Source organism: Canis lupus, chromosome 12 (assembly GCF_048164855.1).
Source record: "Canis lupus baileyi chromosome 12, mCanLup2.hap1, whole genome shotgun sequence".
NCBI lineage: Eukaryota > Metazoa > Chordata > Mammalia > Carnivora > Canidae > Canis > Canis lupus.
The window spans coordinates 65,639,739-65,711,206 of record NC_132849.1 but is presented as its reverse complement, the minus strand read 5'-3'; the positions used below and the strand labels follow the sequence as shown (position 1 = coordinate 65,711,206).

Sequence of the window (71,468 nt, the reverse complement as noted above, 5' to 3'; positions counted from 1 at the left end):
CTCCAGTGGGCAGCACTGTGCTGCTCCCTGAGTCTCTGTGCTGATGGGCGGGATGCGGGTGGGGACGCTGGGTCCTCTGGCTCTGGGGCTGAGTTTTCCGCCCCCCCACCTGTCTGCAGGGGCCTCGACAGAAGAGCCGCTAGGCCCCCGGGTCTCCGCTGCTTCTCTCAGAACCCTGCTTTTACTCTGCCTGTGTCCGAGCTTCTTTTGGTTTTGTTTTTTTTATATCAGACTGTTGTGCCCAAGATTGCAAATCCGAGAAACCACCGAGATGTCGACTCCGATGCAAACACACGAGGGTTTATTTACAAGCTTGAGCTTGTGTCCAAGTATACCCGACAGAGCGGAGCAGGGACTTGGACCCCGAGGTGGGTTTTAGCTTAGTTTTAAGGGCTGGTCTTGGGACCTCCAGGAGGGCTGGAGCAATTCCTCAAGTTCTGTTTTCATTTTGATATGGGGCCTTCAAGGGCATTGAGCTCTGTTCTCATTCTAATAGGGGCTTCCTGCCCTTGAGCTGGACTCAGTTTTTATTCTATTGTGGGGCTTTCTAGGACATTAAGATGTGAACAGTAAAGGTCTCACAACTGGAAGGGGAACTCACACTGTCCCTATATGCTGAAGAGGTGGTACTAGAAACAGGAAACCTGAGAGCCTCCACCAAAACCTGTTAGAACTAAGGAGTGAGTTCAGTAAAGTCAGGGGACACAAACTGACCCTACAGCTCTATTTGTAACTTCCTGAGGAGCCTCCACACTGTTTCCAGGGCGGCTGCAGCAGCCCGCGGTCCCGCCCACAGTGGAAGAGGGTTGAGTGAGTTTTGCGGAACTTGGTAAAAGTCTGGTCCACATTTCGGTCTTGGGGTTTGTGTTTGGTTTTCAATTAGTGATAGGTCTTGTTTAAGGGTTAGGTTAACATTAGGCTTAAGTGTAGGGTTAGGCTTTTGTCTGTGTATGGTTAGAGTTTGGGTCTTGGCATGTCCTGCACTGGGACTCCTAATATCTTGGGCAGTTTAGTTTTATGCACTCTATTTAGGTTTTGGGTTCAAAGATAGCTTGACTCCACCAAGTCAGTGGCCTCCCCAGAGAATCAAAATCCAGGCTTTTACTTGGGTGAGAATAGGCATGGCAGTCTTCTCCTGAGCTGAGGTAAGGAGGGTTTTTGTGGCTCTAAATACTCTTTATTTGGATTTTCAGTTGACTTTCTGATTTTATCTCTAGTGCGCACATTTTTCATCAATACTACCAATTATTATTTTAAAGTTTTACTTGAATTCCTGTTTGTAAACACAGTATGATATAGTTTTAGGTTTACCACATAGTGATTCAACCCTTGGATACAATGCCTGGTACTGGTCAGAGGTGACTTCCACAATCCCTATCCCCTGATTTCCCTCCCCCCCCACCTTCCTCTGGTATTTATTAGTTTATTCTGTGTGGTTAAGAGTGTGTATCTTGGTTTGCTTCTCTCATCCCTCCCCTCCGCCCCTTTGCCAGTTTGTTTGTTTTCCTAAAATTCACATGTTAATGCAATTGTATGGTATGTGGTATCTGTCTTTCTCTGACTGACTGAGTTCATTTAGCATAAGTCTTTCCAATTCTCCCACGTCATTGGAAATGGCTTCATTTCATCCCTTCTGATAACCCAGTGATGTCGCAGTGTGTATATTTACCACTTCGTCTCTGCCCATTCATCTGTCGGTGGACATTTTAGCTGTATCCACAGATTGGCTGTTGTTGATAACGCTGCTACCAACACCGGGCTGCGTGTCCCTCTTTGAATCTAATAAACTACTTTTGTATCCTCAGGGTAAATAACTAGCTGTTTAATTTTGGAATCAGAGGGTAACTCTATTTTTAACTTCTTTTTTCAAAAATTTTTTATGATAGTCACAGAGAGAGGGGCAGAGACACAGGCAGAGGGAGAAGCAGGCTACATGGACCGGGAGCCCGATGTGGGATTCGATCCTGGGTCTCCAGGATCACGACCTGGGCCAAAGGCAGGCACCAAACCGCTGCACCACCCAGGGATCCCTTATTTTTAACTTCTCGAGGACCCTCCAGACTGTTTTCCACAGTGGCTGCACCTTTACTTAAGTATTCATGAGAGACACAGAGAGGCAGAGGGAAAATGAGGCTCTATGTGGGGAGCCTGATGTGGGACGTGATCCCCCAGGACCCCGGGATCATGACCTGAGCCAAAGCAGATGCTCAACCACTGAGGCAGCCAGGTGCCTTGCTGATTCAATTCCTTTGCTATTTATGGGTCTGTTCACATTTTCTATTTCTTCCTATTTCAGTTTTGCTCATTTGCACATTTCAAGGGATTTGTCCATTTCCTCCATTTCTTCCAGTATGTTAGTGTATAAGTTTCATAGTTTTCCCTTATAACTGTCTTATTTTTCTGGTGTTGATTGTGATCTCTCTTCTCTCATTTGTGATTTTATTTATTTAGGTCTTTTCTCTTTTCTCGTTGATAAGGCTGGCTAGGGCTTGATCCATTTTATTAATTATTCTGAAGAACCAGCTCTTAGTTTTGTTATTCCATTCTACTGTTTTTTTATTTCTGTATTGTTTATTTCTGCTCTCATCTTTATTTTTTCCCATCTTCTGTAGGCTTTAAGCTTTGTTTGCTATGCCTTTTCCATCTCCTTTAGCTGTAGGGTTAGATTGTGTATTAGAGACTTCTTGTTTCCTTTTTTTAAAAAACATTTTATTTACTTTTTATTTATTTATGATAGTCACACAGAGAGAGAGGCAGAGACATAGGCAGAGGGAGAAGCAGGCTCCATGCACCAAGAGCCCGACGTGGGATTCAATCCCGGGTCTCCAGGATCGCGCCCTGAGCCAAAGGCAGGCGCTAAACTGCTGCATCACCCAGGGATCCCAGACTTCTTGTTTCCTGAGGAAAGCCTGTATTGCTATGTATTTCCCCCTTTGGACTGTCTTTGCTACATCCCAGAGGTTTGGAGAAACATGTTTTCATTTTCATTTGTTTTATTTTATTTTTTTTTATTTTTAATTTTTTTTTAATTTTTTAAATTTATTTTTTATTGGTGTTCAATTTACTAACATACAGAATAACCCCCAGTGCCCGTCACCCATTCACTCCCACCCCCCGCCCACCTCCCCTTCCAACACCCCTAGTTCGTTTCCCAGAGTTAGCAGTCTTTACGTTCTGTCTCCCTTTCTGATATTTCCCACACATTTCTTCCCCCTTCCCTTATATTCCCTTTCACTATTATTTATATTCCCCAAATGAATGAGAACATATAATGTTTGTCCTTCTCCGACTGGCTTACTTCACTCAGCATAATACCCTCCAGTTCCATCCACGTTGAAGCACATGGTGGGTATTTGTCATTTCTAATAGCTGAGTAATATTCCATTGTATACATAAACCACATCTTCTTTATCCATTCATCTTTCGTTGGACACCGAGGCTCCTTCCACAGTTTGGCTATCGTGGCCATTGCTGCTATAAACATTGGGGTGCAGGTGTCCTGGCGTTTCACTGCATCTGTATCTTTGGGGTAAATCCCCAGCAGTGCAATTTCCTGGTTGCTCCATTCATTCTCTAGTAGGATGTTCATAATCTCCACATATTTTTGGTCTGTCCAAATTTTTTCTTACTGTCAACTTCGAGTTTCATAGCGTCGTAGTCAAAAATATACAGGGTGTGATATCAACTTCTTGTACCTGTTGTACCTGTTGAGGGCTGATTTGTGGCCCATGATATGATCTGTGCTGGACAATGTCCCATGTGCACTTGAAAGGAATGTGTATTCTGCTTTAGGAAGAAATGTTCAGACTATATCTGTTGAGTCCCTGTCGTCCAGTGTGTCAAGGCTATTGTTCCCATGTTGATTTTCTGCATAGACGATCAGTCCATTGCCATAAGTGGGTGGGTTTTAAAATCCCCTGTCATTGTATTATTTTCAATACAGTCAGTTCCTGTACGTTTGTTGGTATTTGGTTTCCATATTTAGGTACTCCCATGTTGGCAGCATAAATATTTAGTTCTTTGATCGATATAGAGAGTCTTTTTAATTATGAAATAATGCCCTTCTTCATCACTTCTTACATTATTTGTTCATTCTTTTTTGAGATTAAATATTTTATTTATTTATTCATGAGAGATACACAGAGAAGCAGAGGCAGAAACATAGGCAGATGGAGAGACAGGCTCCCCAAAAGGATGCCGATGTGGGACTCGATCCTGGGACCCCAGGAACACACCCTGAGCCGAAGGCAGATGCTCAACCACTGAGCCACCAGGTGTCCCCCAGGGTTTGGTTTCAAATCTAGTTTTTCTAATATAAGTATTGGTCCTCCAGTTTTCTTTTCATAACCATTAGCGTGATAGATGATTTTCCATCCCCTGACTTTCAATCTGCTGTTGTCTATAGGTCTAAGGTGAGCATCTAGTAGGCAGCATACCGACGGAGTTGTTTTTTTAATAACGATTTTATTTTTGAGAGCATGAGAGAGAGAGAGAGAGAGAGAGAGAGAGAGGCAGAAAATTAGGCCAAGAGTGAAGAAGGCTCCCCACCAGGAGCCCAATATGGGACTCGATCCCAGACTCTAGGATCACACCCTGAGTCAAAGGCAGAGGCTCAAACCCAGAGCCACCCAGGCATCCCGGATCCTGTTTTTTAAGGCACTCTGATACCCTATATCTTTTGATTGGAGCATTTAGCATCAGCATTCAGAGTGCTTATTCAAAGACATGAACTTTGTGCCTTTGTGTTACCGGTAGAGTTGGTGTTTCTGGTGACATACTCTGGTCCTTTCTAGTCTTTGTTGCTTTTGGTCTCTTTTTTCCCCCACTAGAATAGTTCTTCTGAAAATTCCTTACTGGACTGGTTTAGTGGTCATGAACTCCTTTATACTTTGCCTGTCTGGGAAAATCTTTCTCTCTATCCTGAATGACACCCTTGCTGAAGAAAGAATTCATACAAATTGGACTCCAATAAAAAGAAATTTAAAAACTTAAAATAAATTTTTGCTATTATGATTGAGGAAAATGGCATTTAGGAGGAAAAGCAGAAGCTGAAAGAGAGGAGGAAAATTTCACCATCCGTGGCCTTCACAGGGACCTGGTGTCCTTTCCTAGGAGGGCCCCCCACTCCGGAGGATGCTTCCTGCCCCTCTGCTCTCCTTTTTGGAACACAAGAGGCACATCTCCGTGCCTCCAGCACCTCTGCAGTCATGGTTTATAGCGTCTTCCAGGTATCCTATTGGGGACCACAGCGTTGTGTATGTAACCATCCAGCTGCTGTTTGACAACACTGGGGGGATTCTGACTTTTGTTGGTTTTGGGGTGTTTGTGTGTCTATCACATGAAGCTATGACGTGCAGTTATCGGATCCTCTGGCTGGGTCACCCAAACGCCGAAATGGTTGGTACAACATCATTTCTGGTGCTGATGCTGGTTGGCTAGCTGGGCTCTCCTGGCCGACCCGGGGCTCGCTCCTGTCATGAATTTCAGCTGGAGGGTCAGCTGAGGTGGAAGGTCTGGCTGGGCCACATTCCCATGTCCAGCAGTGGGTCTCCCCAAGCGCCGCCTGCTTCTCTTCTCCCCGATGCCTCTCCAGCAGGGAGCCGGACCTCGGGGCTGCCCTGGGGGGATCTCCAGAGGCACCGGGTGCCCATTATGGGGAGCCTTGGGGAGCCTGTGTGTGGGAGTAGGGGTGGTGATGGGGCTGGGGTTCCTCAGTGCCCTGTGCTGCCTGACCTTCAGGCCGAGCACCATGTTCACCCAGTCCCTACTCACTAGGGTGAGGAGGGTGCCCTCTACACACTGGTGTGAGATATCCAGCACCACAAGGTGTGCACACTGAGTCCATTTGGTGAGGGTGGCCCAGGTGCGTGATCTGCAAGTGTGGGACCCAGGATATATAACAAAAATCCCCTACCCCTGGACAAGTAGAGCAGGACTGATTCCATTTTGTGTTACACCCGCCACCTCCCCTATGACCCCCTCATGACCTACTTATGTCTTAAGGCGCTGCCCCAACCCAGTCAAGCCGCTGGGCACACCCTAATCAGAAATCGGCTCATAACAATGTAACTCTGCTTTGTGCCCGCCAAAACTGCACTCCGATTCTGACCAAAGTAATAGGCCAGGTCAAGTGGATCCTATAGGGTAAGGTGTAATTCAATCGGCCACCTGCACGTGGACCGACACGACTGTGCAACTTTCTGTGTATCCCATGGGCCACTGGCCCGTATAAAGCTGCTACGCCTCTTAGTCTCAGGGTCCAAATCCCTGCTCCGCTGTGTTGGGTGCACTTGGACTCAAGCTCCAGCTTGTAAAGAAATCCTTGGAAGTTTGCATCGATGTCGGCTCATCTGTGGTTTCTTGGATTTGCAATCCTGGGCACAACACAAGGGCCTACTGTCCTGACATCCCTTCCAGGGTCACGCTGATGGCCCCACAGGCCCTCTGTTCCCCAGGCACACAGGCACAGAGATGCGGGGAGAGGAGGAAGTACCCCAGAAACCAGCCAGCCCCCACCCCCTTGACAGAGGGAGCACAGACATCCCAGGTCCCTTTACAGAGACCCTGGTGACCTGAGGCTCCCTGGCCATCACTCTGTCCCAGGCCCTCCTGGCCCGGGGGCACAGGCTGAGTCCCAGTATAGTTTGTGGGGTCCTGACCCTGGCATCTGGCCGCCCCTGGAAGGCACGTGGGGACGTCAGCTTGTGTGCCTTGCAGTGCCCGTGCAGGGGCTGTTTGGGGACTGGGTGGTGCCCCCTCCTCCTCTCTGTGGGTCTGTCCACGCCCCGTGCACAGAGTTCTGGGAGACACAGAAATGGGCTGGCTGTGCATTTTCGCACCACAACACTTTATTGACATTCTACAGCAAACGGGCTTAGAGTGGAGGGTGTGCGCCTTCCCCTGTGGAGGGAATGTCTGTCCTTTAGGGGAGGGCAAGAATCACATGGGTGGGGTGTGAGTGCTGGAGTCCCCCACCTGGGAGCACGTGTGGACCTCGGGTGGGGGCATGTGTCCTGAGGTTTCAGCCTGAGAGACGGTTCTGAGGACAGCAGAGCTGACCTTGACCTGCAGCTCATGGGTTCCTAGCTGGGTCCCCGCAGGGCAGCTGGACCCCAGCCACTTGGCCCCTGGGGCCCCAGCACCTGGAGGAGCCTGCCTCCTGGTGTGGGTTCGGGTGGGCCCCACTGGCCCACCTCTGTTCTCTCCAACCTTGGGTGTCCCGGGATCCCCAGGGCGGCCCCAGGTCAGCGACCTAGATCTGTGGGGCACCCCCAGGGCCCAGGAGGCCACATCCAGCTGTGAGAGGGCTCGCTCAGCATGGGGCCAGAATCCAGCGCTGGACAGGGCAATGGGGGGCTGGATCCCATTAGTCTTTCTGTTGGGACTGGGGCGGTGGCTCAAATCACACCCACCCTCACAGAGCCTGGGGCCAGGCCAGTCCAGATACCCCTGGTTAGGGGCTGGTGTTCTGTGCAGTGTAAGCCGCCCTCTGGGAGGGACAGTGGGTGGAGACAGGGCACAGTGCATACTCAGCACCACTCACCTGCACACACCCTTTCAGGGGCTCCCTGTCTTCCCTCCTCCCTGCAACCCCTGGGTACTCTATGGGACACCCAGGCTTCTGATTGGAGCAGGGTTTCCAGAGAACCCTGGGGAGGCTGAGTATGTCCCACAGGGGGCACCTGCACTGCGTCCTTGCTGGGAGCTGTTGGTGTGGGGGTGGATGGTGTGGGTGCAGGGGTATGATGGTGGTGGATTATGGGGGATGGTGTAGGGGGGATGGTGTTGGGGTATAGTGTGGGTGGGGATTGTGTGGGGCTGTGTGGGTTTGAGGGGGATGGTGTAGGTGGGATGCCATGGGGAATGATAATGTAGGGGGATGGAGTGGGAGTGGGGAATGAGGGGGATGTCGTGGGGGGCCTGCTGACACAGGGCATCCCCTTCCTCTAAGATGCACAAGGAGACGTCTACACTTAAAGGAGACTCCAGTCTGGGGTTTGCTGTGACATCTGCCCCTGGGGCGTGGTGTGGTCAGTGCACGACCCTGGCAGGACCGGGGGCATTATCTGGGGTTCATCATACTATGTGTGTTTTCAAATTGCAAATTGTCTCAAATTAAATGCATAGAATTTAGAAACCTGTAAAGCACCGAGAGTGGGTGTTACTCTGACCCGTCTGACCCTCATGGGATCGAAGTGTGTCCTGCTCCGCTGCGGCCATTCTGCCTGGCACTCAGGTCCGGTTCCTGTCCCCCACACCATCAACCCATCCCCTGCTCCTCAGGGGGTCGTCCCTCTCCCCTTTGGGGTTCAGCTCCCATGGCAAGCCCTGGAGACCCCATCCTAGTGGCCTCCTCATCCCTGAGGCCCCGGGGGTGGGGGCACAGAGGTCATCCCCAACACCCTACCATGGAGCGGTGTGTTGTTGGTTGCTGTTCTGCCCCCCAACTCGGAATCCCCGTTTTCCCTACCCAGAATCCCCCGGTACTCTCCTGGGTCTTGATCCCCCCTGGCCCCTCAACCTCACCCTATCCCGTAGTAGTCCCAAAATATGATGTGACTGCTGAACGTCCTGTTGACGTCCAGGTCCACCTGCGTGATGTCCCTGGAGGAGACCAGTGCCTCCTCCTTCATTTCCTGTGGGAAAACCGGGGAGGAGGAGCTGGTGTCAGGGACACAGACCCCGACCTGTCACCAGGTGCTCTCCTGGGCAGGGAGCCCTGGGGCCACCATGGGAGTGTGTCCTGCCAAAACCTCCTTCCTTCCCCTGGGAGGCTGGGGACGGCGGGAGTGCCCACCGTGCCTGTGGAACTGTGTGAGGGCCTGTTCCCAGCTGTAGTGGGCGGGGAAGTGACTGAGGGTCAGCCTGGGTGGGAGGGGACAGGAGGCCAGTCCAGGTGGGGAGGGGTCATGGGGGTGTTGTGCCCAAGATGTCGAATCTGAGAAACCACTAAGGAGCCAACACTGATGCAAACACCGAAGGGTTGTTTTACAAACTCGAGCATGTGTTCAAGTACAAGCCACACAGTGGAACAGGAATTTGGACCCCGAGGAAGGTTTTAGCTTAGTTTTAAGGGCTGGTCTCGGGGACGTCCAGAAGAGCTGGAGCAATTCCTCAAGTTCTGTTTACATTTTGATATGGGGCCTTCAAGGGCATTGAGCTCTCCTCTCATTCTAATTGGGGTGTCCAGCCCTTTGCTTAGGCTCAGTTTTTATTCTATTGTGGGGCTTTCTAAGAAATTAAGCTGTAAACTTGTTTTTTTCCAGTAAGTGAAGTAATGCAAATTTCAGCTTTCTTCACAGGGGCCTGGGATTGCTGGACGTGTGCTAATACTGAACTTAAAGTAGAATGGCCGTAATGTTCTCGGCCTCCAAGCATCCCATCCCGTCCTATCTAGCTCATGCCCCCCTCCCTGGAGCTCCTAAGAGAGAAATTGCAAATGACCTCAGCATGGCAGCCTGTTTTGTGGGACAGGCCCAGAGATTTGAGATCAGGAAGACCTGGGGCACAGGCGTCCCGGCAGTGCAACAGGATTCCATGCTGTAGACTCTTATTCCCTAAGGCTATCTTGACAACTGACTTTGTACATAGAAAAGTTCTCCCTTGTCTTTAAAAGTGCAGGAGCGAGATAAAGCATTTTTTCTCTGCCCATCTGATTGCTCAGATTCCACTCTGAGACATATTTCCTGTTAATAAGGATAATTTACTATCCATAATACTATGGTTAAAATATTCTGACACATGTAATTCAAAGGGATGAGTGTTTCTCATCTTTTTCTTCACAGCTCAGTCACTCATCAGGAAATGCATCTTTATGGATTTGGAAATAATTGAGGGACATTAGTACCAATGTTCCTATTATTATGTGAAGGATTCTTCCCTGAGATTCTTCCCCTATTTCAACTGACACTGAAACACTTTGAACTCTTTGGAAGTCAAATGTCAAGGAAATAAATGTTATACATTGCTAATTTTAAATGCACTTGCAATATGGTGTCTATTGTACTAGAAGTATTTTTATCTGATTTTTGCTATTTATTATCCTTTACTGCTTTTCAGGTTGAGGAGGCATTATACGTGTTCAATTTTCAAATTAAATCCTATTTTTTAGAAAGAAAACAAAGATTTATAAGGAAATTGGGAAGATAGTACAGAGAATTCTCATGCACTTGCACTCAGTTTCCCCAATAATCAATATCTTATATCAGTACGGTACAAATATTAGCTAATGAATCAATATTAAAATTTTCGCAATAACCAGAGACCATACTTTATTCAGATTTCCTTAGTTTTTGCTAAATCACCATCCCTTATACCACACTCCATTTGTCCTCATGTTTTCTTAGGCTCCTCTGGATTGTAGCAGTCTCTCAGCCTTTCCTTGTTGTTGTTGAACTGGAACACGTTGAGAAGTAGAGTATTTTGTAAAATTTCCCTCAGTTGGGACATATCTGTTGTTTATCTCATGATTGAACTGTTTTTGTGGATTATATACAGAGATATAATGCCGTTTTTATTATATCATATAAAGGATAGATACTATCAACATGATTTATCAGTCCTGGTATTGATCTGATCATCTTGCTGAGGTAGTGTTTGTCAGGTTTCTCCGTAGTAATGTGATTCTTTATTATTATTATTATTATTATTATTATTATTATTATTAAAGTTTTTCATAATATATTTTGTAGAAGAAGTTATTATGTTCATTGCACACCTAAGAGTGGAAAGCTATGCTCAGGAACTTGAGGGTGGAATGTCTGCACAAATTGTTTGAAAATCTTCTACATGGGAGATTTCTTTTCCCTCTGGGTTTGTTTGTTTCTTTTTGAAAGATGATATTTATTCATTTCAGAGAGAGAGGAGTGAAAAACATGTGCTAGAGGGGCAGAGGGTGAGGGAGAAGCAGGTTCCCTGCTGAAGAGGGAGCCTTCCTTGGGACCTGGATCATGATCTGATCCTAAGGCAGAAGCTTAACTAACTGAGCCACACAGGTGCCACTCTTTCTTTCTTTCTTTCTTTCTTTCTTTCTTTCTTTCTTTCTTTCTTTCTTTCTTCCTTCCTTCCTTCCTTCCTTCCTTCCTTCCTTTCTCTTCTTTCTTTCTTTCTTTCTTTCTTTCTTTCTTTCTTTCTTTCTTTCTTTCTTTCTTTCTTTCTTTCTTTCTTTCTTCTTTCCTTAAAAATAAATTTACTTTTTATTGGTGTTCAATTTGCCAACATACAGAATAACACCCAGTAGTGCTCATCGCGTCAAGTGCCCCCCTCAGTGCCCGTCACACATTCACCCCCACCCCCGCCCTCCTCCCCTTATATCACCCTTAGTTCATTTCCCAGAGTTAGGAGTCTTTATGTTCTGTCTCCCTTTCTGATATTTCCCACACATTTCTTCTCCCTTCCCCTATATTCCCTTTCACTATTATCTATATTCCCCAAGTGAATGAGAACATACAATATTTGTCTTTCTCTGATTCACTTACTTCACTCAGCATAATACCTTCCAGTTCCATCCATGTTGAAGGAAAAGGTGGTTATTTGTCGTTTCTAATGGCTGAGCAAGCCCACCTTTCCTCTGTCTTCATCTTGGGAGTCTCCCATGATATGAATGTTATTGTTTTAATAAGTGGCTGAGTTCCGAAATCTGCCTCTATGGTCCATAACCTTCCTTGTTTTTAATGCTTCCACTTGGTACTGCATCTCAGTTATAGCATTTTTAACATTGGCCTGACTAGATTTTAATTCTTTTATTTACAGTAAGGGATTCTCTAGTTTTCTTCTGTGCTCTTTTTCCAGCCCAGCTGCTATATTTATAATCATTGTTTTAAACTGTAGTTAGACATCATATATTTGTATTGATGGACTTCCTGGTTGTGAGTATTACCTCATATTATTTTATGGAGGTGAATTTCTCCATCTCATTATTTTTTCCAGAAAAGAAAGACGGAAGGAAAAGAAAAACCAAGAAAAACAATAACAACTGCCCTCCCCAAAAAAAACTACCAGATTATTTTTGTCTGGTTGTTAAAAGATTCTAAATACCAAAATAAGAAACACAATTAAAGTACCATGAAAATAAAAATAAGAAATATATAAGGTACATACATAAAAATTAAAATAAGGCAATTTATAAAATAGAATCAAAGAAAATACATGAAAATAAAGCACAAAGTACAAAGGAAGCTAGACCCTACTTTCCAAGCAGAGCTGAAGCTCTGCAACCTCTGTGGTCTGACACCTTGGTGGCAGCGAGTGGTCTGTGCAGGGTCTGGGGATTGGCCATGGCGCTGATTGTCAGGTGCACATCTGCCTGTGAGATGCATCTGCGGGGTCTGAGGCGGGGTGGGCGTCAGCGCGTCTGACCTCCAGCGGGTGGCGCTGTGCTCCTCCCAGAGACCCGGTCCAGATGGGCGGGATGTGGGTGGGGTCTCTGGGTCCTCTGGCTCTGGGGCTTAGCATACTGCCCCCCAGTTTGCAGGGGTCTCCACAGAAGATCCCTCAAGTCCCCGGGTCTCCGCCATTTCTCTCAGAATCCTGCGTTCACTCTACAGGCGTCCGAGTTTCTTTTGGTTTTCTTTTTTTATCTCAGACTGTCGTGCCCAAGATTGTGAATCTGAGAAACCTCCGAGAAGCCAACAATGATGCAAACACACGAGGGTTTATTTACCACCTTGAGCTTGTGTCCAAGTGTACCCAACAAGCAGAGCATGGACTTGGACCCTGAGGTGGGTTTTAGCTTAGTTTTAAGGGCTGGTCTCGGGGACCTCCAGAAGGGCTAGAGCAATTCCTCAAGTTCTGTTTACATTTTGATATGGGGCCTTCAAGGGATTGAGCTCTGTTTTCATTCTAATAGGGGCTTCCTGCCCTTGGCCTGGGCTAAGTTTTGATTCAATTGTGGGGCTTTCAAGGATATTAAGCTGTAAACAGCAAAGGTTCCACACCTGGAAGGGGGACGTCACACTGTCCCTATATGCTGAAGATGCAGAACTAGAAACAGGCATCCCCAGAGCCTCCACCAAAACCTGTTAGAACTAAGGAGTGAGTTCAGTAAAGTCATGGGACACAAACTGACCCTACAGAGCAGAGTAACCTTGCTGTGTACCGACAATGAGCACTCAGGAAGGAAATGACGGATGTGACTCCCTTCTCAGGAGCATCAAGGAGAATAAATAATGAGACTGAACCAAAGGAGCACAAGACTTGTGCACTGAGCCATACCAGGCTCTGGGAGGCCGTCCTGGGCTCGTGGGGTGGGAGCCTCATCTTGTGAAAATGTCCGCAGTTCCTGAAGCCACCCTCAGTTTCAATGTCATTCCTATCAAAATCATGGTGGCAGACCTTAGAAATAGGAAAAAAAAAACCCATAACATCCATCTTCCTCAACAAATAACCCCTGACAGCAAACCAGTATTGGAGAAGCAGGACAGAGTGAGACGCAGCACTTTCCTATTTCCCCTGTTATGCCCCCACCCCTCCAGCGACCCTCAGTTCATTTCATATCATTAAGAGTCTGTATTTCCTGCATCTGTTTTGATCTTATTTGTTTCTCCTTCCCTTCACTGATGTTCATCTGCTTTGCTTCTTTAATTCTACCTGTGAATGACACCACACGGTCATTCTCTTTCCCGAGTGACTTACTTCACTTAACATTTTCCCTTGAGTTCTATCCACAACATTGCAAATGGCAAGATTTCCTTCTCTTTGATAGCTGAGTACCATTCCTCTCTCTATGACCATCATCTATCTCCCATCCTCTTTATCCATCATCTGCCACAGGGCACCGAGTCTCCTCCCACAGTGTGGCTACTGTAGACCCAGCTGCAGTGGACATTGGGGTGCAGGTGTCCCAAGTCTCACTGCATCTGTATCTTCGGAGTGAGCTCCAGGCCGTTCACCTGCTGGTCACAGGGCGGCTCTATTTGTAACTTCCTGAGGGGCCTCCACACTGTTTCCAGGGCAGCTGCACGAACCCACGGTCCCGCCCACAGTGGAAGAGGGTTGAGTGAGTTTTGCAGGACGTGGTAAAAGTCTGGTCCACATTTCATTTTGCAACCCGTGGGCTCCAATTCCTTGTCCTTAAGTATTTCTGGGGAAGCAGGGTGTTGGGCTCCTTTTCAGTGAGATGTTTCCGAAACTAACAGGCCCCAGCTGGAGCCTGGAAGGAGGCAGGTGGGGCCCATGTAGCACCCGCTGCCTCCTGCACTGCCTCCTGCACAGCCTCCTGCAGTGCCTGAGTGTCCCACAGGGTGCGCCCAAGCCAGGCCCCTCCCATGGGGCAGGCATGTGCAGTAGGCCTCCTCTGCCTGCACTAACAGGAGCCAGCCTGTGCTGGGGAGGCCTGAGGGGGACGTGGGGACGCATCTACGCTGATGAGCTGCAGCCTCCACAGGACCCTCAGGAAGTCTTCAGGGGGAAATTGGGTCGCGTTCATGCTGACAGGAGCCCCAGTCTCCTCAGGACCCGCGGTGAGGCTTTAGGAAGATGTGGGCCCGCATCCACCCTGACAGGAGCCCCTGGGCTGCCTCAGGACCAGCGGGGAGTCTTCAAGAAGATGTGGGCCCACGTCCACACTGACAGGAGCCCTGAGCCACCTCAGGACCCGCGGGGAGGTTTCAGAAAATTGTGGGCCCGCATCCTCGCTGACAGGAGCCCCTCAGCAGCCTCAAGACCCACGGGGAGGCTTCAGGAAGATATGGGCCCGCATCCACGCTGACAGGAGCCCCTGAGCCACCTCAGGACCTGCGGGGAGGCTTCAGGAAGATGTGGTGCGACATCCACTCTGGCAGGAGCTCCCAGACCCCTCAGGACATAAATTGAGGCTTCTGGAAGCTGGGGGCCGCATTCATGGTTACAGGAGCCCTGGCCTCCTCAGAACCCTTGGTGACACTTCGGGAGGACTTGGGGCCACATCGACACAATAGGACGGTGACTTCCTCAGGACCCCCGGTGTAGACTTGGGGAAATGTGGGGATGCGACCATGGGGACAGAAGACCCCAGCCTTGTCAGGGCCTGTGTTGAGGCCTAAGAAAGATGTGGGTGCCGCATCCACACTGACAGGATTCTCCAGCCTTCTCAGAACCCACTGTGAAGGTTTGGGAAGATTATGTGCCACATCCATGCTGACAGGAGCCCCAAGCCTCCTCAGGTCTTATGGTGAGGCTTGAGGAAATGTGGGGCCACGTCAACCCTGACAGGAACCCCATCCTCCTCAGGACCAGCACTTTGGCTTCAGGACATATGGGGCTGCGTCTATGCTGACAAGAGCCCACAGCCCCCTCAGGACCCACGGTGAGTTTTCTAGGGGACGTGGGGTCATGTCCAGGCTGACAGGAGCCCCCAGCTTCCTGAGGACCTGCTGTGAGGCTTCCAGAGGATGTGAGACATAGTCCACAATGACAGGAGACCCGGCGTCCTCAGGACCTGCTGACTATGACTCAAGGACACGTTGGGCCATGTCCACACTCACAGGAGCCCGGCTCGCTTGGACTACCTGGAGGACTCTGGAGGAGCCATTGGGGGCCACGTCTACATCAGAAGGGACTCCTCAGAACCACAGGGTAAGTGAAAGGATAGAATGAATGGTAGGGTTAGGGGAGGGGAGGCAGTTGGTGGTTAGCCTTAAGTTATATGTTAGGTGTTAGTGATTATGCTTATGGTTACAGATTAGAAGTTAGGTGAGGCAAAAGGGTAATGGTCAGTATTTAACAGTTAGGATGGGGGTTAGGGTAAGGGACAGGATTTACTGTTAGGGTTAGGGTTAGGCTCTAGGGTTTAGGGCAGGAGGTTAGGAGTTGGGGTTAGGGTGATGGTTAGAGTTAGGGTTGGGTTTAGGTTTGCAGTTAGGGTTACGGGTTGGGGAGTGAGTTAGGGTCAGGGTTTAGTGTGAGGGGTTAGGGTTATAGTTAGGGCTAGGTTTTGAATTAGGGCGAGTGTTAGGGTTGGGATAGGGGTTAAGACTAGGGTTAGGGTTATTGCTTGGTTAGGGTTAGGGACAGGTCTGGGTCAGGGTCAGGGTACGGTTTTGGAACAGGGTAAGAGATACGTTTTGGGAGTGGGCTAGGGGTTAGTTTTAGGGTATGGGTTAGGGTAAAGTTTGGGGTATGAGATAGGATTAGTATTAGAGGGTTAGGGTTAGGGTACAGGTTAAGGTCAGGAATAGGATTTGAGTACATTAAGTTAAGTTTAGGTTTAGAGGTTAGGGTTAGGGTTAGATTTAAGGTAGGGGTCAGGGTTAAGGGTTTAGAATAGGTTTAGGAGTTAGGTTGAGGTTTGGCAGGTAGGTTCAGTGAATGTGTTTTGGTCTTGGGGTTTGTGTTTGGTTTTCGATTAGTGATGGGTCTTATTTAAGGATTAGGTTAACATTAGGATTAAGTGTAGGGTTAGGGTTATGTCTGTGAATGGTTAGAGTTTGGGTCTTGGCATGTGCCTGCACTGGGACTCCTAGTATCTTGGGCAGTTTAGTTTTATGCACTCTATTTAGGTTTTGGGTTCAAAGATAGCTTGACTCCACCAAGTCAGTGGCCTCCCCAGAGAATCAAAATCCAGGCTTCTGCTGGGGTCAGAAAAGACATGGCAGGCTTCTCCGGAGCTGAGCTAAGGAGGGGATTTGTGGCTCTAAAGACTTTATTTGGATTTTTCAGTTGCCTTTCTGATTTTTTCTCTAGTGCATACATGTTTCATCAATACTACCTATTATTATTTTAGTTTTACTTGAATTCCTGTTTGTATACACAGAATGATATAGTTTCAGGTTTACCACATAGTGATTCAACCCTTGGATACAACGCCTGGTACTGACCACAGGTGCCCTCCACTATCCCCAATCCCTGATTCCCCATCCCCCTCACCTTCCTCTGGTATTTATTAGTTTATTCTCTGTGGTTAAGAGTGTGTTTTTTTGTTTGCTTCTCTCATCCCCCCTCTGCCCCTTTGCCAGTTTGTCTGGTTTCTTAAAATTTACATGTGAATGCAATTGTATGGTATTTGGTATCTTTGTCTGACTGAGTTCATTAAGCATAAGTCCTTTCCACTTCTCCCACGTCATTGTAAATGGCTTCATTTCATCGCTTCTGATGACCCAGTGATGTCGCAGTGGGTATATTTACCACATCGTCTCTGCCCATTCATCAGTCGATGGATATCTGGGCTGTATCCACAGTTTGGCTGTTGTTGATAATGCTGCTACAAACAATGGGCTGTTTGTCCCACTTGGAATCTACTAAACGACTTTTGTATCCTTGGGGTAAATACCTAGCTCTGCAATTTTGGAATCGTAGGGTAGCTCTATTTTTAACTTCTTTTTAAAAATTTTTTTATGATAGTCACAGAGAGAGAGGCAGAGACACAGGCAGAGGGAGAAGCAGGCTCCGTGTACTGTTAGTCCGACATGGGATTCGATCCTGGGTCTCCAGGATTGTGACATGGGCCAAAGGCAGGTGCCAAACCCCTGTACCACCCAGGGATCCCCTATTTTTAACTTCTCGAGGACCCCCCACAGTGTTTTCCACAGTGGCTGCACCTGTTCGCATGCCCACCAGGAGTGTAAGGGGACTTCCTCATCTCTATAGCCTCAACAACACCTGTTGTTTCTTCTGTTGTTAATTTTAGGCATTCTGATGGCTGTCAGGTGACATCTTATTGTGGTTTTCATTTGCATTTCCCTGATGATGGGTAACGCTGAGTGTCTTTCGATGTCTGGTGGCCATCTGGATGTCTTGTCAGAGACAAAGTCCATTAATTTCTTCTGCCCATCTGCAGTTGGATAATTTGTGTTTAGGATGCTGAGATATATATTTGCTTTACGTATTTTGCATACTAACTGTTTATTGGATGTGTTGTTTACAAATATCTCCTTTCATTTTGTATGTTGCCTTTTAGCGTTGGTTGTTTCTTTCACTTTGCAGAAGCTTTTGAATTTGACGAAGTCCCAATAGTATTTTTGCTTTTGTTTCCCTCAACTCCGAGGCATATCTAGAAAGAAGATCCAATGGCCAATGTCAAAGACGTTGTTGCCTATCTTTTCTTCTTTGTATGGTTTTAGGCCTCACATTTAGGTCTTTCATGCATTTTGAATTTATTTTTTATATATATGGTGTAAGAAAGTGGTCCAGTCATTCTTCTGCATGTGGCTGCCTGATTTTCCCAACACCATTTGTTCTTATCCTGGGGTAAGGGTTAGGGTTGGTTGAAGAGACTGTCTTTGTGCCATTGGATGTTCCTTGCTGCCTTGTTGTCGATTAATGGATCATAGAGTTACAGGTTTGTATCTTGTTTCGGCATTCCATTCTATTCTATTGATCTAAGCATCTCTTGTTGGGAGATTCTTGATTCCTGATTCAATTTCGTTGCTGGTTATCTATCTGTTCAAGTTTCTTACTTCTTCCTTTTTCATTTTTGCTATGTTATATATTTCCAGGAATTGATCTATTTCTTACAGGTTCTAGGTTGCTGGCATATAATTTTTCATAATGTTCTCTTATAAACGTTTGTATTTCTCTAGTTTTGGTTGTTATTTCTCTTATCTCATTTGTGATTTTATTTGGGTCCTTTCTCATCTTTTTTTTTTTAAAGATTTTTTTTTATTTATGGTAGTCACAGAGAGAGAGAGAGAGAGAGAGAGGCAGAGACACAGGCAGAGGGAGAAGCAGGCTCCATGCACCGGGAGCCCGATGTGGGATTCGATCCCGGGTCTCCAGGATCGCGCCCTGGGCCAAAGGCAGGCGTCAAACCACTGCGCCACCCAGGGATCCCCTTTCTCATCTTTTTATCTTTTTTCTTTTTTAAAGATTTTATTTATGTATTCATGCAAGACACAGAGAGGCAGGGGTATAGGCAGGGGTAAAATGAGGCTCCATGCAGGGAGCCTGATATGGGACATGATTCCCCAGGACCCCGGGATCATGACCTGAGCCAAAGCAGATGCTCAACCACTGAGGCACCCAGGTGCCTTTCTGATTGAATTCCTTTGCTTGTAATGGGTCTACTCACATTTTCTATTTCTTCCTGTTTCAGTTTTGCTCGTTTGCACATTTCTAGGGATCTCTCCAATTCTTCCTGGTCTCCCAGTTTGTTTGCGTATAATCTTTCATAGTATCCCTTATAATTGTCTTATTTTCTGGTGTTGATTGTGATCACTCTTCTCTCTTTTGTGATTTTATTTATTTAGTTCTTTTCTGTTTTCTTGTTGATAAGGCTGGTTAGGGCTTGATCCATTTTCTTAGTTATTTTGAAGAACCAGTTCTTAGTTTCATTATTCCATTCTACTGTTTTGTTGTTTCTGTATTGTTTATTTCTGCTCTCATCTTTATTTTTCCCTTCTTCTGTAGGCTTTAGGCTTTGTTTCCTATTCCTTTTCCAGCTCCTTTAGGTGTAGTGTTGGGTTGTGTATTGGAGTCTTCTTGTTTCTTGAAGTAGGCCTGTATTGCTATCTACTTCCCTCTAAGGACTGTCTTTGCTACATCCTAGAGGTTTGAAGAAACATGTTTTCATTTTCATTTGTTTTAAATTTCCTGTTTAATTTCCTGGTTGCTCTATTCCTTCTCTAGTAGGATGATCATAATCTCCATGAATTTTTGGATTGTCCAAATTTTTTCTTACTGTCGAATTCGAGTTTCATAGCCTCATGGTCCGAAAATGTACTGGTGTGATACCATCCTTCTTGTACCTGTTGAGGGCTGATTTGTGGTCCATGATATAATCAATCCCAGACTCCAGGATCACACCCGGAGTCAAAGGCAGAGGCTCAACACCTGAGCCACCCAGGCATCCCAGATCCTGTTTTTTAAGGCACTCTGATACCCTCTATCTTTTGATTGGAGCATTTAGTCTATCAGCATTCAGAGTGATTATTGAAAGATATGAACTTACTGCCTTTGTGTTACCGGTAGAGTTGGTGTTTCCAGTGACGTTCTCTGGTCCTTTCTAGTTTTTTGCTTTTGGTCTCTTTTTTTCCCCCACTAGAAGAGTCCCTCTTAAAATTCCTTATTGGATTGGTTAAGTGGTCATGAACTCCTTTATATTTTGCCTGTCTGGGAAATCTTTATATCTCCTTCTATCCTGAATGACACCCTTGCTGAAGAAAGAATTTATAAAAATTAGACTCTTATAAAAAGAAATTTAAAAACATAAAATAAATTTTTGGTGTTATGATTGAAGAAAATGGCATTTAGGAGGAAAACCAGAAGCTGAAAGGGAGGAGGACAGATTTCACCCTCCGTAGCCTTCACAGGGACCTGGTGTCCTTTCCTAGGAGGGCCCCCCCTCCATAGGATGCTTCCTGCTCCTCTGCCCTCCTTGTTGGAACCCAGCAGGCACATCTCTGTACCTCTGACACCTCTGTCGTCGTGGTTTATAACATCTTCCATGTATCCTTTTGGGGACCACAGCGTCGTGTATGGAATCATCTGGCTGCTGTTTGACATTGGGGGGATTCTGATTTTTGTTGGTTTTGGGGTGTGTGTGTGTCTATCACATGCAACTATCACGTGCAGCTCTCGGATCCTCCGGCTGGGTCACCCAAATGCCAAAATGGTGGGCACAACATCATTTCTGGTGCTGGAGCTGGGTGGCTACTGGGGTCTCCTACCGACCCTGTGCTGGCTCATGCAATGACTTTCCACTGGAGTATCTGCTGAGATGGAAGTTCCGGCTTGACCACATTCCTAGGTCCTGCAGTGGGTCCTGCCAAGCACCATGTGCTTCTCTTCTCCCTGATGTCTCTCCAGCAGGGAGCCAGACCTCAGGGCCGCTCTGGGGAGTGCTCCTGAGGAGGCGGGTGCACATGGAGGGGAGCCCTGGGGCTGCCGGTGTGTGGGAGTCGGGGTGGGGATGGGGATGTGGTTCCTCAGACCCTGTGCTGCCTGGCCTTCAGGCTGAGTCCCATCCTCACCGAGCTCCTACTCACTCAAGCAAGGAGGGTGCCCTCCACACGGTGGTGTGAGAGATCCAGCACCGTAAGGTGTGCACGCTGAGTCCACCTGGTGCAGGTGGCCCAGGTGCATGAGCTGCAAGTGTGGGACCCAGGAAATTTAACAAAAATCTCCTACCCCTGAGCAAGCAGAGCAGGACTGATTCCATTTTGTGCTACACCCGCCAACTCCCCTATGACCCCCTCATCACCTGATTATGGCTTAAGGTGCTGCCCCACCCTAGTCAGGCTGCTCAACACACTCTAATCAGAAATCAGCTCATAACAGTGAACCCCGCTTTGTGCCCACCAAATCTGTGCGCCGATTCTGACCAAAGTAATAGACCAGCTCAAGTGGATACTATACGGTAGGGTGCAATTCAATCGGCCACCTGCGTGTGAACTGACATGACTGTGCAAATTTCTGCATATCCCATGGTCCACTGGCCCCTATAAAGCTGATATGCCTCTTAGTCTCAGGGTCCAAGTCCCTGCTCCGCTGTGTCGGGTGCACTTGGACACAAGCTCCAGTTTGTAAAGAAAGCCTTGGGAGTTTGCATCGGTGTTGGCTCCTCAGTGGTTTCTCGGTTTCACAATCTTGGGCACAACACAAGGGACTACTGTCCTGACATCCCTTCTAGGGCCATGCTGACTGCCCTGCAGGCCCTCTCTGCCCCAGGCTCACAGGCAAGGGGATGTGGGGAGGGGAGGAAGTGCCCCGTACCTGGCCAGCCACGACCTCCTGGACAGAGGGAGCACAGACATCCGGGTCGCTTTGCACAGACCCTGGTGACCTGAGGCATCTTGGCTGTCACTCTGTCCCAGGCCCTCCTGGCTCGTGGGGCACAGCCTGAGTCCCAGTAAAGTCTGTCAGGTCCTGAACCCGGCATCTGGTCACCTGTGGAAGGCACGTGGGGACGTCAGCTGGGTGTTCCTGGTGGCGCGCCTGCAGGGGCTGGTGGGGCCAAGGTGATACCCCCTCCTCCTCTCTTGGTGTCTTTCCGTGCCCCGTGAACAGTGTTCTGGGAGACACAGAAACGGGCTGGCTGTGCATTTTCGTACCACAACACTTTATTGACTTTCTACAGTAAACAGGCTCAGAGTCGAGGGTGCACACCTTCCCCTGGGGAGGGAGACCTTTCTGTCCTTTAGGGGAGGGCAAGAATGACATGTGTTGGGGGGCGGGTGCTGGAGTCCCCCACCTGGGAGCAGGTGTGGACTCTGAGTGGGGGCGTGTGTCCTGAGATTTCAGTCTGAGAGACAGTTCAGAGGACAGCAGAGCTGACCTGGACCTGCACCTCATGGGCTTATGTGCTGGGCCCCGCAGGGCAGCTGGACCCCGGCCTCGGGATCCCTGGGGCCCCAGCACCTGGAGGAGCCTGCCTCCTTGTGTGGGTGCGGGTGGGGCCCACCATCCTACCCCAGGGCCCAGGAGTCAACATCCAGCTGTGAGAGGGCTCCCTCAGTCCGGGGCCAGAATCCAGGGCTGGCCAGGGCCATGTGGGTTGGATCCCATTAGTCTTTGTGTTGGGCCTAGGGTGAGGGCTCAAATCACCCCAGCCCTCACCGAGCCCAGGGCCAGGCCAGTCCAGATCCCCATGAGTTAAGGGCTGGTGTCCTATGCAGGGTGTGCCGCCCTCAATGAGGGACAGTGGGTGGAGGCAGGGCACAGTGGGTCCTCTGCACCACTCACCTGCACCCACCCTGTTGGGGGCTCCCTGTCTTCCCTCCTCCCTGCAACCCATGGGTACTCTATGGGACACCCGGGCTTCTGATGGGATCAGGGTATCCAGAGAACCCCAGGGAGGCTGAGCATGTCCCACAGGGGGCACCTGCACTGGGTCCTTGCTGGGGGTCAATGGTGTGGTGGTAGATGGTGTGGGGGCAGGGGTATGATGGTGGTGGAGAGTGGGGAATGGTGTAGGGGTGATGGAGTTGGGGTATGGTGTGAGTGGGAATTGTGTGGGGCTGCGTGGTTTTGTCGGGGATGGAGTCTGTGGGATGCCATTGGGGATGATGATGTAGGCAGATGGAGTGGGAGTGGGGAATGATGGGTATGTCGTGGGGGGCCTGTGGAAAAAGGGCATCTCCTTCCTCTAAGATGCACAAGGAGACATCTACAGTTAAAGGCGACTAGTCTGGGGTTTGCAGTGACACCTGCCCCTGGGGCACCGTGTGGTCAGTGCAGGGCCCTGGCTGGACTGGGGGCGTTATCTGGGGGTCATTATACTATGTATGTTTTCAAATTGCAAATTGTCTCAAATGAAATGCAAAGAATTTAGAAATATATAAAGCACCGAGAGTGGGTGTCACCCTGACCCGTCCGACCCTCATGGGATCAATGTGTGTCCTGCTCCAGCCGCAGCCATACTGCCTGGCCCCCAGGTCCGGTTCCTGCTCCCCACGACCCCCACCCCATCCCCTGCTTCTCAGGCGGCCGTCCCTCTCCCCTTTGGCATTCAGCTCCCATGGCAACCCCTGGAGGCCCCATCCTACTGGCCTCCTCATCCCCGAGGCACTGGGAGTGTGGGCACTGGAGTCATCCCCAGCATCCTACCATGGAACAGTGTGTTGTTGGCTGCTATTGCTCCCCCCGGCCTCAGAAACCCGTTTTCCCTACCCAGAAGGCCCCGGGCCTCCCTCGGGGCCCTGAAGCCCCCTGGCCCAGCAGCCTCACCCGACCCCCTAGCCATCCCAAAATACGGTGTGGCTGCCGAATGTCCTGTTGACGTCCAAGTCTACCTGGGTGATGTCCCTGGCGGAGACCAGGACCTCCTCCTTCATTTCCTGTGGGAAAACTGGGGAGGAGGAGTAGGCGTCAGGGACACAGACCCCCACCTGTCACGAGCTGCCATGCTGGGCAGGGAGCCCTGGGGCCACAATGGGAGTGTGTCCTGCCGAAACCTCCTTCCTTCCCCTGGGAGCCCGGGCATGGCGGGAGTTCCCACCATGCCCGTAGGACCTGTGTGAGGGCCTGTGCCCAGCTGTTGTGGGCGAGGAGGTGACTGAGGGTCAGCCTGGGTGGGAGGGGATAAGGGTTCAGCCCAGGTGGGAGGGGACATGGGGATGTTGTGCCCAAGATTACAAATCCGAGAAACCACTATGGAGCTGACACTGATGCAAACGACAAGGGTTAATTTCCAAACTCCAGCCTGCGTCCAAGTACACCCGACACAGCGGAGCAGGGACTTGGACCACGAGGTGGGTTTTTGCTTAGTTTTAAGGGCTTGTATCGGGGACCTCCAGAAGGGCTGGAGTAATTCCTCAAGTTCTGTTTACATTTTGATATGGGGTCTTCAAAGGCATTGACCTCTGTTCCCATTATAATAGGCCCCTCCATCCCTTGGCGTGGGCTCAGTTCTTATTCTATTGTGGGGGTTTCTAGGACATGAAGCTGTAAACTTTTGTTTTTTTCCTGTAACTGAAGTAATGTAAATTTCATCTCTTCTTCACAGGGGCCTGGGATGGCTGGACGTGTTCGAATGCTGAACTTAAAGCGGAAAGGCCTTCATTTTCTCAGCCTCCTTGCATCCCATCCCATCCTATCTAGCTCCTTTCCCCTTCCCCGGACCTCCTGAGAGAGCAATTGCAAATGACCTCAGTGTGGCAGCGTGTGTTGGACAGGACCAGGGATTTGGGATCAGGAAGACCTGGGTTGCGTGCACCCCGGCTGTGCAGCGGGATTCGATGCTGCAGACTCTTATTCCCTAAGGCTATCTTGACAACTGACTTTTACATAGAAAAGCTGTCCTTTATGTTTAAAAGATGAGGAGTGAGTCAAAGCCTTTTTTCTCTGCCCATCTGATTGCTCAGATTCCAATCTGAGATGTATTTCCTGTTAATAAGGATAATTTACTATCCATAGTACTATGGTTAAAATATTCTGACACAATTAATTCAGAGGGATGAGGGTTTCTCGTCTCTTTCTTCCCAGCTCAGTCACTCCTCAGGAAATGCATCTTTATGGATTTGGAAAGAACTGAGAGACATTATTACCAATGGTCCTATTATTATGTGAAGGATTCTTCCCTGAGATTCTTCCCCTGTTTCAACTGACACTGGAACACTGAACTCTTTTGAAGACAAAAGTCAAGGAAATAATTGTTATGCATTGCTAATTTTAATTGCACTTGCAATATGGTGTCTATTATACTAAAAGTATTTTTATCTGATTTTTGCTATTTATTATCCGTTCCTGCTTTTGAGGTTAGGGAGGCATTATACGTGTTCATAAGTGTTTTTCTTTCCTTCTGATCTAAAATTTTTACTTTGTTTCCATCAAAGGAACTCTTTAAGAATAAGGCAACAGTTAATTAAACTATTCTTAAAATGTCTTCACACTTGGAGCCTGATTCATTTAAGTCAATTTTCAAAATAAATCTTATTTATTAGGAAAAAAACAAAGATTTATAGGGAAATTGAGAAGATAGTACAGAGCATTCGCATGCACTTGCACTCAATTTCTCCAATTATTGATATCTTATATTAGTACAGTACAAATGTTAGCTAATGAATCAATATTAAAATAGTCGCATTAACCAAAGACCATACTTTATTCAGATTTCCTTAGTTTTTGCTAAGTTACCACCCCTCATATGACATTCCATTTGTCCTCCTGTTTTCTTAGGCTCCTCTGGATTGTGACAGTCTTTCAGCCTTTCCTTGTTGTTGCACTGGAACACTTTGAGAAGTAGAGTATTTTGTAAAATTTCCTTCAGTTGGGACATGTCTGTTGTTTATCTCATGATTGAATTGTTTTTGTGGATTTTATGCAGAGATATACTGCCATTTTTATTATATCATATAAAGGATAGATACTATCAACATGATTTATCATTTTTGGTATCGATCTGATCATCTTGCTGAGGTAGTGTTTGTCATCTTTCTCCATAGTTAAGTGATTCTTTTCATTATTATTAATTATTGTTATCATCATCATGTTATTTTGTCTTTCATAATATATTTTGTAGAAGGAAGTTACTATGTGTATTCCACACGTAAGAGTGGGAAGCTATGCTCATCAACATGAGAGTGGAATGTCTGCACAAATTGTTTGAAATTCTTCTACAAGGGAGATTTCTCTTCCTTGTGGGTTTCTTTTTTTTTGTTTCTTTTTCAAAGATGTTTATTTATTTGAGAGAGAGAAGAGAGAAAAAGCATGAGTGAGAGAAGCAGAGGGAGAGGGAGAAGCAGGTACCCTGCTGAAAACGGAGCCTTCCTTGCAACCTGGATCATGATCTGACTTAAGGTAGAAGCTTAACTGACTGAGCCACCCCGGTGCCACTCTTTCTTTCTTTCTTTTTTTTTAAATAATAAATTTATTTTTTATTGGTGTTCAGTTTGCCAAATCAGTATAACACCCAGTGCTCATCCCATCTAGTGACCCCTCAGTGCCCGTCACCCATTCACCCTCAACCCTGCCCTCCTCCCCTCAATCACCACTAGTTCATTTCCAAGAGTTAGGAGTCTTTTGTTCTGCCTCCCTTTCTGATATTTCCCACACATTTCTACTCCCTTCCCTTATATTCCCTTTAAGTATTACCTATATTCCCCAAATGAATGAGAACATACAATGTTTGTCCTTCTCCGATTGTCCTACTTCACTCAGCATAATACCTTCTAGTTCCATCCACCTTGAAGCAAATGGTGGGTATTTGTTGTTTCTAATGGCTGAGTAAGGCCCACCTTTTCTCTCTCTTCATCTTCTGAGTCTCCTATGATATGAATGTTATTGTTTTAATAAGTGGCTGACTTCCCTACGTCTGCCTCTGTGGTCCATAACCTTTCTTGTTTTGAAGGCTTCCAGTTGGGACTGCATCTCAGTTATAGCATTTTAAACGTTGGACTGACTTGATTTTAGCTCTTTTATTTCTACAGTAAGGGATTCTCTAGTTTGCTTCTGTGCTCTTTTTCCAGCCCAGCTGCTATCTTTATAATCATTGTTTTAAACCGTAGTTAGACATAATATATGTGTATTGATGAACTTTCTGGCTGTGAGTACTACCTCATGTTATTTTATGGAGGAGAATTTCTCTATCTCATTATTTTTTCCAGAAAAAAAGAAGGAAGAAAAAGAAAAATCAAGAAAAACAATAACAACTGCCCTCCAAAAAAAAACCACCAGATTATTTTGGCCTGCTTGTTAAACATTCTAAATCCCAAAATATGAAACACAATTAAACTACCATAAAAGTAAAAATAAGAAATATATAAGGTACATACATTAAATTAAAATAAGGCAATTAATAACAAAGAATCAAAGAAAATAATTAAAAATAGAGCACAAAGTACAAAGGAATCTAGACCCTACTTTCCAGGCAGAGCTGAAGCTTTGCAGCCTCTGTGGTCTGGCAACTTGGTGACAGCGAATGGTCTGTGTGGGGTCTGGGGATGGGCCTTGGCGCTGATTGTCAGGTGCACATCTGCCTGGGAGTTGCACCAGTGGGGGTCAGAGTCGGGGTGGGCGTCAGCGAATCTGGGCTCCAGCGGGAGGCACTGTGCTGCTCCCTGATTCCTGGCCCTGATGGGCGGGATGCAGGTGGGGACGCTGGGTCCTCTGGCTCTGGGGCTGAGCATCCCACCCCCCAGTCTGCTGGGGCCTCCACAGAAGAACCCCGAAGCCCCCGGGTCTCCACAGCTTCTCTCAGAACCCTGCGTTCACTCTACCTGCACCCGAGCTTCTTTTGGTTTTCTTTTTTTATCTCAGGCTGTTGTGCCCAAGATTGTGAATCTGTGAATCTGAGAAATCACAAATCACCGAGAAGCCAACACCAATGCAAACACATGAGGGTTTATTTACAAGCTCGAGCTTGTGTCCAAGTATACCCAACACAGTGGAGCGGGGACTTGGACCCCGTGGTGGGTTTTAGTTTATTTTTAAGAGTTGGTCTCGGGGAACTCCTGAAGGGTGGAGTAATTCCTCAAGTTCTGTTTACATTTTGATATGGGGCCTTCAAGGGCATTGAGATCTGTTCTAATAGGGGCTTCCTGCCCTTGGACTGGGCTCAGTTTTTATTCTATTGTGGGCTTGCTGTGTCCTGACAGTGAGCATTCAGGAAGGAAATGATGGATGTGACTCCCTTCTCAGGTGCATCACAGAGAATAAATAAGGAGACTGAACAAAAAGAGCACAAGACATTGGGGGCTTCGTCCATATCAGAAGGGACTCCTCAGAACCACAGGGTAAGTGAATGGGTAGAATGGATGGTAGGGTCAGGGGAGGTGAGGCAGTTGGTGGTTAGGCTTAGGTTAGATGTTAGGTGTTTGTGATTAACCTTATGGTTACGGATTAGAGGTTAGGGTGAGGGATAAGGGTAAGGGTCAGTGGTTAGGAGTTAGGATGGGGGTTAGGGATTAGGGAATGAGGTTAGGGTTAGTGACAGTATTTAGAGTTAGGGTTAGGGTTATGCTTTAGGGTTTAGGGCAGGAGGTTTGGAGGTGGGTTTAGGGTTATGGTTACAGTTAGGGTTGGGTTTAGGTTTGCAGTTAGGGTGAGGTGTTAGGGTGTGAGTTAGGGTTAGGGGTAAGGGTTAGGGGTTAGGGTAAAATTTAGGGCTAGGTTTAGGGTTAGGGCAAGGGTTAGGTATAGGATAGGGGTTAGGGCTAGGGATAGGATTAGTATTTATTTAGGGTTTAGGGTCAGGTCAGGGTCAGGGTATGGTTTTGGAAAAGGGTAAGAGATAGGTATAGGGAGTGGTTTAGGAGTTAGTTTTAGGGTACAGGTTAGAGTAAAGTTTGGGGTATGAGATAGGATTGGTATTAGAGGGTTAGGGTTAGGGTACAGGTTAAGGTTAGGATAGGATTTGAGTACATTAAGTTAAGGTTAGGGTTAGAGGTTAGGGTTAGATTTAAGGTAGGGGTCAGGGTTAAGGGTTTAGAATAGGTTTAGGATATAGGGTGAGGGTTGGCATGAAGGTTCCATGAATGTGTTTTGGTCTTGGGGTTTGTGTTTGGTTTTCGATTAGTGATGGGTCTTGTTTAAGGGTTAGGTTAACATTAAGATTAAGCGTAGGGTTAGACTTATGTCTGTGTATGGTTAGAGTTTGGGTCTTGGAATGTGCCTGCACTGGGACTCCTAGCATCTTGGGCAGTTTAGTTTTATGCACTCTATTTAGGTTTTGGGTTCAAAGATAGCCTGACTCCACCAAGTCAGTGGCCTCCCCAGAGAATCAAAATCCTGGCTTCTGCTGGGGTGAGAATAGACATGGCAGGTTTCTCCCGAGCTGAGCTAAGGAGGGGGTTTGTGGCTCTAAAGACTCTTTATTTGGATTTTCATTTGCCTTTCTGATTTTATCTCTTGTGTGCACATGTTTTCTCTATACTACCAATTATTATTTTAAAGTTTTACTTGAATTCCTGTTTGTAAACACAGTATGATATAGTTTCAGGTTTACCACATAGTGGTTAGACCCCTGGATACAACGCCTGGTACTGGTCACAGGTGCCCTCCACTATCCCCATCCCCTGATTCACCATCCTCCCCACCTTCCCCTGGTATTTATTAGTTTATTCTCTGTGGTTAAGAGTGTGTATCTTGATTTGCTTCTCTCATGCCTCCTCCGCCCCTTTGCCAGTTTGTTTGGTTTCTCAAAATTCACATGTGAATGCAATTGTATGGTATTTGGTATCTGTCTTTCTCTGACTGAGTTCATTTAGCATAAATCCTTTCCACTCCTTCCACGTCACTGTAAATGGATTCATTTCATCCCTTCTGATGACTGAGTGATGTTGCGTGTGTATATTTACCACATCTTTCTGCCCATTCATCAGTCGATGGACATCTGGGCTGTATCCATAGTCTGGCTGTTGTTGATAACGCTGCTACAAACAGTGGGCTGCGTGTCCTTCCTCGAATCTACTAAAGTACTTCTCTATCCTCGGGATAAATACCTACCTGTGAAATTTTGGAATCGTAGGGTAGCTCTATTTTTAACTTCTTTTTTTAAATTTTTTTTATGATAGTCACAGAGAGAGAGGCAGAGACACAGGCAGAGGGAGAAGCAGGCTCCATGCCCTGGAGCCCAAAGTGGGATTCAATCCCGGGTCTCCAGGTTCGCACCCTGGGCCAAAGACAGGTACCAAACCACTGCACCACCCAGGGATCCAATTTTTTTAACTTCTCTAGGACCCTCCACACTGTTTTCCACAGTGGCTAAATGTGTTCGCATGCCCACCAGGAATGTAAGGAGGCTACCCTTTCTCCACACCTCACCAACACCTGATGTTTCTTGTGTTGTTAATTTTAGCCATTATGACAGCTCTCAGGTGACATATCATTGTGGTTTTGGTTTGCATTTCCCTGATGATGGGTGACGCTTTGTGTCTTTCTGTGAGTCTGGTGCCATCTGGCTGTCTTGTCAGAGACAAAGTCCATTCATTTTTCTGCCCATCTCTAGTTGCATAATTTGTTTTTAGGATCTTGAGATTTATATTTCCTTTATGTGTTTTGCATACTAACTCTTTATTGGATGTGTTGTTTACCAATATCTCCTTTCATTTTGTATGTTGCCTTTTAGCTTTGGTTGTTTCCTTCACTTTGCAGAAGCTTTTCATTTTGATCAAGTCCCAGTAGCATTTTTGCTTTTGTTCCCTCACCTCAGTGGCATATCTAGAAAGAAAAATCAGTGGCCAATGTCAAAGACGTTGCTGCCTATCTTTTCTTCTTTGATTGGTTTCAGGTCTCACATTTAGGTCTTTCATCCATTTTGAATTTATTTTTTATATATATGGTGTAAGAAAGTGGTCCAGTTTCATTCTTCTGCATGTGGCTGCCTGGTTTTCCCAACACCATTTATTCTTATCCTGGGGTCAGGGTTAGGGTTTGTTGAAGAGACTGTCTTTCTGCCATTGGATATTCCTTCCTGCCTTGTTATCCTTTATGGGTCATAGATACAGGTTTGTATCTTGTTTTGGCTTTCCATTCTGTTCTATTGATCTAAGCGTCTCCTGTTGGGAGAACCCTGATTGCTGATTCAATTTCTTTGCTGGTTATCTGTCTGTTCAAATTTCTTATTTCTTCATTTTTAATTTTTGCTATGTTATATATTTCTAGGAATTGATCTATTTCTTCCAGGTTCTAGGTTGCTGGCATATAATTTTTCATCATATTCTCTTATAATCGTTTGTATTTCTCTAGTGTTGTTTTTTATTTCTCTTTTCTCATCTGATTTTATTTGGGTCCTTTCTCAACTTTTTATCTTTTTTCTTTTTTAAATATTTTATTTATGTATTCATGAGAGACACAAAGATACAAAGGTATAGGCAGAGGGAAAATGAGGCTCCATGCGGGGAGCCTGATGTGGGACTTGAACCCCTAGGACCCCGGGATCATGACCTGAGCCAAACACATGCTCAACCACTGAGGCACCCAGGTGCCTTGCTGATTCAATTCCTTTGCTAGTAATGGGTCTGTTCACATTTTCTATTTCTTCCTATTTCAGTTTTGCTCATTTGCACATTTCTAGGGATTTGTCCATTTCTTCCAGGTCTCCCAGTTTGTTAGCGTATAATCTTTCATAGTATCCCCTTATAATTGTCTTATTTTTCTGATGTTGATTGTGATCTCTCTTCTCTCATTTGTGATTTTATTTATTTAGGTCTTTTCTCTTTTCTCGTCATAAGGCTGGCTAGGGCTTGATCCATTTTATTACTTATTTTAAAGAACTAGCTCTTAGTTCTGTTATTCCATTCTACTGTTTTGTTGTTTCTGTATTGTTTATTTCTGCTCTGATCTTAATTTTTTCCCCTTCTTTTGTAGGCTTTAGTCTTTGTTTACTATTCCTTTTTCAGCTCCTTCAGGTGTAGGGTTAGATTGTGTATTGGAGACTTCTTGTTTCTTGAGGTAGGCCTGTATTGCTATGTACTTCCCTCTTAGGACTGCCTTTGCTACATCCCAGAGGTTTGGAGAAACATGTTTTCATTTTCATTTGTTTTAAATTTCCTCTTTAATTTTCTGGTTGCTCCATTCATTCTCTAGTAGGATGATCATAAACGCCACGTATTTTTGGTCTGTCCAATTTTTTTCTTAGTGTCGACTTCCAGTTTCATAGCGCCTTGGTCTGAAAATGAACAGGGTGTGAAATCAACATTCTTGTACCTGTTGTACCTGTTGAGGGCTGATTTGTGGGCCCTGATATGATCTGTTCTGGAGAATGTCCCATATGCAATTGAACAGAATGTTTATTCTCCTTTTGGAACTAATATGCTAACTATATCTGTTGAGTCCCTGTTGCCCAGTGTGTCAAGGCTATTGTTCCCTTGTTGATTTTCTGCATAGACGATCGGTCCATTGCCATAAGTGGGTGTTGGAATCCTCTGTCAGTGTATTATTATCAGTGATTTCCTGTACGTTGGTTGTTAATCAGTTTCTATATTTAGGTACTCATGTTGGCAGCATAAATAGTTAGCTGTTTGATCTTGATAGTCTTTTTAATTATGAAATAATGTTCTTCTTCATCTCTTCTTACAATATTTGTTGTTTCTTTTTGAGATTAAAATATATTATTTACTTATTTTTGAGAGATACACAGAGAAGCAGAGGCAGAAACATAGGCAGAGGGAGAGGCAGGCTCCCCAAAGGGAGGGTGATGTGGGACTCGATCCTGGGATCCCAGGATCACACCCTAGCCTGAAGGCAGATGCTCAACCACTGAGCCACCAGGTGTCCCCCAGGGTTTGGTTTCAAATCTCGTTTGTCTGATATAAGTATGGGTCCTCCAGCTTTCTTTTGATATCCATTAGCGTGGTAGATGATTTTCCCTCCCCTGACTATCAATCTGCTGGTGTCTATAGGTCTAAGGTGAGCATCTTGTAGGCAGCATACAGATGGATCTTGTTTTTTTAATAATGATTTTATTTATCAGAGAGAGAGAGAGAGAGAGAGGCCGAAAATTAGGGAGAGAGAGAAGCAGACTCCCCACCAGGAGCCCAATATGGGACATGATCCCAGACTCCAGGATCACAGCCTGAGTCAAAGGCAGATGCTCAACCCCTTGAACGACCCAGGTATTCCAGATCCTGTGTTTTAAGCCACTCTGATACCCTATATCTTTTGATTGGAAAATTTAGTCTATCAGCATTAAGAGTGATTATTCACAGATATGAACTTTGTTCCTTTGTGTTACCAGAAGAGTTGGTGTTTCTGGTGATGTTCTCTGGTCCTTTCTAGTCTTTATTGCTTTTGGTCTCTTTTTTTCCCCCACTAGAAGAGTCCCTCTTAATCCCTTACTGGACTGGTTAAGTGGTCATGAAATCCTTGATATGTTGACTGTCCAGAAAATCTTTCTCTCTCCTTCCCTCCTGAATGACACCCTTGCTGAAGCAAGAATTCATACAAATTGGACTCCAATAAAAAGGAATTTAAAAACATAAAATAAATTTTTGGTCTTATGATTGAGGAAAATGGCATTTAGGAGGAAAACCAGAAGCTAAGAGAGAGGAGGACAGATTTCACCATCCGTAGCCATCACAGGGACATGGTGTCCTTTCCATGAAGGGGCCTCCCCTCCGTAGGATTCTTCCTGCACCTCTGTGCTCCTTGTTGGAAACCAGCAAGCATATCTCTGTATCTCTAGCACCTCTGCAGTCATTGGTTTATTGCATCTTCCATGTATCCTACTGGTGACAACAGCGTCGTGTATGTAACCATCTGGCTCCTGTTAGACAACATTGGGGGGGATTCCGACTTCTGTTGGTTTTGGGGTGTGTGTGTGTCTATCACATGTAGCTATCACGTGCAGGTATCTGATCCTCTGGCTGGGTCACCCAAATGCCGAAATGGTTGGCACAACATCATTTCTGGTGCTGGCGCTGGGCAGATAGCTGGGCTCTCCTTGCCGACTCGGGGCTCGCTCCTGCAGTGACTTCCCACTGGAGGGTCAGCTGAGCTGGAAGGTCCAACTCGGCCAAATTCCCATGTCCTCAGGGGGTCCCGCTGAGCACCTGCTGTTTCTCTTCTCCCAGATGTCTCTCCAGCAGGGAGCCAGACCTCAGCGCCGCCCTGGGGGGAGATCCTGAGGAGCTGGCTGCCCATGGCGGGGAGCCCTGTTGCTGCCTGTGTATGGGAGTCGAGTTGGGGTCTGGGCTGGGGTTCTTGGTCCCCTGTGCTGCCTGGCCTTCTGGCGAGCCCCATGCTCACCCAGCCCTTACTCACTAGGGTGAGGAGGGTGCCCTCTACACACTGGTGTGAGAGATCCAGCACCACAAGCTGTGCACAGTGAGTCCACCTGGTGAGGGTGGTCCAGGTTCATGAGCTGCAAGTGTGGGACCCAGGAAAGTTAACAAAAATCCCCTACCCCTGGACAAGCAGAGCAGGACTGATTCCATTTTGTGCTACACCCACCTCCTCCCCTATGACCCCCACATGAGCTGTTTATTGCTTAAGGCGCTGCCCCACCCTAGTCAGGCCGCTAGGTACACCCTAATCGGAAATCGGCTCATAACAATGTAACCCTGCTTTGTGCCCCCCAAAACTGTGCGACGATTCTGACCAAAGTAATAGGCCAGCTCAAGTGGATACTATTTGGTAAGGTGTAATTCAATTGGCCACCTGCCTGTGGACCATCATGACTGTGCAACTTTCTGCATATCCCATGGGCCACTGGCCCCTATAAAGCTGTTATGCCTCTTATTCTCGGGATCCACGTCCCTGCTCCGCTGTGTTTGGTGAAATTATACCCAAGCTCCAGCTTGTAAAGAAACCCTCGGGAGTTTCCATCGGTGTTGGCTCCTTGGTGGTTTCCCTGATTTACAATCTTGGGCACAACACCAGGGCCTGGTGTCCTGACATCCCTTCCAGGGCCACGCTGACCGCCCCACAGGCCCTTTGTGCCCCAGGCACACAGGCACGGGGATGCGAGGACGGGAGGAAGTGCCCCGGAACTCGGCCATCCTTGGCCCCCAGGACAGAGGGAGCACAGACCTACCAGGTCGCTGTGCACAGACCCTGGTGACCTGAAGCTCCCTGGCTGTCACTCTGTCCCAGCCCCACCTGGCCTGGGGGACACAGCCTGAGTCTAAGTAAAGTCTGTGGGTTCCTGACCCTGACGTCTGGCTGCCCCTGGAAGGCACGTGGGGACGTCAGCTCTGTGTACCTGGTGGCGCCCCTGCAGGGGCTATTTAGGGCCTGGATGGTGCCCCCCTCCTCCTCTCTGGGAGTCTCTTCACGCCCCATGCACAGAGTTCTGGGATACACAGAAACGGGCTGGCTGTGCATTTTTTCACAACACTTTATTGACTTTTTACAGCAAAGGGGCTCAGAGCGTAATGCACGCCTTCCCCTGGGGAGGGAGACCTTTCTGTCCTTTAGGGGAGGGCAATAATCACACGGTGTGGAGAGGCGGGTGCTAGAGTCCACATTGTGGGAACATGTGTGGACTCCGGGTGGGGGCGTTTGTCCTGAGATTTCAGCCTGAGTGACTGTTCTGAGGACAGCAGAGATGACCTGGACCTGCAGCTCATGGGCTCCTGTACTGGGGCCCCGCAGGACAGCTGGACACCTGCCTTGGGCCCTCTGGGGCCCCAATACCTGGAAGAGTCTGCCTCCTGGTGTGGGGTTGGGTGGGGCCAACCGGCCTATCCATCCTTTCCCTACCCTGGGGTGTCCCGGGATCCCCCAGTCTGCCCTAGGTTAGCGACCTGGATCTGTGGGGCATGCCCAGGGCCCAGGAGGCCACATCCACCTGTGAGAGGGCTCGCTCAGCCTGGGGCCAGAATCCAGGGCTGGCCAGGACCATGGGGACCTGGATCCCATTAGTCTTTTTGTTGGGCCTGGGAGGGGCTCAATTCAACCTAGTCCCCACAGAGCACAGAGCCAGGTCAGCCCAGGTCCCTCTGGGTTAGGGGCTGGTGTCCTGTGCAGGGTGTGCCGCCCTCCAGGACAGACAGTGGGTGGAGGCAGGGCCCAATGTATCCTCTGCACCACTCACCTACACCCAGCCTTTCGGGGATCTCTGCCTTCCCTCCTCCCTGCAACCTCTGGGTTCTCTATGGGACAATCAGGCTTCTGGTGGGAGCAGGGTATCCAGAAAACGCCAGGGAGGCTGAGCATGTCCCACAGGGGGCAGCTGCCCTGGGTCCTTGCTGGGGGCCGATGGTGTGGGGGTGGATGTTGTGGGGTAGGGATATGATGTTGGTGGTATATTAGGAAGGTACAAATATTAGCCTTGAATCAATATTAAAATATTCTCATTAACCAAAGACCATACTTTATTCAGATTTCCTTAGTTTTTGCTAAGTTACCATCCCTCATATCCCATTCCATTTGTCCTCATGTTTTCTTAGGCTCCTCTGGATTGTGACAGTCTTTCTGCCTTTCCTTATTGTTGTTGAACTGCAACACTTTGAGAAGTAGAGTATTTTGTAAAATTTACCTCAGTTAGGAAATGTCTGTTATCTCATGATTAAACTCTTTTTGTGGATTATATAAAGAGATATACTGCCATTTTAATTATATCATATAAAGGATAGATATTATCAACATGATTTATCAGTCTTGGTATCAATCTGATCATCTTGCTGAGGTAGTGTTTGTCAGCTTTCTCCGTAGTAAAGTGATTATTATTATTATTATTATATTATCATTTTTATATACACATTTTCATATTCTATTTTGTAGAAGGAAGTTACTATGTGTATTCCATACATATGAGTGGGAGGCTATGCTAATCAACTTGAGGGTGGAATGTCTGTACAACTTCTTTGAAATTCTTCTACATGGGAGATTTCTCTTCCTTCTGGGTTTGTTTTTTTGTTTCTTTTTAAAGATGTCATTTATTTATTTGAAAGAGAGAGGAGAGAAAAACCAATAGCGAGAGGGGCAGATGTAGAGGGAGAAGCAGGTTCCCTGCAAACAGGGAGCCTGCCTTGGGAATTGGATCATGATCTGAGCCTAAGACAATAGCTTATGTGACTGAGCCACCCAGATGCCACTTTTTCTTTCTTTTTCTTTTTTTAGTAATAAATTTACTTTTATTGGTATTCAATTTGCCCACATACAGAATAACACCCAGTGCTCAGCCCGTCAGTACACGTCACACATTCACCCCCACCCCCACCCTCCTCCCCTTCCATCACCCCTAGTTCATTTCCCAGAGTTAGGAGTCTTTATGTTCTGTCTCCCTTTCTGATATTTCCCACACATTTCTTCTACTTCCCTTATATTCCCTTCACTATCATCTATATTCCCCAAATGAATGAGAACATACAATGTTTGTCCTTCTCCGATTGACTTACTTCACTCAGCATAATACATTCCAGTTCCATCCACGTTGAAGCAAATGGTGGGTATTTGTTGTTTCTAATGTCTGAGAAAGGCCCACCTTTTCTCTCTCTTCATCTTCTGAGTCTCCTATGGTATGAATGTTATTGTTAATAAGTGGATGACTTCCCTACGTCTGTCTCTGTGGTCCATAACCATTCTTGTTTTGAAGGCTTCCACTTGGGACTGCATCTCAGTTATACCATTTTTAACATTGGCCTGACTAGATTTTAGTTCTTTTATTTCTACAGTAAAGGTTTCTCTAGTTTTCTTCTGTGCTCTTTTTCTAGCCCAGCTGTTGTCTTTATAATCATTGTTTTAAACTGTATTTAGACATCATATATGTGTATTGATGAACTTCCTGGCTGTGAGTAGACCTCATGTTATTGAGGTGATTTTCTCCATCTCATTATTTGTTCCAGAAAAGAAAGAAGGAAGAAAAAGAAAAAACAAGAAAAACAATAACAACTGCCCTCCCCCCAAAAAAACAAAACAAAACAAAATAAAACCCAGATTATTTTGGCCTGCTTGTTAAAAGATTCTAAATCCCAAAATAGAAACAATTAAAGTGATCCCTGGGTGACACAGCGGTTTAGTGCCTGCCTTTGGCCCAGGGCACAATCCTGTAGACTCTGGATCAAATCCCACGTCGGGGTCCCAGTGCATGGAGCCTGCTTCTCCCTCTGCCTGTGTCTCTGCCTCTCTCTCTCTCTCTCTCTTTCTTTCTGTTTGTGACTATCATAAATAAATTGAAAAAAATTTAAAAAAGAATCACAATTAAAGTACTATGAAAGCATAAATAAGAAATATATAAGGTACATACATAGAAATTAAAATAAGGCAATTAATAAAAAAGAATCAAAGAAAATAAATGAAAAAAGAGCACAAAGTACAAAGGAATCTAGACCCTACTTTCCAGGCAGAGCTTTAGCTCTGCAGCCACTGTGGTCCAACAACTTGGTGGCAACGAATGCTCTGTGTGGGGTCTGGGGATGGGCCATGGCGCTGATTGTCAGGTGCACATCTGCCTGGGAGATGCACCTGCGCGGGTCAGAGGCGGGGTGGGGGTCAGCGCCTCTGGGCTCAGTGGGCTGTGCTGCCCTGTTCCTGAGACCTGGCCCTGATAGGCGGATGCGGGTGGGGTCTCTGGGTCCTCTGGCTCTGGGGCAGAGCATCCCCCACCCCAGTCTGCTGGGGACTCCACAGAAGAGCGGCCAAGCCCCCAGGTCTCCGCGGCTTCTCTCAGAACCCTGCGTTCACTCTACCTGTGTCCGAGCTTCTTTTGGTTTTGTTTTTTTATCTCAGACTGTTATGCCCAAGATTGCTAATCCGAGAAACCACCGAGAAGCTGACACCAAGGCAAACACATGAGAGTTTATTTACAAGCTTGAGCTTGTGTCCAAGTATACCCGACAGAGCGGAGCAGGGACTTGGACCCTGAGGTGGGTTTTAGCTTAGTTTAAAGAGTTGGTCTCGGGGTACTCCCGAAGGGCTGGAGCAATTCCTCAAGTTCTTTTTTTTTTTTAAACTTCTTTTTTTTTTAAATATTTTATTTTTTTTATGATAGTCACAGAGAGAGAGAGAGAGGCAGAGACACAGGCAGAGGGAGAAGCAGGCTCCATGCACCGGGATCCCGACGTGGGATTCGATCCTGGGTCTCCAGGATAGCGCCCTGGGCCAAAGGCAGGTGCCAAACCGCTGTGCCAACCCAGGGATCCCCCTCAAGTTCTGTTTACATTTTGATATGGGGCCTTCAAAGGCATTGAGATCTATTCTCATTCTAATAGGGGCTTCCTGCACTTGGCCTGGGCTCAGTTTTTATTCTATTGTGGGGCTTTCCAGGGTATTAAGCTGTAAACTTTTGTTATTTTCCTGTAACTGAAGTAATGTAAATTTCAGCTCTTCTTCACAGGGGCCTGGGATGGCTGGACTTGTGGAATGCTGAACTTACAGTGGAAAGGCCTTCATTTTCTCGGCCTCCTTGTGTCCCTTCCCATCCTATCTAGCTCCTTCCCCCTTCCCCAGAGCTCCTAAGAGAGCAATTGCTAATGATCTCAGCCTGGCAGCTTGTGTAAGGGGACAGGCCCAGGGATTTGGGTTCAGGAAGACCTGGGGCTCGGGCGTCCCAGCTATGCAGCGGGATTTGATGCTGCAACTCTTATTCCCTAAGGCTATCTTGACAACTGACTTTGTACATAGAAAAGCTGTCCTTTCTCTTTATAAGACAAAGAGCGAGTCAAAGTGTTTTTTTCTCTGCCCATCTGATTGCTCATATTCCCAGGATAGATGTGGGCCCACATCCACCCTGACAGGAACACCTGGGCCGCTTCAGGACCTGCAGGGAGGCTTCAGGAAGCTGTGGTGCTGCGTCCACTCTGGCAGGAGCTCCCGGGCCACTCAGGACATAATTTGAGTCTTCTGGAAGGTGGGGGCCGCATCCATGGTGTCAGGAGCCCTGGCCTCCTCAGAATCCACAGTGAGGCTATGGGAGGACTGGGGGCCACGCCCACACAACAGGACGCTGACGTCCTCAGGACCCCCAGTGTAGACTTCGGGAAATATGGGGATGCTTCCATGCAGACAGAAGAGCCCAGCCTTATCAGGGCCTGTGGTGAGGCGTAAGAAAAATGTGGGTGCCGAATCCAAACTGACAGGAGTCTCCAGCCTCTTTAGGATCAGCACTTTGGCTTCAGGACATATGGGGCTGCGTCTATGCTGACAGGAGCCCACAGCCCCCTCAGGACGCGCAGTGAGTTTTCTGGGGGCCATGGGGCCATGTCCAGGCTGACAGGAGCCCTCGGCCTCCTGAGGACCTGCTGTGAGGCTTCCAGAGGATGTGAGGCATAGTCCACAGTGACAGGAGACCCGTGTCCTCAGGACCTGCTGACTATGACCCAAGAACACGTGGGGCCACATCCACACTCACAGGATCCTGGCTTCCTCAGGACCCCCTGGAGGACTCTGGAGGTGCCGTTGGGGGCCACGTCCACATCAGAAGGGACTCCTCAGAACCACAGGGTAAGTGAATGGGTAGAATGAATGGTAGGGTCAGGGGAGGGGAGGCAGTTGGTGGTTAAGTTAGGTTAGATGTTAGGGTTTAGTGATTATGCTTATGGTTACAGATTAGAGGATAGCGTGAGGGATAAGGGTAAGGGTCAATGGTTAGGAGTTAGGCTGGGGGTTAGGGATTAGGGAAAGGGGTTAGGGTTAGTGTTAGGGACAGATTTAGAGTTAGGGTTAGGGTTTAGGCTTAGGGATTAGGGCAGGATGTTAGGAGTTGGGGTTAGGGTTATGGTTGGTGTTAGGGTTGTGATTAGGTTTGCAGTTAGGGTTAGGGGTTAGGGTGTGAGTTAGGGTTAGGGGTTAGCGTTAAGGGTTAGAGTTAAAGTTAGGCCTAGGTTTAGGGTTAGGGTGAGGGTTAGGCTTAGGATAGGGTTTAGTGCTAGGGTTAGTGTTTGGTTAGGGGTTAGGGATAGGGTCAGGTCAGGGTTCAGGGTAGGGTCAGGGTATGGTTTTGGAAAAGGGTAAGAGATAGGGTTAGGCAGTGGGTTAGGGATTAGATTTAGGGTATGGGTAGTGTACAGTTTGGGGTATGAGATAGGGTTAGTATTAGAGGGTTAGGGTTAGGGTACAAATTAAGGTTAGGAATAGGATTTGAGTACATTAAGTTAGGGTTAGAGGTTAGGGTTACGGTTAGATTTAAGGTAAGGGTCAGAGTTAAGGAAACCTCAGAATAGGTTTAGGAGTTAGGGTGTGGCTTGGCAGGTAGGTTCAGTGAATGTGGTTTGGTCTTGGGGTTTGTGTTTGGTTTTTGATTAGTGATAGTTCTTGTTTAAGTGTTAGGTTAACATTAGGCTTAAGTGTAGGGTAAGGGTTATGTCTGTGTATGGTTAGAGTTTGTGTCTTGGCATGTGCCTGCACTGGGACTCCTAGCATCTTGGGCAGTTTAGTTTTATGCACTCTATTTAGGTTTTGGTTTCAAAGATAGCCTGATTCCACCAAGTCAGTGGCCTCCCCAGAGAATCAAAATCCAGTCTTCTCTGGGGTGAGAATAGGCATGGCAGGATTCTCGTGAGCTGAGCGAAGGAGGGGATTTGTGGCTCTAAAGACTCTTTGTTTGGATTTTCAGTTGCCTTTCTGATTTTATCTCTTGTGTGCACATGTTTTCTCTATACTACCAATTATTATTTTAAAGTTTTACTTGAATTCCTCTTTGTAAACACAGTATGATATAGTTTCAGGTTTACCACATAGTGATTCAACCCTTGAATACAACGCCTGGTACTGGTCAGAGGTGCCCTCCACTATCCCCATCCCCTGATTTCACACCCCCCACCTTCCTCTGGTATTTATTAGTTTATTCTCTGTGGTTAAGAGTGTGTTTCTTGGTTTGCATGTCTCATCTCACCCTTTGCCCCTTTGCCAGTTTGTTTGGTTTCTTAAAATTCACATGTGAATGCAATTGTATGGTATTTGGAATCTGTATTCTCTGACTGACTGAGTTCATTTAGCATAAGTCCCCTCCACTTCTCCCACGTCATTGTAAATGGCTTCATTTCATCCCTTCTGATGACCCAGTGATGTCGCAGTGTGTATATTTACCACATCGTCTCTGCCCATTCATCTGTCGATGGACATCTCGGCTCTATACACAGTTTCGCTGTTGTTGATAACGCTGCTACCAACACTGGGCTGCATGTTCCTCTTAAAATCTACTAAACTACTTTTGTATCCTCGGGGTAAATACCTAGCTGTGCAATTTTGGAATCGTAGGGTAGCTCTATTTTTAACGTCTTTTTTAAAATTTTTTTTATGATAGTCACAGAGACAAAGGCAGAGACACAGGGAGAGAAAGAAGCAGGCTACATGCACTGGGAGCCCGAAGTGGGATTCGATCCCGGGTCTCAGGGATCACGCCCTGGTCCAAAGGCAGGCACCAAACCACTGCGCCACCCAGGGATCCCCTATTTTTAATTTCTCGAGGACCCTCCAGACTGTTTTCCACACTGGCTTCACCTTTATTTATGTATTCATGAGAGACACAGAGAAGCAGAGTTATAGGCAGAGGGAAAATGAGGCTTCATGCAGGGAGTCTGATGTAGGACGTGATCCCCCAGGACCCCGGGAACATGACCTGAGCCAAGGCAGATGCTCAACCACTGAGGCACCCAGGTGCCTTACTGATTCAATTTCTTCGTTAGTTATGGGTCTGTTCATATTTTCTATTTCTTCCTATTTCAGTTTTGCTCGTTTGCACATTTCTAGGGTTTTGTCCATTTCTTCCAGGTCTCCCAGTTTGTTAGTGTATAATCTTTCATATATTCACTTATAATCATCTTATTTTTCTGGTGTTGATTGTGATCTCTCTTCTCTCATTTGTGATTTTATTTATTTAGGTTTTCTCTTTTCTCGTTGATAAGGCTGGCTAGGGCTTGATCCATTTTATTAATTAATTTTTGAAGAACCAGCTCTTAGTTTCGTTATTCCATTCTAATGTTTTGTTTTTTCTGCATTGTTTATTTCTTCTCTCATCTTTATTTTTTCCCTTCTGTAGGATTTAGGCTTTGTTTCCTATTCCTTTACCAGCTCCTTTAGGTGTAGGGTTAGGTTGTGTATTGGAGACTTCTTGTTTCTTTAGGCCTGTATTGCTATGTACTTCCCTCTTAGGACTGCCTTTGCTACATCCCAGAGGTTTGGAGAAACATGTTTTCATTTTCATTTGTTTTAGATTTCCTTGTTAATTTCCTGGTTGCTCCATTCATTCTCTAGTAGGATGTTCATAATCTCCATGTATTATTGGTCTGTCCAATTTTTTTTCTTACTGTCGACTTCCAGTTTCATAGCATTGTGGTCCGAAAATGTACAAGGGGTGATATCAACCTTCTTGTACCTGTTGTACCTGTTGAGGGCCCATGATATGATCTTTTCTGGAGAATGTCCCATGTGAACTTGAAAGGAATGTGTATTCTGCTTTAGGAAGAAATGTTCAGACTATATCTGTTGAGTCCCTGTCATCCAGTGTGTCAAGGCTATTGTTCCCCTGTTGATTTTCTGCATAGACGATCTGTCCATTGCCATAAGTGGGTGTTAAAATCCCCTGTCATTGTATTATTATCAGTGATTTCCTGTATGTTTGTTGTTAATTGGTTTCTATATTTAGGTACTCCTATGTTGGCAGCATAAATGTTTAGCTGTTTGAACTTTTTTTTTTAGTAAATTTATTTTTTATTGGTGTTCAATTGACCAACAAACAGAATAACACCCATGCTCATCCCGGCAAGTGCCCCCCTCAGTGCCCGTCACCAATTCACCCGCACCCCGTGCCCTCCTCCCCTCCCAGCATCCCTAGTTACTTTCTCAGAGTTAGGAGTCTTTATGTTCTGTCTCCATTTCTCATATTTCCCACACATTTCTTCTCCATTCCCTTATATTCCTTTTCACTATTATTTATATTAACGCATTGAATGACAACATACATTTGTCCTTCTCCGATTGACTTACTTCACTCAGCATAATACCCTCCAGTTCCATCCACGTTGAAGCAAATGGTGGGTATTTGTCGTTTCTAATGGCTGAGGAATATTCCATTGTATACATAAACCACATCTTCTTTATTCATTCATCTTTCAATGGACACCATGGCTCCATCCACAGTGTCGCTATTGTGGACATTCGTGGTAAAAACATCGGGGTGCAGGTGTCCCGGCGTTTCATTGCATCTGAATATTTTGGGTAAATAGGGAAGAGTGCAATTTCTGGGTCATAGGGCAGGTCTATTTTTAACTCTTTGAGGAACCTCCACACAGTTTTCCGGAGTTGCTGCACCAGTTCACATTCTCACCAACAGTGTAAGAGGGTTCCCTTTTCTCCGCATCCTCTCCAACATTTGTGGTTTCCGGCCTTGTTAATTTTCCCCATTCTCACTGGTGTGAGGTGGTATCTCATTGTAGTTTTGATTTCTATTTCCCTGAGGCAAGTGATGCAGAGCATTTTCTCATGTGCATGTTGGCCATGTCAGTGTCTCCCTCTGTGAGATTTCTCTTCATGTCTCTTGCCCATTTCATGATTGGATTCTTTGTCTTTTTAGTGTTGATTTTAAGAAGTTCTTTATAGGTCTTTGAAACTAGCCCTTTATCTGATACATCATTTGCAAATATCTTCTCCCATTCTGTAGGTTATCTTTTAGTTTTGTTGACTGTATCCTTTGCTGTGCAAAAGCTTCTTATCTTGATGAAATCACAACAGTTCATTTTTGCTTTTGTTTCTTTTGCCTTCGTGGATGTATCTTGCAAGAAGTTGCTGTGGCCAAGTTCAAAAAGGGTGTTGCCTGTGTTCTCCTCTAGGATTTTGATGGACTCTTGTCTCACATTTAGATCTTTCATCCATTTTCAGATTATCTTTGTGTATGGTGAAAGAGAGTGGTCTAGTTTCATTCTTCTGCATGTGGATGTCCATTTTCCCAGCCCAATTTATTGAAGAGACTGTCTTTCTTCCAATGGATAGTCTTTCCTCCTTTATCGAATATTAGTTGACCATAAAGTTCAAGGTCCACTTCTGGGTTCTCTATTCTGTTCCATTGATCTATTTGTCTGTTTTTGTGCCAGTACCACACTGTCTTGATGACCACAGCTTTGTAGTACACCCTGAAATCTGGCATTCTGATGTCCCCATATAAGGTTGTCTTTTTTAAATTCCCCTGGCTATTCGGGGTCTTTTCTGATTCCACACAAATATTAAAATAGTTTGTTCTAACTCTCTGAAGAAAGTCCATGGTATTTTGATAGGGTTTGCATTAAACGTGTTCATTGCCTGGGTACCATTGACATTTTCACAATGATAATTCTGCCAATCCATGAGCATGGAATATTTTTCCATCTCTTTTGTCTTCCTCAATTTCTTTCAGAAGTGTTCTATTGTTTTTAGGGTATATCCTTTACCTCCTTGGTTAGGTTTATTCCTAGGTATCTTAAGCTTTTTGGTGCAATTGTAAATGAAATTGACTCCTTAATTTCTCTTTCTTCAGTCTCATTGTCAGTGTATAGAAATGCCATTGATTTCTGGGCATTGATTTTGTATCCTGCAACGCTACCAAATTGCTGTATGTGTTCTAGCAATCTTGGGGTGGAGGCTTTTGGGTTTTCTAGGTAAAGTATTATGTCATCTGAGAAGAGGGAGTGTTTGACTACTTCTTTGCCAATTTGAATGCCTTTAATGTCTTTTTGCTGTCTGCTGAGGCTGGGACTTCCAGTACTATGTTGAATAGCAGTGGGAGAGTGGACATCCCTGTCTTGTTCCTGATCTTTGGGGAAAGGCCTCCAGTGCAGCCCCACTGAGAATGATATTTGCTGTGGGCTTTTCCTAGATTGCTTTTAAGATGACGAGAAATGTTCCTTCTCTCCCTATGCTCTGAAGTGTTTTGATCAGGAATGGATGCTCTATTTTGTCAATTGCTTTCTCTGCATCTAATGAGAGGATCATATGGTTCTTGGTTTGTCTCTTGCTGATATGATGAATCACATTGATTGTTTGAAGAGTGTTGAACCAGCCTGTGTTCCGAGGATAAATCCTACTTGGTCATGGTGAATAATTTTCTTAATGTACTTTTGGATCCTATTGGCTAGTATCTTGTTGAGAATTTTTGCATCCATGTTCATCATGGCTATTGGTCTGTAATTCTCCTTTTTGGTGGGGTCTTTGTCTGGTTTTGGAATTAAGGTGATGCTGGCCTCATGGAATGAATTTGGAAGTACTCTATCTCTTTCTAACTTTCCAAACAGCTTTAGTAGGATAGGTATGGTTTCTTCTTTAAACGTTTGATAGAATTCCCCTGGGAAGCCATCTGGCCCTGGACGTTTGTGTCCTGGGACGTTTTGAAAGACTGCTTCAATTTCCTACCTGGTTTTTGGCCTGTTCAGGTTTTGTATTTCTTCCTGTTCCAGTTCTGTCAGTTTCTGGCTCCAGGAATGCGTCCATTTCTTCTAGATTGCCTAATTTATTGGTGTATGGCTGGTCATAATATGTTTTTAAAATCCTTTGTATTTCCTTGGTGTTGGTAGTGACATCTCCTTTCTCATTCATGATTTTATTAATTTGAATATTCTCTCTCTTCTTTTTTTTTTTAATTTTTTTTTATTTATTCATGATAGGCACACAGTGAGAGAGAGAGAGGCAGAGACACAGGCAGAGGGAGAAGCAGGCTCCATGCACCGGGAGCCTGACGTGGGACTCGATCCCGGGTCTCCAGGATCGCGCCCTGGGCCAAAGGCAGGCGCCAAACCACTGCACCACCCAGGGATCCCTTCTCTCTCTTCTTTTTAATAAGGTTGGCTAATGGTCTATCTATCTTATTAATTCATTCAACGAACCAACTCCTCCTTCCGTTGATCTGTTCCACAGTTCTTCTGGTCTCAATTTCCTTGAGTTCTGCTCGAATGTTAATTAACTCCATTCTTCTGTTGGGTGTAGGATCTATCTGCTTTTTTTTCCTCTAGCCTCTTTATGTGTAAGGTTAGCTTTTGTATTTGAGTAGTTTCGCCTTTTGGAATAGATGCTTATATTGTGATGTATTTCCCCCTTAGGACTGCTTTTGCTGCAAGCCAAATATTTTAATGGTTGTATGTTCATTCTCATTAGTTTCCATGAATCTTTTTAATCCTTCCTTAATTTCCTGGTTGACCCTTTCATCTTTTAGCAGGATGATCCTTCACCTCCACGTGTTTGAGCTCCTTCCAAACTTATTATTATGATTTAGTTCTAATTCCAAGGCATTATGGTCTGAGAATATGCAGGGGACGATCCCAATCATTTGGTATCGGTTCAGACCCGATTTGTGACCCAGTATGTGGTCTATTCTGGAGAAAGCTCCATGTGCACTTGAGAAGAATGTGCATTCAGTTGAGTTTGGATGTAAAGTTCTGTAGATTTCTGTGAAATCCATCTGGTCCAGTGTATCATTTAAAGCTCTCGTTTCTTTGGAGATGTGCTTAGAAGACCTATCGAGGGTAGAAAGAGCTAGATTGAAGTCACCAAGTATAAGACAATTATTATCTAAGTATTTCTTTACTTTGGTTATTAATAGGTTTAAGTATTTGGCAGCTCCCATATTCGGGGCATATATTGAGGATTGTTAAGTCCTCTTGTTGGATAGATCCCTTAAGTATCATTTAGTGTTCCTCTTCATCTCTCACTACAGTCCTTGAGGTAAATTTAATTTATCTGATATACGGATGGCTACCCCTGCTTTCTTTTGAGGACCATTTGAATGGTAAATGGTTCTCCAACATTTAATTTTCAGATTGTAGGTGTCCTTCTGTCTAAAATGAGTCTCTCGTAGACAGCAAATAGATGGGTCCTGCTTTTTTATCCAGTCTGAAACCCTGGGCCTTTTGACGCAGTCATTAAGCCTGTTCATGTTCAGAGTTACTATCGATAGATATGAGATTAGTGTCATCATGATATCTATTCAGTTCTTGTTTTTGTGGATTGTTCCACTGAACTTCTTCTTAAAGGGGAATTTTAAGAGTCCCCCTTAAAATTTCTTGCAGAGCTGGTTTGGAGGTCACATATTCTTTCAGTTCCTGCCTGTCTTGGAAGCTCCTTATCTCTCCTTCCATTTTGAATGAGAGCTTGCTGGATAAAGTATTCTTGGTTGCATGTTCTTCTCATTGAGGACCCTGAATATATCCTGCCAGCCCTTTCTGGGCTGCCAGGTCGCTGTGGAGACGTCTGCTGTTACCCTAATGCTCCTCCCCATAAAGGTCAGGGATTTCTTGTCTCTTTCTGCTTTAAGGATCTTCTCTTTATCTTTGGAATTTGGAAGCTTCACTATTAAATGTCAAGGTGTTGGACGGTTTTTATTGATTTTAGGGGGGGGGATCTCTCTATTTCCTGGATCTGAATGCCTGTTTCCCTTCCCAGATTAGGAAATTTTTCAGCTAGTATTTGTTTAAATACTTATCCTGGCCCTCTGTCCATTTTGGCGCCCTCGGGAACCCCAATTACACGTAGGTTTTCTTCCTCAGACTGTCGTTTATTTCCCTTAATCTGTCTTTCTGGTCTTTTAATTGTCTGTCTCTTTTTTCCTCAGTTTCCCTCTTTGCCATCAACTTGTCTTCTATTTCATTCCCTTGTTCTTCTACCTTGTTAACTCTCATCGTTAGGACTTCTAGTTTGGATTGCATCTCATTCAATTGATTTTTACTTTCTGCCTGATTGGATTTAAATTCTGCAGTCATGAAGTCTCTTGAGTCCTTTATGCTTTTTTCTAGAGCCACCAGTAGCTGTATAATAGTGCTTCTGAATTGGCTTTCTGACATTGAATTGTAATCCAGATTTTGTAACTCTGTGGGAGAGAGGACTGTTTCTGATTCTTTCTTTTGAGGTGAGCTTCTCCTTCTAGTCATTTTGCTCAGTGCAGTGGCCAAAAACAAATTTTATTGGGAAAAGGAGAAAAAGAGAGGAGAGAAAGAAGGAAAGAATAGAAAAAGAAAAAAGAATAAAGGAAGATAGAAGAAAAAAGAGAATAAAAAGAGAAAGAAAAGGAAAGAAGGGGGAAAAGGGAGGGCGAAGCAATCAGAAATAAAAAAAAACATGGGGGAGTATCTTCTGTTTCTGTATACTTTAAGTCCCTTGACTTCCCCTGGAACTTGTCCGTCTAGATGGACTTCTGGGGTGGGGCCTGTTGTGCTGATTTTCAGATGTTAGCACTTGGGGGAGCTGCTCTGTCCACTGCCTGGTGCAGGGCTCAGTGGGCATAGTTTACCCCGTGAGGCCTCAGGAGGAACAACCCCAGTGGCAGCGGCCAGCTCTGGATACCTGTATTCAACCCCCACAGTAACTCCAGAGCAGTCCATCTTCACTGCCTGGAGGCTCTGGGTCGGGACCGCTGATCTGCTCAGCTCTGGGCAGGAGCGTCCTTGCTGTCCTGGGCCATCCGGGCCTCTGCCTGTCCCCGGGGAGGCCTAATCCTGGGCTGTGTCCTGGCGCCCTGTGCTCTGGGGCCTGCGCTGTTGGATTCACGCTCCTGTCTGCACAGCTTTCTCTCCCCACAGCTGCCACCCAGCCCCTCTGAGCTGCTCCTGGTCGGGCAGCCCCCTCAGGGAGCCACCGCCTGAGCACCTCCGAGTGGCTTCCGGAGCCGCACAGCCCCCTCTGCACGGAGCCACTTCCTCTGCTTGAGGCACTGCCACCAAGCTGCTCCCGGGGCATGCAACCTGCTCCACGCAGAGCCCTGCCCGAACCCCTCTGAGCTGCTCCCAAGTCAGTGCACGTGCCCTGCAGCACTTAGGGAGCTTGGTGCACTCTCCTGGGAGTGCAGGTGTCTCTTAGTGTCCCAGGGAGCATGAGGGTATCCCCGCCCTCCTGGGGTCCTGCTCTGAATCCCTGTGGGCGCCATTCTGCCCAGGAAGATTGGTGCCGATCCTGCTTCTCTGGGACAAAGCTCTCCTGACCAGGGGGCACACCGCCTGGCCTTAGCCCGGCTCCTCGTGGGGCCCCTCCCCTTGGATGCCTTTTGTTTCTTTATTTCTTTTTCCCCCCTGTCATCCTACCTTGATAGAAGCGCGAACTTTTCTCACTGTAGCATTCCAGCTGGTCTGTCTTTAAATCTCAGGCAGAATTCGAAGATTTTCAGAATGATTTGAAGGTTATCTAGGTAATTTGGAGGGGACAGGTGACTTGGGGACCCTACTCTTCTGCCATCTTGCCCCTGCTCCTGTATGTTGCCTTTTAGCTTTGGTTCTTTCCTTCACTTTGCAGAAGCTTTTCAATTTGATGAAGTCACAATAGGATATTTGCTTTTGTTTCCCTCACCTCAGAGGCATATCTAGAAAGAAGATCCAATGGCCAATGTCAAAGTCATTGCTGCCTATCTTTTCTTCTTTATATGTTTTTTGGTCTCACATTTAGGTCTTTCATCCATTTTGAATTTATTTTTTATATATATGGTGTAAGAAAGTGGTCCAGTTTCATTCTTCTGCATGTGGCTGCCTGGTTTTCCCAACACCATTTGTTCTTATCCTGCAGTCAGGGTTAGGGTTTGTTGAAGAGACTGTCTTTCTGCCATTGGATATTCCTTCCTGCCTTGTTGTCCATTATGGGTCATAGATACATGTTTGTATCTTGTTCTGACTTTCCATTCTGTTCTATTGATCTAAGCATCTCCTATTGGTAGAACCCTGATTGCTGATTCAATTTCTTTGCTGGTCAACTGTCTGTTCAAATTTCTTATTTCTTCATTTTTAATTTTTGCTATGTTATATATTTCCAGGAATTGATCTATTTCTTCCAGGTTCTAGGTTGCTGGCATATAATTTTTCATCATATTCTCTTATAATCTTTTATATTTCTCTAGTGTTGATTTTTATTTCTCTTTTCTCATTTCTGATTTTATTTGGGTCCTTTCTCATCTTTTTATCTTTTTTCTTTTTTAAAGATTTTATTTATGTATTCATGCGAGACACAGAGATGCAGAGGTATAGGCACAGGGAACATGAGGCTCCATGCGGGGAGTCTGATGTGGGACTTGATTCCCCAGGACCCCAGGATCATGACCTGAGCCAAAGCACATGCTCAACAACTGAGGCACCCAGGGGCCTTGCTGATTCAATTCCTTTGCTAGTTATGGGTATGTTCACATTTTCTATTTCTCCTATTTCAGTTTTGCTCATTTGCACATTTCTAGGGATTTGTCCATTTCTTCCAGGTCTCCCAGTTTGTTAACATATATTCTTTCATAGTATTCCCTTATAATTGTCTTATTTTTCTGGTGTTGATTGTGATCACTCTTCTCTCATTTGTGATTTTATTTATTTAGGTCTTTTCTCATTCATAAGCCTGGATAGGGCTTGATCCATTTTATTAATTATTTTGAAGAACCGGTTCTTAGTTTCGTTATTCCATTCTACTGTTTTTTTATTTCTGTATTGTTTATTTCTGCTCTCATCTTAATTTTTTCCCTTCTTCTGTAGGCTTTAGGCTTTGTTTGCTATGCCTTTTCCAGCTCCTTTAGGTGTAGGGTTAGGTTGTGTATTAGAGACTTCTTGTTTCCTTTTTTTTAAACATTTTATTTAATTTTTATTTATTTATGATAGTCTCAGAGAGAGAGAGAGGCAGAGACATAGGCAGAGGGAGAAGGAGGCTACATGCACCAAGAGCCCGATGTGGGATTCGTTCCCGGGTCTCCAGGATCACGCCCTGGGCCAAAGGCAGGCACCAAACCGCTGCGCCATCCAGGGATCCCCGACTTCTTGTTTCCTGAGGTAAGCCTGTATTGCTATGTAGTTCCCTCTTTGGACTGCCTTTGCTACATCCCAGAGGTTTGGAGAAACATGTTTTCATTTTCATTTATTTTAAATTTCCTCTTTAATTTCCAGGTTGCTCCATTCATTCTCTAGTAGGATGTTCATAATCTCCACGTATTTTTGGTCTGTCCAAATTTTTTCTTACTGCCGACTTCAAGTTTCATAGCATCGTGGTCAAAAATATACAGGGTGGGGATCCCTGGGTGGCGCAGCGGTTTGGCGCCTGCCTTTGGCCCAGGGCGCGATCCTGGAGACCCAGGATCGTATCCCACGTCAGGCTCCCGGTGCATGGAGCCTGCTTCTCCCTCTGCCTATGTCTCTGCCTCTCTCTCTCCCTGTGTGACTATCATAAATAAATAAAAATTAAAAAAAAATATACAGGGTGTGATATCAAACTTCTTGAACCTGTTGTACCTGTTGAGGGCTGATTTGTGGCCTATGATATGATCTGTTCTGGAGAATGTCCCATGTGCACTTGAAAGGAATGTGTATTCTGGGATCACTGGGTGGCGCAGCGGTTTGGCGCCTGCCTTTGGCCCAGGACGCAATCCTGGAGACCCGGGATCAAATCCCACATCGGGCTCCCTGCTTGGAGCCTGCTTCTCCCTCTGCCTATGTCTCTGCCTCTATCTCTCTGTGTGTGACTATCATGAATAAATAAATAAAATCTTTAAAAAAAAAAAGAAAGTAATGTGTATTCTGCTTTAGGAAGAAATGTTCAGACTATCTGTTGGGTCCCTGTGGTCCAGTGTGTCAAGGCTATTGTTCCCCTGTTGATTTCCTGCATAGACAATCGGTCCATTGCCATAAGTGGGTGGGTGTTAAAATCCCGTCATTGTATTATTATCAGTGAGTTCCTGTACATTTGTTGGTAATTGTTTTCCATATTTAGGTACTCCCATGTTGGCAGCATAAATATTTAGTTGTTTGATCCTGATAGAGAGTCTTTTTAACTATGAAATAATGCCCTTCTTCATCACTTCTTATAGTATTTGTTCTTTCTTTTTTGAGATTGAATATTTAATTTATTTATTCATGAGAGATACACAGAGAAGCAGAGGCAGAAACATAGGCAGAGGGAGAGAAAGGCTCCCCAAAGGGATGCCGATGTGGGACTCGATCCTGGGATCCCAGGAACACACCCTGAGCCAAAGGCAGATGCTCAACCACTGAGCCACCAGGTGTCCCCCAGGGTTTGGTTTCAAATCTAGTTTTTCTAACATAAGCATTGGTCCTCCAACTTTCTTTTCATAACCATTAGCGTGATAGATGATTTTCCATCCCTGACTTTCAATCTGCTGGTGTCTATAGGTCTAAGGTGAGCATCTAGTAGGCAGCATACCTATGGACCTTGTTTTTTTAATGACTAGTTTATTTTTGAGAGCATGAGAGAGAGAGAGAGAGAGAGAGAGAGAGAGACAGAAAATTAGGCCCAGAGAGAAGCAGGCTTCCCACCAGGAGCCCAATATGGGACTCGATCCCAGACTCTAGGATCACATCCTGATTCAAAGGCAGAGGCTCAAACCCTGAGCCACCCAGGCATCCCGGATCTTGTTTTTTAAGGCACTCTGATACCCTATATCTTTTGATTGGAGCATTTAGTATCAGCATTCAGAGTGCTTATTCAAAATATGAACTTTGTGCCTTTGTGTTACCAGTAGAGTTGGTGTTTCTGATGACGTTCTCTGGTCCTTTCTAGTCTTTGTTGATTTTGGTCTCTTTTTTCCCCCACTAGAATGGTCCCTCTGAAAATTCCTTACTGGACTGGTTTAGTGGTCATGAACTCCTTTATACTTTGCCTGTCTGGGAAAATCTTTCTCTCTCTTTCTATCCTGAATGACACCCTTGCTGAAGCAAGAATTCATACAAATTGGACTCCAATAAAAAGAAATATGAAAACATAAAATAAATTTTTGCTATTATGATTGTGGAAAATGGCATTTAGTAGGAAAAGCAGAAGCTGAAAGAGAAGAGGAATGATTTCACCATCCGTGGACTTCACAGGGTCCTGGTGTCCTTTCCTAGGAGGGCCCCCCCCCTCTGTAGGATGCTTCCTGCACCTCTGCACTCCTTTTTGGAACACAGCAGGCACATCTCCGTGCCTCCAGCACCTCTGCAGTCATGGTTTATAGCATCTTCCAGGTATCCTATTGGGGACCACGGCGTCGTGTATGTAACCATCCAGCTGCTGTTTGACAACATTGGGGGGATTCTGACTTTTGTTGGTTGTGGGGTGTGTGTGTGTCTATCACATGAAGCTGTCACATGCAGCTATCAGATCTTCCGGCTGGGTCACCCAAATGCTGAAATGGTTGGTACAACATCATTTCTGGTGCTGATGCTGGGTGGCTAGCTGGGCTCTCCTGGCTGACCCAGGGCTCGCTCCTGAGGTGAATTTCAGCTGGAGGGTCAGCTGAGGTGGAAGGTCTGGCTCAGCCACAATCCAATGTCCGGCAGTGGGTCTCCCCAAGCGCCGCCTGCTTCTCTTCTCCCCGATGCCTCTCCAGCAGGGAGCCGGACCTCGGGGCCACACTAGGTGGATCTCCAGAGGTGCCGGGTGCCCATTACAGGGAGCCATGGGGCAGCCTGTGTGTGGGAGTAGAGGTGGTGATGGGGCTGGTGTTCCTCGGTCCTCTGCTGCCTGGCCTTCGGGCCAAGCCCCATGCTCACCCAGCCCCTACTCACTAGGGCGAGGAGGGTGCCCTCTACACACTGGTGTGAGAGATCCAGCACCACAAGGTATGCACAGTGAGTCCACCTGGTGAGGGTGGCCCAGGTGCATGATCTGCAAGTGTGGGGCCCAGGAAATTTATCAAAAATCGCTTACCCCTGGACAAGCAGAGCAGGACTGATTCCATTTTGTGCTACAACCGCCACCTCCCCTATGACCCCCACATGACCTGCTTATGTCTTAAGGCATTGCCCCAACCCAGTCAAGCCGCTGGGCACACCGTAATCGTAAATCGGCTCATAACAATGTAACCCTGCTTTGTGCCCACCAAAACTGCACGCCGATTCTGACCAAAGAAATAGGCCAGGTCAAGTGGATCCTATAGGGTAAGGTGTAATTCAATCGGCCACCTGCATGTGGACCGACACGACTGTGCAACTTTCTGTGTATCCCATGGGCCAATGGCCCCTATAAAGCTGCTACTCCTCTTAGTCTCAGGGTCCAAATCCCTGCTCCGCTGTGTCGGGTGCACTAGGACACAAGCTCCAGATTGTAAGGAACCCTTGGGAGTTTGCATCGGTGTTGGCTCCTCAGTGGATTCTCGGATTCACAATCTTGGGCACAACTCAAAGGCGTACTGTCCTTAATATCCCTTCTAGGACCATGCTGACCGCCCGGCAGGCCCTCTCTGCCCCAGCCACACAGGCACAGGGATGCGGGGAGGGGAGGAAGTGCCCCGTACCCGGCCAGCCACGGCCTCCTGGAAAGAGGGAGCACAGACCTCTGGGTCGCTTTGCATAGACCCTGGTGACCTGAGGCTTCCTGGTGTCACTCTGTCCCAGGCCCTCCTGGCCCGCGGGGCACAGCCTGAGTCCCAGTAAAGTCCGTTGGGTCCTGACCCCGGCATCTGGCCACCCGTGGAAGGCACGTGGGGACGTCAGCCGGGTGTTCCTGGCGGCGCCCCTGCAGGGGCTTGTGGGGCCTAGGTGGTACCCCCTCCTCCTCTCTGGGGGTCTCTCCATGCCCCGTGAACAGTGTTCTGGGAGACACAGAAGTGGGCTGGCTGTGCATTTTCACACCACAACACTTTATTGACTTTCTAAAGTAAATGGGCTCAGAGCCGAGGGTGCACGCCTTCCCCTGGGGATGGAGACCTTTCTGTCCCTTAGGGAAGGGCAAGAATGACATGGGTTGGGGACGGATGCCGGAGTCCCCCACCTGGAAGCATGTGTGGACTCTGGGTGGGGGCGTGTGTCCTGAGGTTTCAGTCTGAGAGACGGTTCTGAGGACAGCAGAGCTGACCTGACCTGGACCTGCAGCTCATGGGCTTCTGTGCTGGGTCTCTGCAGGGCAGCTGGACCCTGGCCTCAGGCTCCCTGGGGCCCCAGCACCTGTAGGAGCCAGCCTCCTGGTGTGGGTGCAGGTGGGGCCCACCATCCAGCTGTGAGAGGGCTGGCTCAGCCTGGGGCCAGAATCCAGGGCTATCCAGGGCTGTGTGTGCTGGATCCCATTAGTCTTTGTGTTGGGCCTGTGTTGGGGGCTCAAATCACCCCAGCCCTCACAGAGCCCAGGGCCAGGCCAGCCCAGATCTCCATGGGTTAGGGACTGGTGTCCTGTGCAGTGTTTACTGCCCTAAATGAGGGACAGTGGGTGGAGGCAGGGCACAGTGGGTCCTCTGCATCACTCAACTGCACCCACCCTGCCGGGGGCTTCCTGTCTTCCCTCCTCCCTGCAACCCCTGAGTACTCTATGGGACACCCGGGCTTCTGATGGGATTAGGGTATCCAGAGAACCCCGGGGAGGCTGAGCATGTCCCACAGGGGGCACCTGCATTGGGTCATTGCTGGGGGCCAATGGTGTGGTGGTGGATGGTGTGGGGGCAGGGGTATGATTGTGGTGGAGTGTGGGGGATTGTGTAGGGGTGATGGTGTTGGGGTATAGTGTGAGTGCGGATTGTGTGGGGCTGTGTGGGTGTGAGGGGGATGTGTAGGTGGGATACCATTGGGGATGATGATGTAGGAGGATGGTGTGAGAGTGGGAAATGTGGGGGATGTCGTGGAGGGCCTGCGGACACAGGAAATCTCCTTCCTCTATGATGCTAAGGAGACATCTACAGTTAAAGGCGACTAGTCTGGGGTTTGCAGTGACACCTGCCCCTGGGGCTCCGTGTGGTCATTGCAGGGCCCTGGCTGGACCGGGGGCATTTTCTGGGGGTCATTTTACTATATATGCTTTCAAATTGCAAATTGTCTCAAATTAAATGCATAAAATTTAGAATAATATAAAGCACCGAGAGTGGGTGTCACTCTGACCCGTCCGACCCTCATGGGATCGATGTGGTCCTGCTCCAGCCGTGGCTATGCAGCCTGGCCCCCAGGTCCAGTTCCTGCCCCCACATCCCCCACCCCATCCCCTGCTTCTCAGGGAGCCGTCCCTCTCCTCTTTGGTCTTCAGCTCCCATGGCTACCCCTGGAGGCCCCATCCTAGTGGCCTCCTCATCCCCGAGGCACCGGGAGTGTGGTCACGGGTGTCAGCCCCAGCATCCTACCATGGAGCAGTGTGTTGTTGGCTGCTATTGCTCCCCCGGCCTCAGTAGCCCCATTTTCCCTATCCAGAAGGCCCCGGGCCTCCCTTGGTGTCCCGAAGACCCCTGGCCCAGCAGCCTCACCCGACCCCCTAGCCATCCCAAAATATGGTGTGGCTGCCGAACATCCTGGTGACATCCAAGTCTACCTCCAAGATGTCCCTGGAGGAGACCAGGGCCTCCTCCTTCATTTCCTGTGGGAAACCCGGGGAGGAGGAGCAGGCGTCAGGGACACAGACCCCAACCTGTCAGGAGCTGCTGTGCTGGGCAGGGAGCCCTGGGGCCACCATGGGAGTGTGTCCTGCCGAAACCTCTTTCTTTCCTCTGGGAGGCCAGGCATGATGAAAGGGTCCACCGTGCCCGTGACACCTGTGTGAGAGCCTGTGCCCAGCTGTTGTGGGCGGGGAGGTGACTGAGTGTCAGCCTGGATGGGAGGGGATAGTGGTTCAGCCCCAGGTGGGAGGGGACATGGGGGTGTTGTGCCCAAGATTGTGAATCCGAGAAACCACTACGGAGCTGACACTGATGCAAACACACAAGGGTTAATTTCCAAACTCGAGCTTGCGTCCAAGTACACCCGACACAGCAGAGCAGGGACTTGGACCCCAAGGTGGTGTTTTGCTTTTAAGGGCTTGTCTTGGGGACCTCCAAAAGGGCTGGAGCAATTCCTCAAGTTGTGTTTACATTTTGATATGGGGCCTTCAAGGGCATTGAGCTCTGTTCTCATTCTAATAGGCGCTTTCAGCCCTTGGCGTGGGCTCAGTTCTTATTCTATTGTGGGGCTTTCCAGGGCATTAAGCTGTAAACTTTTGTTTTTTTCCTGTAAATGAAGTAATGTAAATTTCATCTCTTCTTCACGGGGGCCTGGGATGGCTGGACGTGTTCGAACGCTGAACTTAAAGTGGAAAGGCCTTCATTTTCTTGGCCTCCTTGCATCCCTTCCCATCCTATCTAGCTCCTTCCCCCTTCCCCGGAGCTCCTAAGAGAGCAATTGCAAATGACCTCGGCCTGGCAGCCTGTGTGGGGGACAGGCCCAGGGATTTGGGATCAGGAAGACCTGGGGCGTGGGCGTCCCAGCTGTGCAGCGGGATTCCATGCTGCAGACTCTTATTCTCTAAGGCTATCTTGACAACTGACTTCGTATATAAAAAAGCTGTCCTTTCTCTTTATAAGATGAAGAGCGATTCAAAGTGTTTTTTCTCTGCCCTTCTGATTGCTCAGATTCCAATCTGAGACGTATTTCCTGTTAATAAGGATAATTTACTACTATCCATAGTACTATGGTTAAAATATTCTGACACAAGTAATTCAGAGGGATGAGAGTTTCTCATCTTTTTCTTCACAGCTCAGTCACTCCTCAGGAATTGCATCTTTATGGATTTGGAAAGAACTGAGATATATTATTACCAGTGGTCCTATTATAATGTGAAGGATTCTTCCCTGAGATTCTTCCCCTGTTTCAACTGACACTGAAACACTGTGAACTCTTTGGAAGACAAATGTCAAGGAAATAAATGTTATGCATTGCTAATTTTAAATGCCCTTGCAATTTGGTGTCTATTATAATAGAAGTATTTTTTATCTGATTTTTGCTATTTATTATCCGTTCCTGCTTTTCAGGTTGAGGAGACATTATACGTGTTCATAAGTGTTTTTCTTTCCTTCTGATATAAAATTATTACTTTGTTCCCATCGAAGGAAGTCTTTAAGAATAAGGCAAAAGTTAATTAAACTATTCTTAAAATGTCTTCACACTTGGAGCCTGATTCATTTAAGTCAATTTTCAAAATAAATCTTATTTATTAGGAAAAAAAAGAAAGATTTATAGGGAAATTGAGAAGATAGTACAGAGCATTCGCATGCACTTGCACTCAATTTCTCCAATTATTGATATCTTATATCAGTATGGTACAAATATTAGCTAATGAATCAATATTAAAATAGTTGCATTAACCAAGGACCATACTTTATTCAGATTTCCTTAGTTTTTGCTAAGTTACCATCCCTCATATCACATTCCATTTGTCCTCCTGTTTTCTTAGGCTCCTCTGGATTGTGACAGTCTTTCAGCCTTTCCTTGTTGTTGCACTGGAATACTTTGAGAAGTAGAGTATTTTGAAAATTTCCCTCAGTTGAGACATGTCTTTCGTTTATCTCATGATTGAACTGTTTTTGTGGATTATATACAAAGATATACTGCCATTTTCATTATATCATATAAAGGATAGATACTTTCAACATGATTTATCAGTCTTGGTATCGATCTGATCATCTTGCTGAGGTAGTGTTTGTCATCTTTCTCCGTAGTTAAGTGATTCTTCTCCTCCTCCTCCTCCTCCTCCTTCTTCTTCTTCTTCTTCTTATTATTATTATCATTATTATTTTAAGTTTTTCATAATATATTTTGTAGAAGGAGGTTACTATGTGTATTCCACACGTAAGAGTGGGAAGCTTTGCTCATCAACTTGAGGGTGGAATGTCTGCACAAATTGTTTGAAATTCTTCTACGTGGGAGATTTCTCTTCTTGTGGCTTTTTTTTTTTTAGTTTCTTTTTCAAAGATGTTTTTTATTTATTTGAGAGAGAGAGGAGAGAAAAACCATGAGTGAGAGGGGCAGAGGGAGAGGGAGAAGCAGGTTCCCTGCTGAACAGGGAGCCTACATTGGGACCTGGATCATGATCTGACTTAAGGTAGAAGCTTAACTGACTGAGCCACCAAGGTGCCACTATTTCTTTCTTTCCCTCTTTCTTTTTTTTTAAATAATATATTCACTTTTTATTGGTGTTCAATTTGACAACATACAGAATAACACTCAGTGCTCATCCCGTCAAGTGCCCCCCTCAGTGCCCGTCACCCATTCATACAGATCCCTGACCTCCTCCCCTTCCATCACCCCTAGTTAGCTTCCTAGAGTTAGGAGTCTTTATGTTCTGTCTGCCTTTCTGATATTTCCCACACATTTCTTCTCCCTTCCCCTATATTCCCTTTCACTATTATTTATATTCTCCAAGTGAATGAGAACATACAATGTTTGTCCTTCTCTGATTGACTTACTTCACTCAGCATAATACCTTCCAGTTACATCCACATTGAAGCAATGGTGGGTATTTGTGGTTTCTATTGGATGAGTAAGGCCCACCTTTTCTCTCCATCTTCTGAGTCTCCTATGATATGAATGTTATTGTTTTAATAAGTGGCTGAGTTCCCTAAATCTGCCTCTGTGGTCCATAACTTTCTTTGTTTTTAAGGCTTCCACTTGGGACTGCATCTCAGTTATACTGTTTTTAACATTCGCCTGACTAAAATTTAGTTCTTTTATTTCTACAGTAAGGGATTCTCTAGTTTTCTTCTGTGCTCTTTTTCCAGCCCAGCTGCTATCTTTATAATCATTGTTTTAAACTGTATTATTTATTTATTTATTTATTTATTTATTTATTTATTTATTAATAATTTATTTATGATAGTCACATACACACACACACAGAGAGAGAGAGAGAGGGGCAGAGACATAGGCAGAGGGAGAAGCATGCTCCATGCACCGGGATCCCGACGTGGGACTCGATCTCGGGTCTCCAGGATCGCGCCCTGGGCCAAAGGCAGGCGCCAAACCGCTGCGCCACCCAGGGATCCCTAAACTGTATTTAGACATCATATATTTGTTTTGATGGACTTCATGGCTGTGAATACTACCTCATGTTATTTTATGGAGGTGAATTTCTCGATCTCATTATATTTTCCAGAAAAGAAAGTAGGAAGAAAAAGAAAAACCAAGAAAAACAATAACAACTGCCCTCCCCCCAAAAAACCACTAGATTATTTTGGCCTCCTTGTAAAAAGATTCTAAATCCCAAAATAACAAACACAATTAATGTTCCATGAAAGTAAAAATAAGAAATATATAAGGTACATACATAAAAAATAAAATAAGGCAATTAATAAAATAGAATAAAAAAAATAAATGAAAATAAAGCACAAAATACAAAGGAAGCTAGACCCTTCTTTCCAGGCAGCGCTGAAGCTCTGCAGCCTCTTGGGTCTGACAACTTGGTGGCAGCGAATGGTCTGTGTGGGGTCTGGGGATGGCCCATGGTGCTGATTGTCAGGTGCACATCTGCCTGGGAGATGCACCTGCGGTGTCAGGGTTGGGGTGGTCTTCAGCGCCTCTGGCCTCCAGCAGGTGGCGCAGTGGTGCTCCCTGAGATTGGCGCTGTTTGGCGTGATTTGGGAGGGTCCTCTGGTTCTGGGGCTAAGCATCCCACCACCCAGTCTGCAAGCCCTCCACAGAAGAGCCCCCAAGCGCATCTCTCAGAACCCTGCTTTCACTTTGCCCGCGTCCGAAATGCTTTTGGTTTTGTTTTTTTTATCTCAGACTGTTGTGCCCAAGATTGCGAATCCGAAAAACCATGGAGAAGCCCACACCGAAGCAAACACACGAGGGTTTATTTACAAGCTCGAGCTTGTGTCCAAATATACCTGACAATGCGGAGCAGGGACTTCGATCCCGAGGTGAGTTTTTGCTTAGGTTTAAGGGCTTGTCTCGGGGACCTCCAGAAGGGCTAGAGCAATTCCTCAAGTTCTGTGTACATTTTTATATGGGGCCTTCAAGGGCATTGAGCTCTGTTCTCATTCTAATAGGGGCTTCCTGCCCTTGGCCTGGGCTCAGTTTTGATTCTATTGTGGGGCTTTCTAGGACATTAAGCTGTAAACAGAAAAGGTTCCACACCTGGAAGGGGGACGTCACACTGTCCCTATATGCTGAAGACGCGATACTGGAAACAGGAAACCTGGGAGCCTCCACCAAAACCTGTTAGAACTAAGGAGTGAGTTCAGTAAAGTCACGGACACAAACTGACCCTACAGAGCAGAGTAGCCTTGCTCTGTCCCGACAATGAGCACTCAGGAAGGAAAGGAAGGACGTGACTCCCTTCTCAGGAGCATCAAGGAGAATAAATAATGAGACTGAACCATAGGAGCACAAGACTTGTTCACTGAGCCATACATGGCTCTGTTCTGGGAGGCCGTCCTGGGTTCGAGGGGTGGGAGCCTCATCTTGTGAAAATGTCCACAGTTTCTGAAGCCACCCTCAGTTTCAAAGTCATTCCTATCAAAATCATGGTGGCATATCTTAGAAATAGCAAAAAAAAAAAAAAAAAAAAAAAAACATAACATCAATCTGCCCCCACAAATGACCCCGGACAGCAAATCAGTACTGGAGGAGCAGGAGAGAGTGGGACGCAGCACTTTCCTATTTCAAACGATGTCACAGACACAAAGGATAAAGCAGTGTGGTTCTCGGGCCCCCAGCTGGCTCCGTTGGTTAAGCATCTGACTCCTGACCTCACCTCCGGTACTCATCTCAGGGGTCATGAGTTCTAGCCCTGGGCTGGGCCATGGACGGTGCGTGGAGCCTACTTAGGCAAACCAGTCCCATGGGGGGTGGTTCGGGCATAAGCTGAAGGAGCAAAACAGAGAGTCCAGAAGGAAATGTGCTCTGATACAATGGATTTTTTTAACTTAATTTAATTTAAACCCAATTAATTAACGGATAGTGTATTATACTTTCAGAGGAAGAATCAGGGATTCACCAGTTGGAGATAACAGCAGTGCTCGTGACATCACGTGACCTCCTTCATGCAGGTCCTCTGTTAACCTCCCCGCCTCCAACGACCATCATTTTGTTTCCTATCATTAAGAGTCTGTATTTCGGGGATCCCTGGGTGGCGCTGCGGTTTGGCGCCTGCCTTTGGCCCAGGGCGCGATCCTGGAAACCCGGGATCGAATCCCACATCGGGCTCCTGGTGCATGGAGCCTGCTTCTCCCTCTGCCTATGTCTCTGCCTCTCTCTTTCTCTCTGTGACTATCATAAATAAATAAAAATTTAAAAAAAGAGTCTGTATTTCCTGCAACTGTTTTCATCTTATTTGTTTTTCCTTCCCTTCACAGTTGTTATATGCTTTGCTTTTTAATTCCACCTATGAATGACACCACACGGTCATTCTCTTTCCTGACTGACTTATTTCATTTAACATGATCCCTCTAGTTCTATCCACGTCATTGCAAATGGCAATATTTCCTTCTCTTTGATAGCTGAGTTCCATTCCTCTCTCTATGACCATCATCTATCTCCCATCCTTTTTATCCATCATCTGCCACAGGTCACCGAGGCTCCTCCCACAGTGTGGCTACTGTGGACCCGGCTGCTGTATACATTGGGGTGCAGGTGTCCCAAGTCTCACTGCATCTGTATCTTCGGAGTGAAATCAGGCCGTTCACCTGCTGTTCACAGGATGTTACAAATAGAGTCGCCCTGCAGAGCCTCCACACTGTTTCCAGGGTGGCTGCACCAGCCCGCAATCCCGCCCACAGTGGAAGAGGGTTGGGTGGGTTTTGCGGGACGTGGTAAAACCCTGGTCCACATTTCATTTTGCATCCTGTGGGCTCCAATTCCTTGTCCTTAAGTATTTCTGGGGAAGCCAGGTGTTGGGCTCCGTTTCAGTGAGACGTTTCTAAAGCTAACAGGCCACAGCAGGAGCCTGGAAGGAGGCAGGTGCAGCCCCTGGAGCGCCTGCCTCCTTCTGCACAGCCTCCTGCAGCGCCTGAGCGTCCTGCAGGGGGCGCCCGAGCCCAGGCCCCACCCAGCGGGCATGAATGTGCAGTAGGCCTCCTCTGCCTGCACTAACAGGAGCCAGCCTGTGCTGGGGAGGCCTGAGGAGGACGTGGGGACACGTCCACGCTGATGAGCCACAGCTTCAGGAAGATGTGGGCCCGCATCCACGCTGACAGGAGCCCCTGGGCCACCTCAGGACATAAGTTGAGGCTTCTGGAAGCTGCGGGCCGCATTAATGGTGGCAGGAGCCCCGGCCTCCTCAGAACCCTCGGTGATGCTTCGGGAGGACGTTGTGTCACATCGACACAACAGGATGCTGAATCCTTAGGATCCCTGGTGTTGACTTGGGGAAATATGGGATGCATCCATGCGGACAGAAGACCCCAGGCTTGTCAGGGCCTGTGGTGAGGACTAAGAAAAATGTGGGTGCCGCATCCACACTGACAAGAGTCTCCAGCCTCCTCAGGACCCACTGTGAAGGTTTGAGAAGATTTGGGGCCACATCTATGCTGACAGGAGCCCCCAGCATCCTCAGGTCTTCTGGTGAGGCTTGAGGAAAATGTTGGGCAACCTCAACACTAACAGGACCCCCGTCCTCCTCAGGACATGCACTTTGGCTTCGGGAAATATGGGGCTGCGTCTATGCTGACAGGAGCCCACAGCTCCTCAGGACGTGTGGTGAGTTTTCTGGGGGACGTGTGGCCATGTCCAGGCTGACAGGAGCCCCTGGCCACCTGAGGACCTGCTGTGAGGCTTCCAGACGATGTGAGGCATAGTCCACAGTGACAGGAGACCCAGCATCCTCAGGACCCTCTGACTATGACTCAGGAACAATTGGGGCCATGTCCATACTCACAGGAGCCCTGCTTCCTCAGGACCCCCTGGAGGACTCTGGAGGCGCTGTTGGGGGTCACGTCCACATCAGAAGGGACTACTCAGAACCACAGGGTAAGTGAATGGGTAGAATGAATGGTAGGGTCGGGAGGGGAGGCAGTTGGTGGTTAGGCTTAGGTTAGATGTTAGGTGTTTGTGATTAAGCTGTATACAGGAATACAGGTTAGGGTGAGGGATAAGGTTAAGAGTCAGTGGTTAGGAGTTAAGATGGGGGTTAGGGATTAGGGAAAGGGGTTAGGGTTAGTGACAGGATTTACAGTTAGGTTTAGGGTTTAGGCTTCAGGGATTAGGACAGGAGGTTTGGAGGTGGGGTTAGGGTTATGGTTACAGTTAGGGTTGGGCTTAGGTTTGCATTTAGGGTTAGGGGTTAGGGTGTGAGTTAGGGTTAGGGGTAAGTGTTAGGGGTTAGGGTAAAAGTTATGGCTACGTTTAGGGTTAGGGCGAGGATTAGGTTTAGGATAGGGGTTAGGGCTAGGGTTAGGGTTAGTGTTTAGTTAGGGATTAGGGTCAGGTCAGGGTAAGAGATAGGTTTAGGGAGTGGTTTAGGAGTTAGTTTTAGGGTACAAATTAGAGTACCATTTGGGGTATGAGATAGGATTAGTATTAGAGGGTTAGGGTTAGGGTACAGGTTAAGGTTAGGAATAGGATTTGAGTACATTAAGTTGAGGTTAGGGTTAGATTTAAGACAGGGGTCAGGGATAAGGGTTTTGAATAGTTTTAGGAGTTAGGGTGAGGGTTGGCAGGAAGGCTCACTGAATGTGTTTTGGTCTTGGGGTTTGTGTTTGGTTGTCGATTAGTGATGGGTCTTGTTTAAGGGTTAGTTTAACATTAGGATTAAGTGTAGGGTTAGGGTTATGTCTGTGTATGGTTAGAGTTTGGGTCCTGGCATGTGCCTGCACTGGGACTCCTAGTATCTTGGGTCGTTGAGTTTTATGCACTCTATTTAGGTTTTGGGTTCAAAGATAGCCTGACTCCACCAAATTAGTGGCCTCCCCAGAGACTCAAAATCCAGGCTTCTGATGGGGTCAGAATAGACATTACAGACTTCTTCCAAGCTGAGCTAAGGAGGGGATTTGTGGCTCTAAATACTCTTTATTTGGATTTTTAGTTGCCTTTCTGATTTTTTCTCTAGTGCGCACATGTTTCATCAATACTACCAATTATTATTTTAAAGTTTTACTTGAATTCCTGTTTGTAAACACAGTATGATATAGTTTGGTTTACCACTTAGTGATTCAACACTTGGATACAACGCCTGGTACTGGTCACAGGTGCCCTCCACTGTCCCCATCCCTTGATTCCCAATCCCCTCACCTTCCTCTGGTATTTATTAGTTTATTCTCTGTGGTTAAGAGTGGGTATCTTGGCTTGCTTCTCTCATCCCCCCTGAGCCCCTTTGCCAGTTTGTTTGGTTTCTTAAAATTCACCTGTGAATGCAATTGTATGGTATTTGGTATCTATCTTTCTCTGAGTTCATTTAGCATAAATTCTTTCCACTCCTTCCACATCATTGTAAATGGCTTCATTTCATCCCTTCTGATGACCGAGTGATGTCGCAGTGTGTATATTTACCACACTGTCTCTGCCCGTTCATCTGCCGATGGACGTAGGGCTGTATCCACAGTTTGGCTGTTGTTGATAACGCTGCTAGAAACACTGGGCTGCGTGTCCCCCTCGAATCTACTAAAGTACTTTTGTGTCCTCAGGGTAAATACCTAGCTCTGCAAATTTGGAATCGTAGGTTAGCTCTATTTTTAACTTTTTTTTAAATTTTTTTTATGATAGTCACAGAGAGAGAGGCAGAGACACAGGCAGAGGGAGAAGCAGGCTCCATGCACCGGGAGCCCAATGTGGGATTCGATCCCCGGTCTCCAGGATCATGCCCTGGGCCAAAGACAGGCACCAAACCACTGCACCACCCAGGGATCACCTATTTTTAACTACTAGAGGACCCTCCACACTGTTTTCCACAGTGACTACATCTGTTCGCATGCCCACCAGGAGTGTAAGGGAGCGACCCCTTCTCCATAGCCTCACTAAAACTTGTTTTTTCTTGTGTTGTTAATATTAGCCATTATGACGGCTGTCAGGTGAACTATCATTGTGGTTTTGATTTGCATTTCCTTGATGATGGGTGATGCTTAGTGTCTTTCCTTGTGTCTGGTCGCCATCTGGCAGTCTTTCAGAGAGAAAGTCCATTCATTTTTCTGCCCATCTCCAGTTGCATAATTTGTTTTTAGGATCTTGAGATTTATATTTGCTTTATGTGTTTTGCATACTAACTCTTTAGTGGATGTGTTGTTTACCAATATCTCCTTTCATTTTGTATGTTGCCTTTTAGCTTTGGTTGTTTCCTTCACTTTGTGGAAGCTTTTGAATTTCTTAAAGTCCCAATAGGATTTTTGCTTTTGTTTCCCTCACCTCAGAGGCATATCTAGAAAGAACATCCAATGGCCAATGTCAAAGACTTTGCTGCCTATCTTTTCTTCTTTGTATGGTTTCAGGTCTCACAGTTAGGTCTTTCATCCATTTTGAATTTATTTTTTATATATATGGAGTAAGAAAGTGGTCCAGTTTCATTCTTCTGCATTTGGCTGCCTGGTTTTCCCAACACCATTTGTTCTTATCCTGCGGTCAGGGTTAGGGTTTGTTGAAGAGACTGTCTTTGTGCCATTGGATATTCCTTGCTGCCTTGTTGTCGATTAATGGATCATAGAGTTACAGGTTTGTATCTTGTTTCGGCTTTCCATTCTGTTCTATTGATCTAAGCATCTCCTGTTGGGAGATTCTTGATTGCAGATTCAATTTCTTTGCTGGTTATCTGTCTGTTCAAGTTTCTTATTTCTTCCTTTTTCATTTTTGCTATGTTATATATTTCCAGGAATTGATCTATTTCTTCCAGGTTCTAGGTTCCTGGCATATAATTTTTCATAATGTTCTCTTATAATCGTTTGTATTTCTCTAGTGTTGGTTGTTATTTCTCTTTTCTCATTTGTGATTTTATTTAGGTCCTTTCACATCTTTGTTGTCTTTTTTAAAGATTTTATTTATGTATTCATGTGAGACACAGAGGGGCAGAGTTATAGGCAGAAGGAAAATGAGGCTCCATGTGGGGAGCCTGATGTGGGACTTGATCCCCCAGGACCCCGGAATCATGACCTGAGCCAAAGCACATGCTCAACCACTGAGGCACCCAGGTGCCTTGCTGATTCAATTCCTTTGCTAGTTATGGGTCTGTTCACACTTTCTATTTCTTCCTATTTCAGTTCTGCTCATTTGCTCATTTCTAGGGATTTGTCCATTTCTTCCAGGTCTCCCAGTTTGTTTGCATATAATCTTTCATAGTATTCCCTTATAATTGTCTTATTTTTCTGGTGTTGATTGTGATCTCTCTTCTCTCATTTGTGATTTTATTTATTTAGGTCTTTTCTCTTTTCTCGTTGATAAGGCTTGCTAGGGCTTGATCCATTTTATTAATTATTTTAAAGAACCAGCTCTCAGTTTTGTTTTTCCATTCTACTGTTTTGTTTTTCCTATATTGTTTATTTCTGCTCTCTTTTTTATTTTTTCCCTTCTTCTGTAGGCTTTAGGCTATGTTTGCTATTTCTTTTTCAGCTCCTTCAGGTGTAGGGTTACGATGTGTATTGGAGACTTCTTGTTTCTTGAGGTAGGCCTGTATTACTATGTATTTCCCTCTTAGGACTGCCTTTGCTACATCCCAGAGGTTTGGAGAAACATGTTTTAATTTTCGTTTGTTTTATATTTCCTCTTTAATTTCCTGGTTGCTCCATTCATTCTCTAATAGGATGATCATAAACTCAACATATTTTTGGTCTGTCCAAGTTTTTTCTTACTGTCGACTTCAAGTTTCATAGCGTTGTGGTCCAAAAATGTACAGGGTGTGATATCAACCTTCTTGTTACTGTTGTACCTGTTGAGAGCTGTTTTGTGGGCCTTGATATTATCTGTTCTGGAGAATGTCCCATGTGCAGTTGAAAGGAATGTGTATTCTGCTTTCTGATCGAATATTCTGACTATATCTGTTGAGTTCCTGTGGTCCAGTGTGTCAAGGCTATTGTTCACTTGTTGATTCTGCTAGATGATTGGTCCATTGCCATAAGTGGGTGTTGAAATCCCCTGTCAGTGTATTATTACCAGTGATTTCCTGTACGTTTGTTGTTAATTGGTTTCTATATTTAGGTACTCTCATGTTGGCAGCATAAATATTTAGTTGTTTGATCTTGATAGAGTGTCTTTTTAATTATGAAATAATGTTCTTCTTCATCTCTTCTTACAGTATTTGTTCTTCCTTTTTGAGATTTAAATATTTTATTTATTTTTTCATTAGAGATACACAGAGAAGCAGAGGCAGAAACATAGGCAGAGGGAGAGGCAGGCTCCCCTAAGGGAGTCCGATGTGGGACTCGATCCTGGGATCCCAGGATCACACCCTGAGCCGAAGGCAGATGCTCAACAACTGAGCCACCAGGTGTCCCCCAGGGTTTGGTTTCAAATCTCATTTGTCTGATATAAGTATGGGTCCTCCAGCTTTCTTTTGATATCCATTAGCGTGGTAGATGATTTTCCCTCCCCTGACTATCAATCTGCTGGTGTGTCTAGGTCTAAGGTGAGCATCTTGTAGGCAGCATACAGATGGATCTTGTTTTTTTAATAACGATTTTATTTATGAGAGAGAGAGAGAGGCCGAAAATTAGGGAGAAAGAGAAGCAGACTCCCCACCAGGAGCCCCATATGGGACTCGATCCCAGACTCCAGGATCACACCCTGAGTCAAAGGCAGATGCTCAACACCTTGAGCCACCCAGGCATCCCAGATCCTGTTTTTTAAGCCACTCTGATACCCTATATCTTTTGAATGGATTACTTAGTCTATCAGCATTCAGAGTGATTATTCAAAGATATGAACTTTGTGATTTTGTGTTACCGGAAGAGTTGGTGTTTCTGGTGACGTACTCTGGGCCTTTCTAGAGTTGTTGTTTTTGGTCTCTTTTTTTCCCCCACTAGAAGAGTCCCTCTTAAAATTCCTTACTGGACTGGTTAAATGGTCATGAACTCCTTTATATTTTGCCTGTCTGAGAAAATCATTATCTCTCCTCTCCTCCTGAATGGCACCCTTGCTGAAGCAAGAATTCATACAAATTGGACTCCAATAAAAGAAATTTAAAAACATAAAATAAATTTTTGGTCTCATGATTGAGGAAAATGGCATGTAGGAGGTAAACCAGAAGCTGAAAGAGTGGAGGACAGATTTCACCGTCCGTAGCCTTCACAGGGACATGATGTCCTTTCCAAGGAGGGGCCTCCCCTCCGTAGGATGCTTCCTGCCCCTCTGTGCTCCTTGTTGGAACCCAGCAGGCACATCTCTGTGCCTCTAGCACCTCTGCAGTCATGGTTTATTGCGTCTTTCATGTATCATATTGGGGACCACAGCGTCGTGTATGTAACCATCTGGCTGCTGTTAGACAACATTGGGTGGATTCCAACTTTTGTTGGTTTTGTGGTGTGTGTGTGTCTATCACATGTAGCTATCACGTGCAGCTATTGGATCCTCTGGCTGGCTCACCCAAATGCCGAAATGGTTGGCACAACATCATTTCTGGTGCTGGCGCTGGGCAGCTAGCTAGGCTCTCATGGCAGACCAACGGCTCGCGCGTGCAGTGATTTTCCGCTGCAGGGTAGGCTGAGCTGGAAGGTCCGGCTTGGCCATATTCCCATGTGCGGAAGTGGGTCCTGCCATGCGCTGGCTGCTTATCTTCTCCCTGATGCCTCTCCAGCAGGGAGCTAGACCTCGGGGCCATCCTGGTGGGAGCTCCTGAGGAGCCAGCTGCCCATGGCTGGGGAGCCCTGGGACTGCCTGTGTTTGGGAGTCTGGGTGGGGACGGGGCTGGGGTTCTTTGGTCCCCTGTGCTGCCTGGCCTTCAGGCTGAGCCCCATGCTCACCCAGCCCCTATTCACTAAGGCGAGGAGGGTGCCCTCCACATGCTGGTGTGAGAGATCTAGCACCACAAGGTGTGCACGCCGAGTACACCTTGTGAGGGTGGCCCACGTACGTGAGCTGCAGTGTGGGACCCAGTAAATTTAACAAAAATCCCTTACCCCTGGACAAGCAGAGCAGGACTGATTCCATTTTGTGCTCCACCAGCCATCTCCCCTATGACCCCACGTTACCTGCTTATGGCTTAAGGTGCTGCCCCACCCGACTCAAGCCGCTGGGCACACCCTAATCTGAAATCGGGTCATCACATTGTAACCCTGCATTGTGCCACACAAAGCTGCGCCCAATTCTGACCAAAGTAATAGGCCAGTTCAAGTCGATACTATAGGGTAAAGTGTAATTCAACCAGCCACCTGCGTGTGGACAAACATGACTACACATCTTTCAGCATTCCCATGTGCCACTGGCTCCTATAAAGCTGCTACATCTCTTAGTCTCGGGGTCCAAATCCCTACACCTCTGTGTCCGGTGCACTTGGACCCAAGCTCCAGCTTGTAAAGAAACCCTCGGGAGTTTGCATCGGTGTGGGCTCCTTGGTGGTTTATCGGATTAGCAATCTTGGGCACAACACAAGGGCCTGTTGTCCTGACATCCCTTCCAGGGCCACGCTACCGCCCCGCAGGCCCTCTGTGCCCCAGGCACACAGGCACGGGGATACGGGGAGGGGAGGAAGTGCCCCGGAACCCAGCCAGCCCTGGCCCCCTGGACAGAGAGAGCACAGACCACCCAGGTCTCTTCCACAGACACTGGTACCCTGAGGCTCCCTGGCTGTCACTCTGTCCCAGCCCCTCCTGGCCTGCTGGGCACAGGCTGAGACCCAGTAAAGTCTATGGTGCCTGACCCTGGTGTCTGGCAGCCCCTGGAAGGCATGTGAGGATGTCAGCTGGGTGTGACTGGCAGCGCCACTGTAGGGGCTGTTTGGGGCATGGATGTAGCCCCTCCTCCTCTCTCGGGGTCTCTCCACGCCCTCTGCTCAGAGTTCTGGGATACACATAAATGGGCTGGCTGTGCATTTTCGCACCACAACACTTTATTGACGATCTACAGCAATGGGGCTCAGAGCCGAGGGCACGTGCTTTCCCCTGGGGAGGGAGACCTTTCTGTCCTTTAGGGGAGGGCAAGAATCACATGTGGAGTGGGGACGGGTGCTGGAGTCCCCCACCTGGGAGCATGTTTGGACTCCGGGTGGGGACATGTCTTGAGGTTTCAGCAAGAGAGACGGTTCTGAGGGCAACAGAGCTG

At 46.6% G+C, this 71,468-nt stretch overlaps 2 long non-coding RNA genes across 3 annotated transcripts; both read left to right on the top strand.

Moving 5' to 3' along the window:
* The first annotated feature begins 15,428 nt into the window (after positions 1-15,428).
* On the top strand, positions 15,429-25,234 carry LOC140600781 (uncharacterized). Its single transcript, XR_012003954.1, has 2 exons — positions 15,429-15,552; positions 24,356-25,234. It is a non-coding gene; the product is annotated as an uncharacterized lncRNA (long non-coding RNA).
* A 2,631-nt stretch (positions 25,235-27,865) lies between these two features.
* Positions 27,866-62,599, top strand: LOC140600780 (uncharacterized). 2 transcript variants are annotated; one of them, XR_012003952.1, is made up of 5 exons: positions 27,866-28,082; positions 39,437-40,173; positions 51,246-51,413; positions 61,080-61,216; positions 62,276-62,562. It is a non-coding gene; the product is annotated as an uncharacterized lncRNA (long non-coding RNA). The 2 variants fall into 2 exon arrangements; XR_012003953.1 differs by lacking the exon at positions 51,246-51,413 and having other exon boundaries at positions 62,276-62,599.
* The last annotated feature ends 8,869 nt before the right edge of the window (positions 62,600-71,468 follow it).